Source organism: Sylvia atricapilla, chromosome 18 (assembly GCF_009819655.1).
Source record: "Sylvia atricapilla isolate bSylAtr1 chromosome 18, bSylAtr1.pri, whole genome shotgun sequence".
NCBI classification, from domain to species: Eukaryota; Metazoa; Chordata; class Aves; order Passeriformes; family Sylviidae; genus Sylvia; species Sylvia atricapilla.
The window spans coordinates 9,097,978-9,167,320 of NC_089157.1; the positions used below are offsets into that span (position 1 = coordinate 9,097,978).

Here is a 69,343-nt window from a genome sequence, read left to right on the forward strand (position 1 = left end):
AAAAAAGAAAAAAGAAAAAAAAAGAAAAAAAAAAGGAAGTAAAAAAAGAGGTAAAAAGAAGTAAAAAAAAAAAAAAAAAAAAAAAAAAAAAAAAAAAAAGAGAGAAAGTAAAAATAAGTTAAAAAAAAGTAAAAATAAGTTTAAAAAAAAAGGTGCATTAACCCCTCCAGCCTCTCCTGGGCCGGACCCGAGCTGCACCCCGCAGCCTTTGGGCTGCCGTCGGGGCCAGCGGGCTGAAACTCCTCCTGGAGAGGGAATTTTTCCGCTTTGTTGCCGGATCGAGGCTCCCAACCCCACCGAAGGCAGCTTTTACATGCAAATGCACTTTGCCTCCCGCTTTTTAATGTTTTACTTCTCCTAATTGCCGAGACCGGTTGTAGTAATTTTGGGACGTGGCTGGCGTGCGGAAAACAGCTTCCCCTTTAAATCACTTCCCATGGCCGGGGAGATGGGCGAGTTCTGCCTTCTGCCCTCTCCCTTTCAGGTTGATTTGGGGTGTTTTGGGGTGTCTCGGGTGGAAGGAAGCCGCCGTGGCTCAGGTTAGGGCCGGCAATCCCACACGTGTAGGCCTCTGAAGGCCCTGTTGGCTTCTGTTGTGTTTTCAGCCCGATTTCTCCGGGCAACAATCCCCGTTCTGGGCCCACAACAACAACAGCAGCCCCTGGAGCTGCTCCTGCCCCTCCTGGGCCTGTGAGGCTCTCCTCGGGGGGATGAGGAGCCTTCCAAAAACATCCAAAGCTGTCCAGCGCAGGCCGGATTGCCTCACTGCGGCCCCGGCCCAGCCCGGGGGAGCTCGGCGATGTCACCGCGGCTCTTGCACAACCCGGCCTGTCCAGGGGCTTTTTTATCTCCTGGGGACGTGCTGTCCACCCAACCCCGTGGCTGTGCCACCGGCAGGAGACCTGCCAGCCCCTGCGCTGTGACAGAGGTGTCAAACCCACCCAGGTGTGTGCGGAGAGATGGAGGGAGAAGAGCTGGAATTGGGGCTGAATCTCATTGGATTCAGCTCGGGAATCGGCCCCTTGGACAGCGGGGATGTGTGTCCTTGTCTCCTTTCCCCACGAGAGCTCCGGGCGTGGGCAGTGCCCGCTCTGCTCCCCGGCCCGGCCGTGCCTCCGGCGGCTGCAGGGGAAGAGCAAACTCCCAGGAGATGGACGCCGGCAACACTCAGCGAGGCTTGCACAAGGTTTGGCCGGCAGGGCTGGAGGGCTCTGTGGGGAAATGTGAATTTTGGGTGCTGTCAGAGGGGCGTTTTGGGTGTCCTCGGGGCACAGGAGCTCAGGTCAGGATGGGCACTGAGTGGCACCAGCCCTTCTGCTGGAGCTGTGGATGGAAATGTCCTTCCCCAGGGATGTTGGGGCTCCTGGCAGAGGGGATGAGGCTCCTCCAGCCCCTTCCCCACCTCACAAACGGAGAGGTGACGGTGCCCAAGGAGCCCAGGGAGGGGAGACAGGGCTGGGCAGAGCTCAGGGGACACCAAGGGACACCAAGGGACACGTTTGCTGTCATGCTCCAGGGCAGGGCTGGCAGGAGGATCCCGGGCTCTGAGGGGCTGTAGGTGCCTGAACTCGGCCTGTGGCCCCGATTTCCTCCTCCCAGCACTTATTGGCTGCTCCATCCCCGTGCTGACCTTGCTCTTGTTTAACTTGGCGTTGGCTGGGGCTGCTGCCTGTTCCCAGAGATGGATTTTCTTACCTTCGTGCCAGTCGCTTTGGGGGAAAGGACACAACTCCCCTGACTTGTTTGGGTTGTGGGTCACCTGATGGCCCGAGAAGAAACATCCCAGAGTGCTCTCACCTTATAAAACACGGCCTGGCAGAGACTCTCTGTCTGCTCTTTCTTCACGGCAGAGTTCAGCCAAGCCGGAGTGATTTTCCTTTCTGCTTGCTGGGACTTCCAAGGCATCCAAACCTTGAGTGCTCTGAGCTCCCTCTGGAGCTGCTGGTCCCACTGAGGGATGATGTTCCTCCAGCCTGAAGCTGTGAGGGATGGATGGCAGGGGTCGGTTTCCCAGCGAGGAGAATGTTTGGAACCCCTGGGGATGCTGCTGTGGGGATCCCAAAGGGGAATCCCATTGCTGGTGTGGAGATCCCAAAAGGGAATCCCATTGCTGGTGCTGGTGTGGGGATCCCAAAGGGAAATCCCATTGTTCCAGGGACATCCCAGCGGGTGTGAGCAGCAGATCCCGGCTCCCTGAGCGTCCCTTTGCTGTGCTGGGAGTGCGGGGATGGAGGGAAAGCAGCGCCTGGATCTGCCGGGGTGCTGAGAGGGCACAGCTGCCATCCCGGGGAGGGGACAGCAGGGTCACTGGGACAGGGACACGGCCCCCAAGGGCGCTGCTCCCGGCTCCAGCCCCTCTGGAACCCGCGGCTCCCAGCCCGGTGGGAGTGGGGGAACAGCGAAGGCTGGGCTGGCTGCAAATATAAAACATTGAAAAGATGAAAAAATGGCTTTTTGTGTCGCCTTGGGCAAACTCCTGAGCGCGGCCGGTCCCCGGGGCAGGGACATCCCAAAGGAAGGACATTCCTGGCCCCGGGACAGGGCGAAAAGCACCTGCGAGCACCCACCGGTGTGTCCCCGCGTGTCCCCAGGTGCCTCCCCGCCACCTCCACCCCTCGGGCGGCCGCTTTAACTTGTTTCCTCCGCCGCGAGGAAACATGACTTTTCCCCATTGATGGAATTCAGCGGCGACAATGGCGAGTGTGACACAATTTCCCCGGTGCCGGGCACGCCATCGCCCCGCGGCCGGGCCGGGGAGCCCTTCGGGGACCCATCTGCATGACAATGCGGCGGGCTGTGCTACCATTAGCTGCCCTTTGGCTATTAGTACCTAATGAAAATGTAACCATATTTAACCCCCCACAGTCCGAGATTAGCGAGAAAGGGGCCTAAGTGGATTTAATTCTTTTGTACGGCGAGCATCAAACTCTCCATTTGGATTGCGCCGTGGCCCGTTCCCCTCTCCAGCGGGAGAGGGAGGCCGGGGAGCCGGGGAAGGCTGACTCCATCCTCTCAGCTGTCCCCGGCACAATGGGAGAAGTATCTTTTGTGGCATTAACGGCTTTGGCTGGGGGCTGGGGGGAGCCGGCCGCGAGAACAATGTGTGAGAAGCTGAGCCTGTGGGTTTCCCACACGGCCCAATATGTGTCCCCACACCCCCCTCTGCGACAAGCAGACCTGCAGCAGCAGCGGCAGCCCGGCCCACAGCTGATCCCGGCTTGATTGGCTTTTTTTTTTTCTTTTTTATTTTTTCCTTTTTTTTTTTTTTTTTTTTTTTTTTTTTTTCTTTTTCCCGCTCTCTCTCTATTTTTTTTTTTCTCCCTCCTTCCTTCCCCCTCTCATTGTGCTCTTGAGAGATGAAAATCCTTTCCTGGCGTGAAAAGGAGAGGCGTGCCTTAAATCCCCTCCCTGGGCCGGGGCCGGGCATGTCATATGACGGCCAAATCCCCGGGATTAGTGTGTGTGTGTGTGTGTGTGTGTGTGTGTGTCGGGGCGATCCCGATATCTATATTCCTGCCGTTCCTGCCCTGCCCCCGCTCTCCGAAGGGATTTCTCCCGGGATATTTATTCATTGCACCTGCTGGCCGCCGGCCTCCCGCTGCCGCCTTCGGGATGCGGCCTTGGGGCGAGGGCAGGACAGTCAGTCCCCGAGGGCTGGACCCCCAGTCCCCGTGTTCTCCTGAATCCCGAGTGAGGTGGCAGAAAGGTGCTGTCCTTGTGGTTCTGGAGGGAGCTGGGCAGGGAGATTGGAGCTTTGGTGGGAGTTGTTGGCTGGAGTTTGGGGTGAGGGCACAGCTGTGGGGATTTGGGGTGAAGGGTCAGGTGTGGGGTTTGGGATGAGGATACAGGTGTGGGGTTTGGGATGAAGGGTCAGGTGTGGGGTTTGGGATGATGGCACATGTGTATGAGGGGCACAGCTGTAGGGTTTGGGATGGGGGCACATGGAGGGTTTGAGATGCTCTTCAGGTCCCTCAGTGGGTCCCAGCTCTGTCCCTGTCCCACCACGTCTGTCACACCCGGTGATAACCGTGCTGCTGAGGATCTGTGCTGGTGGGGAGGGTCCCTCCTCCTCCACCCCCGGGGTGGGCACTGGAGCAGGGCTGGTGCCTCCTGGGGCACCTCCACAGTCCCACTGAGGAGATGCCCCTTTGGGATGACTTAAAAAATGTCCCAAATGACGGGTGGGCAAGGACCAGGAGGCAGGCCTGGGCATCAGGGGCTGTGCTCTGTGGGATGGGGATGAGGATGAGGATGAGGATGAGGATGAGGATGAGGATGAGGATGAGGATGAGGATGAGGAGCCGGGCTCGGGGCACAGGGGCCGTGCCCAGGGGGATGAGGATGAGGATGAGGATGAGGATGAGGATGAGGAGCCGGGCTCGGGGCGCAGGGGCCGTGCCCAGGGGGATGAAGATGAGGATGAGGAGCCGGGCTCGGGGCGCAGGGGCCGTGCCCAGGGGGATGAGGATGAGGATGAGGATGAGGAGCCGGGCTCGGGGCGCAGGGGCCGTGCCGCCGGCTGAGCTCTCCAGCGGGATGCGGAGCTCAAGTGCCGCAGGCTCGGGCGGGAGGAGAAGCGTGCGAGGGGGTGGGGAGGGCGGCGGGGGGGACGGAGGGGCTGCCGCTTGTGTGAATGTGCCCCCGCTCATTGTTCCGCGGCTTTATTCCGTGGCCTCGATGGGACGGATTTAGAAATCCTAATCAGGGAGCGGTCTCTGCGCCTCCCGAGTGTGACACAACTTGAGCTGCTCCGGGGCGCCTTTGTTCCCTAATGACAGCTGACTTCATGCGGCAGTGGGAACAGTTGGAGCAGAACTCCGCACGGCCGGGCCGGCAGCTGCAGCCTTAACCCCCTCGTGCCCACCCGCACCGCCACGGCGGCGGGACAGGAGCCAGCCCCAGGAGGAGAGCCCGGGATGGGATGGGATGGGATGGGATAGATGGGTGGGGCAGGGATGGATGGTGGGATGGGATAGATGGGTGGGGCAGGGATGGATGGGGCAGGGATGGATGGTGGGATGTGGGATGGGATGGATACTCGGGCAGGGATACTCCTCTGGCACCACTCCTGAGGGCACAGAGAGCGTGGAGCTGGTGGGTGCAGCTCTGTCTGTTGGCAGCAAAGCTCCCCAGGCTGAAGGGAAGTGGCAGCAGAAGCTCCTCTGTGGCTGTTTTTAGACTCATTAAAGTTGGAAAAAATTCCCAAGTTCATCAAGTCCGACTTTTGACCAAACCCCGCCATGCCCAGTAGAACCACTGAGGTGCTGCAGGTGTCCCTTGGGAAGCTGCTCAGGTTCTCCGAATTTTGGCTGCTGTGGAGAAACGAGGCTGGGTTTTGGGCCGGGTTTTGGGCATGGTTTTGGCACGTTTTGGGCAGGGTTTTGGGCCGGGTTTAGGTCGGGTTAGGGCCGGGTTTTGGGCAGAGTTTTGGAAGGATTTTGGCACATTTTGGCAGGGTTTTAGGCAGGGTTTGGCAGGGGTTTGGCAGCCAGGTTTTGCGGTACTCGGGGTGCCGCAGCAGCCCCGGCTGAAGGCGGAGCGCTCTCCCGGCGGCCGCGGGGCACTGACATCACCCGCGTCGAAAGTAAAAGGCTTTGAGTCATTCCAAGATATTCCCGGAAGAGTCTCCCGGCCCTGCCAGCGCGGAGCTCGGCAGCCAGCGTCATCCTCCCTCTCCCGGCCCCCGTTCCTCCCCTGGCAAAGGCGGTCTGTGCTCCGTGTCCGGCCGGAGCCGCGCTGGGATGGCGCTGGAGCGCTCAAACCTTTCCTTCCCTTCTCTGGCTGGTGCCAAAGCGCTGCCGGGACCTGGGAAAATACCTCTGGAAAATGACCCCAATTAACGGGGGATGGCAGGGGCGAGGCAGAGCCGGCCCGGCCTGATGGGTCGCAGTTCTGGGTCGCAGTTCTGGGTCCCAGCCCGGGGCTGCGGCCGCTCTGTCACCCCGTGTCACCCCGTGTCACCCCGTGTCACCCCGTGTCACCCCGTGTCACCCCGTGTCACCCGCAGGGGCAGCAGATGGGTCTGTGGCGGCTTTCCCAGCACCTGTGTCCCCTCTGCTGTCCCCGCACCGCGGCCGCCCGGGCTCGGCCAGGGTCTCCCTGGCGACGCGGCCGCGGGATGCTGCGCAGTCCATTTGTCACCAATTGTCACCGCTTTGTTCGGCCTGGGGTGCGCGCTCGCGTGTGTCACGGGGGCGGTGAGGAGGAGCAAGAGGCCCGGCGTGATGGGACTGCGGGCTCCTGAGGCCGGGAAACACAGCCCCGGGAACAGGGAATGGGAATGGGAATGGGGAATGGGAATGGGGAAAGGGAATGGGGAATGGGAATGGGAATGGGAAAGGGGAAAGGGAATGGGGAAAGGGAATGGGGAATGGGAATGGGAATGGGAAAAGGCGAAAGGAAAAAGGGAAAAGAGAAATGGAAAAGAGAAAAGGAAACAGGAATGGGAAAGGGAAAGGGAATGAGAAAAGGAAAGGGAAAGGGAATGGGAATGGGAAAGGCTGAAGCTGTACCTGCCAAAGCATCCCAGGTGCTGCCACCATTGGATGGGTCCTGGATGGGTCTTTGGGATGGATCCCCGATGGATCCCGTGGCTGTGGGGGCACACTGGGCAGGCAGAGGGCCTTGCCTGGCCTAGGCAGGGATTTTGGTCACTTTGGCTCTGCAGGCTGCCGTGCCCCAGGAAAAGGGGCACTGAAGGGAGTGTCACCTCTCCCACTCCTCGGAGTGTCCAACATCCTCTCCCACGGTTACATTCCCCCCTGCCACCTCCCGCCCTGGCTGTGGCACGGAGTTTGCTCCCCTCCAGCCTCAGGAGGGTGGGTTCCTGCAGGACAGGAGGATCCTGACCCCAGGGGAGGCTGGGGCTGGATTAACACCTCCTTCCTGCCCAGCTTCTGAGCAGCCCTGATCCCCCCGGGGCGCTGCTGAGAGGGATTTGAGGCCTTGTGTGGATTTTGGTACAACTCCCTCAGCATCTGTCAGCCTTTGGCTGGAGATCTGTCAGCTTTAGGAACCTCACACTCAGCTCTTTCTCTCTCTTTATATATTTAATTTTCCCCCTCTGCCTCACCATCCCCAGTGCCATGATTCACCTCTCCCCCTTGGCTCCACCAGCTCCATTTTTTATTTTTGATTTTTTTTTCCTTTTGCTCTCCGAGCTCCAAGAGCCACCAGTGGAGCTGTGGCCAAGGCCAAACCTCAGCACCCACCCTGAGGTTTTGCTGTGAAGCCTCAGCCCAGCCCAGGCTGGCCAAGACATTTACGGGAACGCGGGGCAGGAGGTGGGGAAGGCTCAGCCCCGGCCCCGGCAGGCTGAGGCACTTCCAGTTTGGCTCCCGGAGCTGAAACCCCGCGGAGGGAAGGGCAACGAGGGTGTCCCTGGCAAGGCAACAGCACCCACTGAGCTTTTCCAGCTTTTTGACAGGTTCTTTTCCTTGTTCCTTATTCCCTGCTGACCATCCATCTCCAGAGGAGATCCCGCCCCTTTGGCTCTGGGGGAAGGGGGAGCCTCGGGGTGGGTGTGCCCTGGTGCCACCCTGGGGCTGGGTTTTTTGGGAGGTTCTGGGTCCTGTGCCTTTTGCCTACCCAGATTTTCCCGTCTCTGAGCCTGGCAGGAAACTGAGCAGGGGCTGGATCCAGCTGAAACAGGGCCAGGAGAGCAGGTTCTGGCCTGGAAAATTGGTGTTGAGGGAGAAGATAAAGCAGGGGGGAGTGGGAGGGCGAGGGGAAGGATTGGGGGAGCTTTGGGAGTTTTCAGCGATGCCTCCAGCCTGAGCAGCACCAGGCAGGGGTTTGGGGCAGCTCCTCATCCCCACAGATCCCTGGTGGGATCCCAGGAAGGGCACAGAGCTCCAGGAGCTTCTCCAGAAAAGGAGAATTTTCTCTTCCACGCTGTGACTGCTCAGCACAGCAGAGTGAACGAGGGAAGGGCTGTGAGCAGGGAACGAGGACCCCAAACAAAGCTGCATTTCCTCACTTTCGGCCTTGGTTTTTTTGAGCTTGGAGTTGCTTTTCCCCCCCACAAAGGAAAATCGAGGTTTATTCTCAGCATTTATTTCTCCCAGGGAGCTGCTCCCTTCACCCTCCTGGATGTGAGGGAAGCAGGAGCGCAGCACGTAACCTTGCCCTGGGGAGGATAACCCCGGCCTGGGGTGGGGTTTATCTCCCTTTTCAGCCAGGTGTGGGCCAGCACAACGCCAAAGCCAGGCTCCAGCGCCGCTCCTATCGCAGCCATCGCTGGCTCTGGGGGCAGAAAACCCGGCTGGAAGGTGTCACCTGCCATAAAGAGCCCCAGGGTGCCTGAAAGGAAAACAGCTCCCGCAGCTGAGCCTGGCGTTGTGTTCATCCCTCCCTTGGGGTGTCCTCTGCCTGCCCAGCGCGGATGGAGCATCTCCTTCCCGCTGCCTGCTCCTCTGGCGCTGCAAAGGGGACTTGGGGTCGTTTTTTGGGGGGAAGTTTTGGGTTGGAGGCGGCTCCACTGTGTGTGTTTGGGCCTCAGGGGCTCTCTCCGTGCCCAGGGATGGTTTTTGGGGTGCCTGGGGCTGGTTGTGGGGTCTCAGTGTGGAAGGCGGTGATGAAACGGGGACTGCAGCAGCGAGAGAAGAGGAAAATGGAATTTTGCCCAAGATGAAGTTCCAAAGGGAACTTTCCAAAGAGGAAATGGGGTTTGTAGGGGCAGGGTGCTGATGCTGAGCAGGGCCAGCCTCGATCTCAGCAGGCAGCTCTTGCTCCTCACCCCTCTCTGACACCAGGGACCCTCCCCGAGCCCACCCACCCCACTGCTGCCACCCCAGAGGGGCTGCCCGGGCTCCTCGCTGCTTGTCCGGATCCCAAAAAGCCTTGGAGATGATCCCTGCCCCTTGTCTCCATCCTTCCGGAGTCCCTGCTCCTTTTCATGTTCCCAAAATCCCTGGACGATCCCTGTCCCACTGTCTCCACCCCTCTGAGTTGCTCTCTGATTTCAGGGTCCCCAAAAATCCCTGATCGATCCTTGTCCTGCTTTCTCCACCTCTCTGGGCTCCCTGCTCCTTGTCAGGATCCCAAAAAGCCTTGGAGATGATCCCTGTCCCCTTGTCTCCATCTCTCCGGGTTCCCTGGTGTTTTGCCCAAGCCTCCCCAGTCCCTCTCGGGGCGGATCCCTCCGTGCCTCCGGGGGATGATGATGATGAGGATGCAAATGGGTTTTGTCAAAATATTGTTGGAGGCAATAAAAATAGCTGCGGGAGGCGGATCTATTTCTGTTCCCGGGAAGGAGAGGAGGGTTTGTCCGGGCTGTTTGCTCCAGGTGCTGCTGGAGCGGGGCTGGGAGTGGCTGGGGATTCTCTCCTCTCCCACAGCGGCGGTGCCTGGGAGATGAGGCTGGTGTCTCCCGGCTTTCCTGGCTCCTTGGATTTTGTATTTTGAGTTTGGGAATCTTCTAATTAGTTTTGTTTTATTTTATTTTATTTTATTTTATTTTATTTTATTTTATTTTATTCTATTCTATTCTATTCTACTCTATTTTTTTTAATTATTTCTTTTTCTACCAAGTTTTGTACCAGGGTTCAAAAGATAAAAGATGAGTGGAACTTGCAGCTTCAGTCTTAAAAGGTGTTTATTCAATTTTTATTTTATTTTATTTTTTATTTTTTTTTTATATCTCCTCGTGCCCTGGACTCCAACACTTGGATGCTCCTGTCCAGCCTCATTCCTCCCTCCCAGCCCAGAAAACTGGCTCCCATTCCAATCCACTCCTGGTGAGATAAAGGGAACACATCCACCCTGATGGGGCTGATCCCGCAGATAGAGGGGAATTCCTGCAGCCAGGATCTCCCGGCCCCGGGCTGGGGATACCCATCCTGCAGCCTCAGGGGCCTCCCTGGAGAAACCCTGGAGCTGTTGATTTAAAAAAAAAATGGATTTTGGTGGGGCTTTTAAAACCGTTTCTCATTGGGTTTTCCCAATATTTTGTCGATGGAGCAGGGATGGCGAATGGAGAAGAGAAAACCTTCGTTACTCATTTTTTTTCCAGATTGTTTTCCTGCCTGGCGCCCTGGACGAGCAGAGGAGCTGTTGGCCCATCTGTTTCCAGCACCATTAAAGGCCTCTGCCTGCATGTGGCCCTCAGAAATAAAATAAAAATAAGCCCCTTTGGTCTGAAAATGTCAAAGGCTCTTTGATCCCGGCCGCCCCCCAGCTGGGCCCACATCCTCCCCGGGCTGAGCAGGACCAGTGGGTTCCCACCACTCTTCACCCCAGCAAAGGCCTCTCCCCGCTCTCCCCGCCCCGTTTTTTGGGAACAGAAGGAAGTTCAGCGCTCGGGGTTGGTGACCTCGGAGTGCTGCTCCCCTGGAATTCTCCTCCAGCCCCTTTCCTGCTCAGTCTGGGCTGGGAAAGAGGTTGCAGCCTGTTGGAGAGGGGCTGGGAGGGATGGAAGGTTCTGCCAGGCTTTGGGGGGCAGAGGTGGGCCAGCAGGATGCAGTTAATGACCCCGAGATTGCTCCTCATCCCTCCGGGAGCCCGCGGAGCTGCTTCAGGATTGCGCTGCAAAAATCCTAATTTTTGGTTTTTTTTTTTTTTTTTTGTATTTAGGAGTTCTGCACCTCCCTGGAGAGGGTTAGGGGTGGAACTCCAGCCTTTGGGAAGTTGTGCTCGTTAAAAGGACATTTTAAAAGATGCTCAGGGTACCTACGGAAATCCAGGAGAGCGCCTTTTATTTATCAGGCTGGGGATAGTAGAGGTCCTGCTGTGCTGGAGAGGGGAAGGAAAGGGTTTTCATTTAGGGGAAAAGGCTCATTATTTCCTGCCTAAAACCTTGGAAGTGTCTGGGGCCTGGTTCCGGGGAGTTTGGGTTGGCACAAGGCTCTGCCCAGGGCGTGGGGCTGGTTCCTGTGTGGGGTCTGTGCAGCCGGGGGGGAATGGGGTGGGATGGGAGATCTTGATCCTGACCCTGACCCTGTCCCCACCCTATCCCAGTCCCATCCTGACCTGGTCCCACCCCAAAAGTCGAGCAGGGGCTGGGGCACTGCCCTGTCCCAGCTGAGGCAGCTCCGGGGTTTGGAGCAGAGGAGGGAGAGGCTCAGGTGGGACCTTCATGGGAGGACCTGTGGGGGTCTGTGGGGTGACTCTGATCCTCAGGGGGTCTGGGGCTCCCCCTAAAGCCAGCCCAGAAAGGTTTGGTGGCCCTGCAGACACCCAGTCCCTGCTTTGGTGGAAGGTGACAACGATGACGTCACAGCGCCACAGGAGAGGAGGAGGTTTCGTCCTCTCCTGCCACTGTGGGAAACTGCAAATCCCATTTTTGATCCTTCCCCTGGGTGACAAGGTGTCATCTGTGGGGCCAGGTGGCTCCAGGGACCGGTGTTGGGGTGGGAAGCCCCTGGGAGGACAAGGACACTGCACCTCGTGCACTCCAGCCTGATTTTTAGGTAGGACAGGCCCATCAACTGCTTCAAATACATCTAAAAAATCTGATCTAATTAAGATCGTCTCCCAAAATATTTGAAGCAGAGAAGGTTTGAAGGGTTTGTGACGAGCTCTTCTCATCCCTCCGTGCCACTGGTGTGGAATTCCTGGTCCCACTGGGGCTCCGGGCTGGGGTCTGTCCTGCCCCATCCCTTGGCCTGGCCCTTCCCACATGGCTGGAGGTGCCTGGGCAGCCCCTCCTCCGGGATGCTCCTTTTGATTGCAAACAGATTTTTGGGGAAGTTCCTCCTCCTCCTCCTCCTCCTCCTCCTCCTCCTCCTCCTCCTCCTCCTCCTCCTCCTCCGGCCGTTCAGACCTTAGAAATTCAGCTGTGCCTGAGCCCTGGCCACCCGTTGTGTCACTGTGGCTTTTTTATCTTCTTTTTCCGGACAGAGTTGGGATTAAATGCTCGAGATGGTGTTTCTTGTTCAGACTCAGGGGTTTATTAATCCTTATCTCTGTTACAGTCTCACAAACCCTGAGTTTGGCAGCACTTCTGGCTGACAGACTAAAAATGGAGCCCCCATCTCTCTCTCTCTTTCTCTACAATGTATTTTAAGCACAAATTGTCCAATTAAGAAATGACACCTCAATTATTTTGACTTTTAACCCAATAACCAGCCACCCCTGTCCCACAATGTGGATTTTCCTACCCAATTACAAAATCCCACCCAGAGCCGTGAAGGAGAAGGTGAAAAAGAAGGACTCAGCCTCTGCCCTCAATCCTCCATCTTGCTTTATCTCTATATTACTGGATTCTAAACCCTTAAACTCTGAGTTTCCCCCCTGTGACATCACACACTTCTATCCAAACCCCACACCCACAATTCTCCTTCTGTTATTGAATTTTGGGAGCCTTTTCCACGGCCTCAGGTCAATGCAGAGTTTGCCTGGGGGTCAGTGCCTGTGAGCACAGAAAGGCTGAAATTCTCAGTGCCCAGGGCTTCAACATGTCACCTTTCCTCTGTCCTCCCAACTCCTCCTCCTCCTCCTCACCCCATTCCCGTGGGGCTGCTCGGAGTCCCCCGGTGCTCTGCCGGTGACACAGCAAGGAGTGGAAAAACCACTCGGGTTTCCCTGGAGATGTGCTGGGGTGGGGAGTTATTATTATAATTATTTTTATTATTATTATTATTTTTTTTTTTTTTGGCTAACCAGGCCTCCCCCAGCAGCTGTTGAGCAATCCCTGGTCCTCCCAAAACAAACAGGGAGCAGCTCTGGTGGCCAAATGTTGCCGGCTCCTTGGGAGGGGTGTGAGCACGGCGCTGAGCACAACAGTTGTGCTTCCTCCTCCTCCTCCTCCTCCTCCTCCTCCTGGGAAACGGGGACTCCAGGCTGCAATCCCAAAGGACGATGTTTGAAGATGAAGAAGTTGGATTTGCCAAGTTGGATTTCGGGAAACGACGTTTCCTTGAATGTTAAAGACTTTCTTTAGTATTAAGGATTTAGTATTAAAGATTTTGTATTAAAGATATAGTTTTGAAGGTTTGTCTCGTGAGGGGAGGCTGATTTTTGTTCCCAGCTCATCTCCCCGTGGTTCCGTGGGTTTGGGGTTTGGAGTTTGGGGTTTGGGACAGGTCTGCATCCCAAATCCCCGTGTGTCACCTCTCTGGGCACAGCCGCAGCTCCCCCAAAGCGCTGCCCAGGTGGGAATTACCCCAAAATCGGGGATTTTTTAGCTGTGAAACCACAGCCCTCCCCAGAGGAGGCAGCCTGGCCCTGGACCGGGTCCTGAGGACAACACCTGACATCTGGGCTGCAAAAAAAACCGCTTGGAAACGCCTTGGCCGAGATAACTCAGCTCCACACGGCCCTGGAGACATCCTCAGCCCTTCTCCCCTGATTATTCCCGGGATTTTTGTTATTTACTGGCACTTTTTCAGCCGGGGTGGAACTGGGGCTCTGCTGTCCTTTGGGGACGGACGGGATTTGTCCCCTGCCTTTGCAGCTCTGCCGCAGAGACAAGGTCGGGTGATAAAAACACTTTTTTTTGGCAGCTCAGGGAGCATTTTCCAGAGGTGCCAACTGCCCCACTGCAGTGTTTGCAAACAGCTTTTGCCTTTTCAGGGACAAAACCCACCCCAAAATAAGGAGAATAAATGGGAAAAGGCCCAGAGGAGAAGCTGGAGCCTGGCCAGGAGCTGGGACTGGGCTCTTTAACCCTCTCAGAGCCGCTTTTCCCTGCCCAGGGGAGCTGTGGGGCGGTGGCTGGGGCTGCTGCAGGTGCAGGGCTTTGAGGAGAACATCACACCAGCGGTTTGTTCGGGGCTGCTGCTCCCCATCCCAATTGGTTCGTGGGGTTCTCTTTTCATTTTAAAGCTGCTCTGTCTGCTCCTGGCGCGTGTAAAAGTCCAGGTGTGGGGTGGTGGCTGGGGCTGCTGCAGGTGTGAAGCTTTAAGGAGAACACCAAGCAATTAATTCAGGATTATGAATCCTAATATTTAATATATATATATTTTCTCTCTCTCTATTTTTTTTTTTTTTTTTTTTAGCTGTTTCTCGAGTTCCTAAAAAATCCAGATTTGTGCTGTGGTCACCCAAATTTGTGAAAGCTCCTGAGCCCCATATTTTTTTAGGCTGGAACAGGATTTTTTTTACTTTTGGTTTTTTTTTCTTTTTTTTGAAGCCCGACGTGAGGCTTGCAGAAAGCTCTTAAAAAATTAGTGCTGCCTTTCAAGCCCAAGGGCCGGAATAAGGTTTACAAGCCATAAAAGCCTCTTATCAAAGTTGATTTCCTCCAACGCACCTTTCATCTTTTATAGTATTTGCTTTTCAAATCCTTGAACTTAAAAGGATTAAACAGGTTAAAAGAAAAAAAAAAAAAAAAAAAAAAAGGAAAAAAGGGAGGGGGGAGAGAAAACAAACAGGAGAGAAGATGGATTGAGTCTGGATTAGGGGAGGCCCGGATGAAATATGAATTAGGAGAAAGTCTAAACAAGAAAAAAAACTTGTTTTCCTGAGCTGCTGAACATTACCGGGCACTGCAGCTCCAGCTTTAGGGAATATTTAATTTCCCCGGGTTATTCTTTCACTTTGCAGGAGGAGTGGAGCAGGGAGCAGCTGAGATTGGGAGAGTTTTTCTGTGGTTCCTTTGAGGCACCCAGCCCAAACCCGAACTGATTTTTGCCCTGCTGCAAAATCCCTTCCCAGGCAGGAAACTTTGGGGAAGGAGAACCAAAAAAAAAAAAAAAAAAACAAAAACAAAAAAACAAAAACACAAAAAAACAAAAACAAAACCAAAAAACAAAACCCAAACCAAAAAACCCTCCTAAAATTCCAGGAGCTGCCAGAGGGATCAGTGATCTCCTGTCCTGGAAAAGGCTCTTGGAGGATTGGGGAGTTTTCCAGGATTCTCCTGGACACAGCAAGGGCTGGAGCAGGGAGGGGCAGAATCCTGGGGTGGTTCTGGCTGTGCTCCCTCCCTGCAGTGACTGTCCCTGCAGAGCTGTCCCCAGGGTCCCCCGATGGCCCTGTCCCTGCCCAGTGTCCCCAGGGTGTCCTGGTGGCCCTGTCCTGTCCCTGCCCAGATGTCCCCAGGGTCCCCCGATGGCCCTGTCCTGTCCCTCCGCCCTGAGGCCGCCCGGGGTGGGGTTTTAATTGATTTTATTGAGTTTAAAAGTATTCCACGGAAGGAATCCTCCCCTGGGATGGCCCGGCACAGGTGACCCCGTGGCTGCCCCATCCCTGGAAGTGTCCAAGGCCAGGAAATCTGAGCCTGGTTTGCTCCAAGTCATCGAAGTTTCGGGGTGCGAGAGGAGGATGAAAATCGGAACGTGATTTGCTCCAAATCGGTGAAATCCAGGGGAAGGAGAGGAGGATGGAAATCCGAGCCTTGGTTGCTTCAGGTCAGTGAAATTTGGGGAAAGGAGGATGAAAAGCTGAGCCTGATCTGCTCCAAATTCTTGGAGTTTTGGGGAGGATGAAGATGAAAATCTGAGCCTGATGTGCTCCAAGTCATTGAAGTTTTGGGGTGCGAGTGGAGGATGAAAATCTGAGCCTGTTTAGCTCCAAATCCCTGGAATTTCGGGGCGGGAGAGGAGGACACACGATGAGCCTCAAGATCCTTCCCGACCCCAAAACCATCCCAAAATTCCACAAAAAAACCCCAAAACAAACCCAAACCAACAAAACAACCGAATCCCGCGGCCGGAGAGATGCGAGGAGCTGCCGGGGAGGGGGAAAAGCCCAGGGCCCATTAATTAATTAATTAAAATCTCCAAGCCCGGGCTCGCCTTGGCTAAAACCAGTGTGAGAAACTCGCTCGCGGCGTTCCTGCGTCGTCCCGGGCTCAAGTGTTGTCATCCGAGGCTGCTCTGCATGACAATGCCCGCCGCCCTAATTATGCACAAGGATGCTAATGAGCCCCATCGCCATGGGAAAAAGGCTCTGTTTGGCCCGGGGAAAGGAGGCGAGGAGGAGAAAGGGGGGAGAAGGAGAAAGAAAATCCACCCAAACAAAATAAACCATGACAGGTCGGGGCAGGGAGGAGGAGCGGGGGGTGGCGGAGGGGCTCGGCATGGAGCTGATAAAAGTTCAGGTTCGGCTTATTTTTTTTTAATGGAGGAGGTAATTTCGCAGTATCTGTGCTGCCTGGAGGGGTAAAGTGACCAAAATCAGCTCTTCAGGGCAGTGCCAAACGGGTTTTGCAGGAGTCCCAGGAATTGTTTGTGCGGCGCGGGGGAAACTGAGGCACGGAGGAGCTCGGCCCTGCCCGAGTACCAGAGGTGGGCACGGGAAGGGATCCAGCCTCGCTCTTCCCCAAATCCCGGTGCCTCCAGCATTCCACTGGCCTCTTTTCTCCCGCCAGCGCTGCTGGCAGAGCAATCCCGGCTTTAGGGTTTCCCCAGGATCCTTTCCCAGTTTTCCCCTCCCGTGCTCGGGGATGAAGGAGAGCAGGGCAGCGTTCTCCATCCATCATACCCTCCCGAATCTCCTGGGGGTTATTCCCCCCTTTTTCTCTCCTCTTTTTGAAAGGTTGAGGCGGCTCTGGAATTGGGAATATTTGGGAATTGGGAAAGTTTGGAGGGAGCCGAGCTGAGATTCCCAGGACTATAAAAGCCACAAAATCCATCCCGGGAGGGGAGAACGGCACCCAAACCTCAGATTTTACATGTTTCATCCCAGGCTGAGCGCCGAGCCCTCGGCTTTGGCACCTTTAGGGAAGAGGATAAAATTCCAAATTCTGTCGCAGGAGCGGGTCCTGCGGCACCTGACACCTGCCGGGGCCGGGGCAGGGCTGGGACCGGCGCTCCCTGAAATGCTCTTGACCAAGGTGAAGAGCATTCGAGGGCCAGGTGAGGCTCCCAGCAGCTCCGGCCGTTCCCTCCGGGCGCCGCCGATGTCACCTGCCTGTGGTGACACTGCGAGTGACCCTTTAAATCCGCATGGGTTTTAAGGGCCTGCCGCATCAATTCGCGTTTTTTCCCCTCTGAGGACAGTCCCCACCTGCTGCCACCAGGGAAAACACAGCTGGAAACAGCCGGAGCTGCTTTTCCCAAGGTTTTTTTCCATGGGCAGAGTCTGGGGAGTCTTTCCTGGGATTCCTCGGGCATTTGGAGGGGCTGAGGCTGGAGAAAAGGAGGCTCAGGGGGGACCTTGTGGCTCTGCACAAGTCCCTGACAGGAGAGCCAGGGGTGGGTCAGGATCTGCTCCCAGGAATGTCAGGACAAAAGGAAAGGGACTCGAGGTCCAGGTTGGACATCAGGAGGAGTTTCTAGGTGGAAAAAGCGGTCACCCCTTGGGAGGTGGCTCCAAATCGTTGAAGTTTGGAGGAAGATGAGGATGGAAATCTGAGCCTTGGAATTATTGGGGTTTGGGGGGAAGGAGAAGAGGATGGAAATCCGAGCCTTGGTTGCTTCAGGTCAGTGAAATTTGGGGAAAGGAGGATGAAAATCTGAGCCTGATCTGCTCCAAATTCTTGGAGTTTGGGGTGGAAGATGAGGATGAAAATCTGAACCTGATGTGCTCCAAGTCACTGAAGTTTCGGAATGCGAGAGGAAGAGAAAAATCTGAGCCGGATTTGCTCCAAATCCCGGGAATTTTGGGGAAGACGAGGATGAAAATCTGAACCCGTTTCCCTCCAACTCATTGGAATTTCGGGGTGCGAGAGGAGGACACAAACACACACACAAAAACCCCTCCAACAAAAAAAAAATCATCTGCGACCGCAAACCTCGGGCTTTTCCCTGGAGAAAAGGGGGACAGGCAGCTCGGGGGGAGCCGATGACAGCCCGAGCCCCCAAAGCAGCCCGGCCCCACAGTGCGGAGCGCTGCCCCATTGTTTGATCTGGCTGTGAGACAGATTAGCAGCCCCAGGTGGAAAGTCAGAATCTGCATTTAAATGGGCCGCTTATAAAAGGTGGGGAGCGCAGGAGCCCGCAGCATTATGCGGTGTCTTTAGCACGCCCTAATCTCTCTTTATTTTCTCCGCAGCCTGACCTGGGGGCACAGTTTCTAATTACCAGGTCACCCTGCTAATATTGTCATTTCCAGCCAGTGGGTGTGAAACCATGGCAACGCCACATTTGCTTCCAAGTTTCTCCAGGAATAAAATTTGCCTTTTAATCACACAAAATGACGGGGCGGCTCCTCGCTTCCCCTCCCCTCGCCGTGCCCAAGTGGCTTCTCGCTGATGGAATTTGTTCTCGGGGCTTTTTTTTTAAAAAAAAAAAAAAAATTAAAGGTGTTTCGGGAAGCTTCACCTCGGGGTGAAGATGAGGGATGAAGAGGAAGGTTTGGATCCCCAAGGTTCCCTGAATGGAATCATGGAATTGTTGGGGTGGGAAAGGAGCTGAAATCGCATCCATTCCCATCCCTGCCATGAGCAGGGACACCTTCCCCTGTGCCAGGGATCCAGGGGCAGCCCCTGGGAATTCTCTGGGAATTCTATTCCAGAGCCCCCCCAACCCGGCAGTAAAAGCCCATATTTTCCTTTTAGGATGATTTTTATCTTTAAAAGTTGTGAGGGAGTCGCTAAAAGAAGGAGCAGAGGGTGTCAGACATCCGCCCTGAGCTCAGGGATGTCCTGGCCCAGCCGGGAGATGACCACAGCGGTGATGGATCCAACTGATGGAATTCACCTCCCAGCTTGGAAAAAACCCCCTGTGGGCAATCAGGAAACCCGGGGCTGGTGAGATGAGTGCATCCTGTGCTGTATTTGCCATTCCTTGGGCATCTCTGGGAGTTTGGGGCTCCAAAATCCGCGTTTTCCTCTCCCTCAACTGCTGAATCCAGAGCAAAATCGTGCTGGGGATGAGCCTGGAAAACTCCCGGAGCTGATTTCCAGGTGCCAAGCGGCGGGCTGGCAGTCCCGTGGGACACCAGGTGAATTCTGCCCCGGTATTGAGAGAAATCCAGGTCAGCTCTGAGCTCCGAGTGCCCCCGGTGCCTTCCCCGCAGTTTCCCTTTCCAGGGCGGTTTCTCACTCTCCAAAAGCGAAACTCTCACTCGCAGCGAGTCCGACGTGAACTGGAATCCCATTTTAAGGTGATTTTCCAGCTGACAGGAGTAGGTTAATTGTAAACTGTCTACTGAAGCTTTAAAACTCCTGTCCAGCCTTATTATTAGCAGTTGGAAATTTATGGAGCGAGACTCTGCGTGGTGATAGCCGGGCTTTGCCCAGACGAGGTGTGTAATTAATCCCCGCGCTGGCAGCAGGAAAATCAGATGTAAAACTGCCTTTTTTTTTTTTTTTTTTTTTTTTTTTTTTTTTTTTTTTTTCTCCTTCTGACACATGTGGGAGGGGACAGAAACTCTGTCCTACCTGAGCTGTCACCTCGGGGACTGAGGGTTAAATCCTCCCCAGCCGGGAGGAGCTCTGGGGTGGGGGCTCAGCAGCCCCTGAAATTGGGATTTTGGGAGGCGGGTCTGGAGCTCGGAGGGTGAAGATCCCCATGGGGTTTGAATTTGGGATTTTGGGAGGGGGAATCTGTACCCTCCGGGGTCCAAATCTTCACAGGATTTTCCCCTGAAAATTGGGATTTTGGGTGAGAGATGTGGACTGGGGAAGGTCCAGATCCCCAAGGAGCTTTTCCTCTAAAATTGGGATATGGGATCCCAAAAATCCTGGCAATTTTGGGAATCTGTGGGATGACTTGGAGCTTGATGTGGGGGCAGCCGCGGGGATGAGCCATCCCTGCTCCAGAGGGGTTCACGCTGCTCTGGGGAGGGCTTTGCCTCGTGGGGAGAACACGATGGGTTTTGGGGAGCCTTCTCCTCCCCTCCCGCTGTTGCTGTGGCGATCCAGGTGGCAGCTGCGGATGGCATTGGGGACAGCAGTGGCCCTGTGTCCTGCAGCCCTTTCCCGAGCTCTGAGCTGTCCCAATCCCGTCTGATCCTCGTTCCCAGCTGGGTTGTGCTGGAGCTGCCTCAGCTTTTATCTTTGGTGTCCTCTCCCGTTCGTGCCCCGAGTTCTCTGTCCCCCACTTTTCCCATCTTTGCAACGCGAAATCCGAACATTTTAACCCAAATGGGCGGAGAAAAGGGATTGGGGTTTGTCCTTTCGTTCCTAAACCATTTCCCCGCCGGGGGCTGAGCGTGATCCCGAGGGAAACAACCCCTAAACTGTGGGGAAACCCGGCTGCTTTCGCTTTTCCCTGGAAATCCCCTGCTGCCTGCGGGGAGCGGCGCTGGGCAGGGCAGGGGGAGAGCGGGGCACATCCCGGGTTCTGCATCCCCAAAGATCCCGGGATCCTGCGCTCTCCTCCTCCCCGCGAGGAGATGTCAGCACCAGCAGCCGGCTGGAGAAAAAAAAAAAATAAATTAAAAAATAAAATGCAAATGGCAGTTGCCAAAGGGAGCAGCTGACACGGAGCCCGGAAAGCCGGGCTGTCCCCTGGGGCTGCTCGGAAACTTTCTCCTTCTTTTGTTTGGTTTTTATCAGCGCTCATTTCCCCTCCAGAACTGATGGAAAAATAACCCCAACTCCTGCCGGCACTGCAGGAGGGCTCGGAGCAGGGCTCAGCCTCGCCCTGCCCATCCCTTATCCTGATTTTGGGCAGGAATTTGGGGGGGCTCTGCCGGTGCTCCCCAAACCCGCAGCGCTGCCTCTCAGACCTGCCCCGCAGCATTGCCGGAGTTCCCTGGGCTCCCGATGTCCCTGCTCTGCTTTCGGGGCAGATTTTCCAGCCTTTCCCTTCCTTGGGGCTGCCCCGTGTCCAGCGGAGCCCAAACCCATTCCCAGCTCAAGGGCGAACAGAGCAGGACCGGCTTCGCTCTTTTGGGGTTTTGGGGAGGAACAAACCCCCGGGATGTGTCCGGCTCTGGGAAGCGGGCAGAGGGCAGCAGGGCACGGCTGGGCTGGGACAGCAATGTCCCGGGGCTGTGCCGGCCTCAGCTCCGCCCGATCCTGCGGGATCCCGGCGGGATCTGCCACCGCCGTGGGATGACACCGATCCCTCCTTGGCCGGAGGTTCAGGCAGTGCCTTGTCGTGATTTGGGGCCCATCTCCAGCCCGTCCCACCCCACCCCAGCGCTGCCCAGACCTTTTCTGCCTTAGGGGATTGTTGGTGGCCCTGAGCTCTGCCCCGAGCTCCTTCCTCACCCTAAAGCCCGGAGTTCTGTGTTCCTTTATCCCCATCGGGCGAAGTCCGAGTGGGGCAGGGGAGGAGAAACCTCTGCCATCAAAGAGTTCCCGCCCAGCACAGCCGAGTGACACTGACCCCAATTAGTGCTGCGAGTTAATGAACCCGCCGGGTGCCCTGCTCGGGGGTCAAAGGCTCAGCGGAGGTGTGCAGGGTTGTGGTGGGGCTGGGAGGGAGCTGTGGTTACTCTGGGGTTGGCACAGGGGGTTTTCCAGCCGGGAAAAGATCCCAGGGGGGATCAAATCTCCCTCTGATCCCTGGAGCTGGGGCCTGGATGGGACAGGACAGAGCAGGGCCAGGGGTTGGGGACAGCTCAGGTGTCCCCTTTGGGGTCACAGCCCTGACCTGCCCAGACTGGATTTATCCATCTCCAATCCCGTTGATTCCTTGGCTCTGCTCTCTCGGGGTGTCCCAGAGCAGCCCCACTCCAGCTGCAGGAATTTGGGACACATTGGGACATTCCCAGCTGGGATCTGCGGCCTGGCAGGGAACACTGCAGGGGTTGGTGTCCCCAGGGAAGGATTGGTGTCCCCATGGAGGGATTGGTGACCCCAAGGAGGAACTGGTGTCCCCAGGGAGGGTTGGTGTCCCCATGGAGGGATTGGTGTCCCCACAGAGGGATTTGTGTCCCTAAAGAGGGATTGGTGTCCCCACAGAGGGATTGGTGTCCCTAAAGAGGGATTGGTGTCCCCATGGAGGGATTGGTGTCCCCAGGGAAGGGTTGGTGTCCCACAGAGGGATTGGTGTCCCCAAAGAGGGACTGGTGTCCCCAGGGAGGGTTGGTGTCCCCAGGGAAGGGTTGGTGTCCCTAAGGAGGGATTGGTGTCCCCAGGGAAGGGTTGGTGTCCCCAAAGAGGGACTGGTGTCCCCAGGGAGGGTTGGTGTCCCCAGGGAAGGGTTGGTGTCCCTAAGGAGGGATTGGTGTCCCCATGGAGGGATTGGTGTCCCCAGGGAAGGGTTGGTGTCCCCAAAGAGGGACTGGTGTCCCCATGGAGGGTTGGTGTCCCCAGGGAGGGTTGGTGTCCCCAGGGATGGTTGGTGTCCCTCCTGCGGTGACACCAGTGCTGGGGGAGGTGACAAAGCCTGGCCTGGGCTGCTCCAGAGCCGCAGCAGGGCAGGGCTGGATTTGGGATGGATTGGGGATGGGTTTAATGGATTTTTGGCTGGGCCGGGGGGGGCGTTCCCTCGTGGGGAGGGGACGTTGGTCCCTGAGGATGACACGGGTCCTGCTGGGCCACTGGGGACTTGGGGCTTTTTGGGAGGGTTTCAGCAGTTTTTAAATAAAACCCCCAAAGCTTTGAGGTCAACTCCTTTGTCCTCACCTTGTGCTCAGCATCCCCAAAATCGAGCAGACACCCCAGGGGAGAGTTGAGGCAGCAGGAATTGGGGACAGCTGGAGCTCAGGTGTCCCTTTTGGGGTCACACCCTGACCTGACCACTCTGGATTTGTTCCCATTTATTCCCTGGCTCTGCTTTTGCTGGGATGGTTGTGCTTGGGATAAAGGGGGAGGGACATCCCAACCCTGAGCCCAAACCCCGGCAGCATTCCCTGGAGGCTGATAAAAACCTCCTGATAACAACCCCTGACAATAAATCCCACACCTGGCCCAGGTGGAACTTTTAATACAATGTATATTTATTGCAAACAATAATATACAAAAAAAAACAAACAAAAAAAACCAAACAAACAAAAAAAAAAAAAAACCAAAAACCAACCAAAAAAAAAAAAAAAAAAAAGGTAAGTTTCACAAAGAGAAGGATCTTGCAACCAAAACCAAACCAAACTTACCTAAAGACAAAATATGATTTAAAGGACAGGTCTTTTAAGTTACAGAAATACTTTAAAAAGATCTGCTTTTATACAGAAATAGAAAGATGCCATATTATAAGAGTGCTTTAAGATTTTTTTTTCTCCTACTGAATCCCTAACAAAAAAAAAAAAAAAAAGTTAACAAATATATCATTTTTTTTAAATAAAAAAAAAGTCTGCTGTCTTTTTTAAAAAGCAATCCTTAACTGTTCAGCCACAGCTTCACCAAAGTTCAGTGTCCCCCCCTCCAGCTCTCCCAGGCAGTTTTTTGGGGGGGTTTGAAGGCTAAAACGGTGCCAGCCCTGCAGCAGGGCCGGGTGTGGGGCTCGTTCTCGCACGAGCTCGTGTGTCCCAGAGAGCCGAGGCAGGAAACAAGGCAAATGATTCAGTGATCCGCTACATTTGCAATCTTTAGTTTGTACAAATATCTTTTTTTTTTTTTTCCTTTCTATTTTTTTCTTTTTTTTTTTTTTCTTCTTCTTCCAGTTTCTCCTTGAAGGCAAAAAAAAAGAAAAAAAAAACCCCACAAAATCTCAAACAAACAAACAAAAAAAGGAAGAGCACAAAAGTTTGTACAAACTCAGGACATAGATTCCCAAAAAAAAAAAAAAAAAAAAAAAAAAGAATAATTATAATTATAATAATAACAAGAACAACAACCAAAAGGAATCCAAAAGGAATGAGAAGAGATAAATAAAGGACTGGTTACAGTTTCAGACCATAATTTAACAGGCACGGTCACCTTCCAGACAACGCTCCCAACTAACGCAACGCTTCGGAAAGGAGCAAAACCCAAAGGAGAACGGTGATTCAAAGCTGCTCCTCTCCCCAAATAAATAATGTCAAGGGTGTGTGACGTGGCCCAGGCCGGGTTTGGCACCCTGGGGTGGGCAGGGGGTGCCCGGAGGGGTCGGGCTCAGCCCCCAGCCCGCTGATTATCACTTTAAGGCTTCTCAGCAGCACTTCGGGGGCTGCTCCATGGATTTATTTTTAATTTTTTTTTATTATTTATTATTCCTCTTTTTTTTATTATTATTATTTTCTTTTAAGGCTCGAGGTTATTAAAAAATAAAGTGAAGTTCTCCTCCTGGCTGGTTTTGCTACGAGTTAGAAAAATAAAGCCTCTCCCATGCTGGTGCCTGCCCCAGTGCTGGGCTCCCAGGGCACAGCAACGCTGGTTTAGTTTCATTTTTAGAGCAAAAAAAGAGACACTTCTCTATACAAAAATACCTCTGCAAGAAAACCTAGGGCTGCTCCACTAAGTGTCTTTTTTATATTTTTTTTAAGCTGTTGGAAAAATAAGAGCATTTCAAAAAAGGAAAAAAAATCTCTAAAAATAGGTATGAATCCCCTCCAATTGGTAATGAATCATACACAGTACATACTAAAAGTATTTAAAATAGAGAATGTTCCTCACAGAGGACTCTGAGTTTTCTCTCTTAACCCCCCCCCATTTTTTTCTTTTTTTTTTTTAATTTTTTAATTTTTTTATCTTGTAATTACTGCTAAAAAAAAAAAAAAATCATTACAAAAGTCCAAAGGAGGAGCCAGCTGGGCGGAATAAAAACCCCCAAATCTCTGAAGCAGAGTTCAGTTCCAGTCCTTGGCAAAGTGTGTCCCAAATTTTGGGGCTGGGGGCGGCTCCTGGAGGACAGAAGTGCAGGAAGCTCAGGGCGCTCTCCCCACCCCGCCAGCTTCCACGTGAGCATCTCCAAAGCTAAGATGAGACTTGAAAACCACCCAACCAGCCTGAGGCCACCGGCTGCTTGCTGCGCTTTTCCCATTTCATTTTTTTTTATTATTATCATCATCATCATCGCGGGATTTTTTTTGTGTGTGTGTGTTTTTTTTTTTTTTTTTCTCTCGCGCTTATATTTTTTTTTTTTAATTATTAATTTGTTTATTTCTGGAGGTGTTTTTTCCTCTGTGCCTCCAGCCCTGGGGTGGGCTCAGGGCCGGGTGAGCTGCGTGTAGACGGGCTGCTCCCAGTGCTGGGGGCTGTGTGTCTGCGGGATGGAGGGCACGCCGGCGCTGTCGGCGATCGGGGTGTACATGGGCCTCTGCGCCGGGCTCATGTAGCTGAAGGTGGAATAAAGGCCGCTGCCAGCCTGCCCGGCGTGGCTGTAGTAGGAACCCGAGGAGGAGCCGCCCTGGTGCTCGCCGTACTCGTACTGAGCGCGGCTGATGCTGGGGTAGGACGAGCTGTAGTGCTGCAGGTTGAAGGAGCTGTAGCTCAGTTGTTGCTGCTGTTGTTGTTGCTGTTGCTGCTGTTGCGGGGAGTGCTGCTGCTGCTCGCTGTAGTGGCTGGGGCTCAGCTGCTCCGTCTTGATGTGCGTCCTTTGCTGCTGTTGCTGCTGCTGGGGCGGCTGCTGAGGGCTCTGCTCCACGCTCAACGCCGGCTGCTTGGACATCCACACGTGGCCGGCGGCCGGCGACGTCCCCGCGGCGCCGCTGATGCCGTAGCTGCCCGTGTAGGTGACCTGGCCGGGGTGCCCGTTGGGGGGCAGGTACTGGTCGAACTCGTTGACGTCGAAGGTCTCGATGTTGGAGATGACGTCGCTGCTGAGCTCGCCGATGTCCACGTCGCGGAAATCGATGTGGGGCGGCTGCCGGCCGCCCTCGCCCAGCGCACGGCCCTCCCGCTTCAGGTCCTGCTTGCCGGGCTGCGGGTCCGTCTTGGGGGTGGTGGGGGGCGTGGGGGGCCCCTGGGACTGCCCTGGGGGAGCAAGGACACGGGTGAAGGTGTGACAAGGGTGACAACGCCGTGGGGGTCACCCGCGCTCCGTGGGTCACGCACATGTGCGGGTGTGGGGGACACAGAGCCCAGCCCTGTCAGCTGGGACACGAACTGACACAGGGCGGTTTTTCGGTTTTTAAAAAGCAGGGGTTCATGTTTCCCACAGGCAAACAGAGGGAGGTGGCGGCAGCGGCTCACCGGGGTGAGGATTTGCATGCCCAGCCTGTGGGCACAGCTCATGGGCAGTTGTTTCACTTCTCACTTCATTCCTGAAACTCCATTTCCTGGGTCTTTCCTTTCTCCCCACCCCCACTCCATCCCTGGGTCTTTCCTCCAGTTTTCACTCCATTCCTGGGTCCTTCCTTTCCCCCCGTTCCCACTCCATTCCTGGCTCTTTCCTTCCCCTCCCTCTCGCCCAGCGCCATCCGCAGCCCCGTTTCGGCAGCAGTGCCGTATCCCCGGCGGTACCTACCCGAGTGCTCCCCGGGCGAGTGCACCTCGCTGATGCTGGAGGAGGACTGGGGCGAGTCCGCCTGCAGCGCCTTGAAGATGGCGTTGGGGGAGATGTGGGTCTGCTCGGCGCCCTCCTCCTGCTCCGCCTGCCCGTTCTTCACCGACTTCCTCCGTCGGGGCTGGTATTTGTAGTCGGGGTGGTCCTTCTTGTGCTGCACCCGCAGCCGCTCGGCCTCCTCCACGAACGGGCGCTTCTCGCTCTCGTTCAGCAGCCTGGGGGGACACACGGGGGGCGAGGGGTCATTTGTGGCTCAGGGGAGCGCACCAGTGCCGATCCCTCCCCTGGTTCACCCCAAAAGAGCGACGCAAAGCCCCCCCCCTACAAGCTGAACCCCGTGTCCGGGACATTCTGGTTGTCACCCTCTTGTCGCCAGCACTCTGTGGTTGTCACCCTCTTTGTCCCGCACATTCCTTCGGTGGCCGGACCAGAGCTGCAGCGGGGTCCAGCCCTCGCTCTCCCCACTCTGCGGGCACATGTCGCTGTCCCCGGGGGGTTTGGGGACATCCCCGCCTGTCCGGGCCAGCTTTCCCCTCCCGTTCCAGCCCTTTGGGATGCCCCCCCGCCGGCCCTGGCGCAGTCCCCGAGGACGCGGTGGCCCAGGTGACTCACTGGCCTCGCGTTTTCTTCCCCTCCCCGCCTCATTCTGGCACTCGGAGGCCACCCGGCCCTGCGCCACCCACCCCGCATCGCCCCGCGCTCCCTCCCGAGCTGATGCAATCCCCCAAATCCATCATTTCCTCCGCACGGCAGCGCAAACAAACAACGGCAGCCCCGGGGGCATCGCTCAGGGAGCAGAAAGCGCTTCCAACACCACCACAAGGCGAACGCCTTCTCCCTGCTTTCCCCCCACCTCCTCCTATTCCGCCTTCTCCACCGAACAAGTTTTTTTGCGCTCTGCCAAAAAAAGTTTTTTTTTCCAGCGCGTTCTGCGGGCTCGCAACATCCCTCTCTGTGCGCTCCGCATCCCGCGGAGCCCTCGGGCATCCCGCACTCACCTCCAGAGCTTGCCCAGGGTCTTGCTGAGCTCGGCGTTGTGCAGGTGCGGGTACTGATCCGCCAGCTTCCTGCGGGCCGCCTGCGCCCACACCATGAAGGCGTTCATGGGTCTCTTGACGTGCGGTTTGTTCTTGCTGGAGCCGTTCACCCGCACGGGCATCGGCACCAGCGTCCAGTCGTAACCCTTCAGCACCTGGCTCACCGCCTCCCGGATACACACCGGGAACTTGTCCTCGTCGTTCTCCTTCTTCAGGTCCGGGTCTCCCTTAGGGAAAGTGTTTTCTTGGGGTCTGGTGTTCTCCGTGTCCGAGCCGGATCCAGAGGGGCAGGGGGAGCCGGCGGAGTCATCCGACATGGTGGGGCTGGGGGCGTCGGAGATACATTTGTCCTGTTCTTCTGTCATTTTCATGAAAGGGTCGAGGAGATTCATGCGAGAAAGTGGCCGAGGGGGAACAAGGGGGCGAAAAAAATGATAAAAAAAACAAAAAAAAAAAAAAAAAAAAACCAAAAAAAAAAAGTTATGCGCTAATGGGCAGGGATAGGTTAAAAAAAGTAAAAGCTCGGAGAAGCGAAGTCTCCACCGGCTGCGGAGAGGAGGGGGAGACGAACCGCGAAAAACCTGCAAAAAACCTTTTTATTACTTCTCCTCAGCACAAAAACGCTAAAAAAAAAAAATTCAAAAAACACAGTAAAAAAACAAGAAAACCAAAAAAAATCTCCGAAACGAGGAAAGGGAAGAACTTAGGCGAGGCCGGAGCAGGAGGCAGGAGCGGGGCGAGCGGCCGGGGCAGTGTCGGGCGCGGCGGCCCCGCCGGTCTCCAGCGCGGCTCTGCGGCCGCTCCGCGCCGCGCCCACAAATACCCAGCGCGGGGCCGCGCGCCCGCCCCGCCGCAGCCAATCACCGCGCGGCCCGCGGGGGCCGCCCCGCTCCTATTGGCTGAGCCGCGCGGCAGGGGCGGGGCCTCGCGGCGCCGCGCAGCGCTGAGGGGGCACGGCGCGGCCGGGGCGGGGCGCGACGGGACGGGCGGCGGCGACGGCGACAGCGGCGACAGCGGCAGCGCCCGCTGCGCCACACGCGGCCCCGCCGCTGCCCCGCGGGTGGGTGACGGGGTTCCCGCCGATGGGCCCCGCGGGGCCGCTGCAGCCGCGCTGGCGGCGGGCGGGAGGCGCGGAGCGGAGCGCGGTGAGGGCAGGCGCCGGGCGCTGCGCGGCTCCGTCCCGAGGGGGCGCCAGAGGCTCAGGAACGGAGCGAGCGGGGGGCGGCGGGGGCGGGGCCGGGAGCGCCCCTAAGCCTCGGGACACCGCGGGGACACCGCGGGGACTCCGCGGGGACACCGCGGGGACACCCCGGGGACATCTCGGGGGGCTGGGGCGGCCAGCCCCGGAGACCCCAAAACCTGAGGGGTTTTCTCCTTTTTTACCTTATTTTTTTTTTAAATTTATTTTTTATGAAAGTGGGGCGTCCGGCGCGTTCCCCCGCCCACCCCGCGCTTTGCGAGTTCCCCGTTTATTCCTCTTTATAGCGTTACTTTTCCATCCCCGTGCGCGGCCGGACCGGGCTGCGGGACCCTCATCCCGGTTCTTCATCCTGGTTATTCATCCCGGTTCCCTATCTCATTTCCTCATCCCGGTTCCTCGTCCCGATCCTCATCCCGATCCCGCATCCCTGTTCCCCATCCCGGTCCCACATCCCTGTTCCCGGTCCCGCATCCCTGTTCCCCATCCCTGTTCCCCATCCCTGTTCCCATCCCGGTTCCTTATCCCCGTTCCCTATCCCGGTCCCGCATCCCGGCCTGGAGCTGTGCCCGGGGAAGGAGCGGCCTCTTCCCTCCCCGTCTCCCCAGAAATAAAAGTTTGGCCGAGTTGATGGAGTGTCGCCCCGGGAGCGACATCCCGGCGGCTCCCCGGGGTTTTCTGCGGATAACTGCGGAGATTCCTCTCCACAGGGACCTTTGGAGGTTTGTAGGAATCACACGTTTTCAGACTGAAATCGGGGCTGTCGCTCCAATCCCCCATCCAGGTGGGCAATAAAGCAGATCCCGGTTTGTTTTTTTTTTTTTTAGGCTCCGGGAGAAGGGGATTTGGTGGGAGCTGCCCCAAAAAACCCTTCATCCCTTCCCTCCCTTCTCCCCGCGCTCCTCGGAGCCTTTTTTGGGGACACAAACCTCCGAGCGCCGCTCCCTTCCCAAACCCCGGAGCCCAGAATTAATTTTTTTTCATTGCAACTCGAGCGTTAAAAAGTTGGGGCTTTCTCGGAGCCGCTTTAATTTGCTGCTTTAATTTGCAGCCTTTGTGCGACCGGCCGCTCCTCGGGGGCAGCGGCCGCCTCCGTGCCCTGTCGCGGCGGGACTCCTCTGTCGCGATAGTCGCCGATCCCCTGCCGAGGGCGGTTTCAAGGTATTGGAAAAACGGCACGTGGAAAAAAGAAAAAAAAATTAAAAAAGACAAGGCAACGGGGAAGGAGCAGTGAATAAATGCACTGGAAACGCGCCCCTTGGTTGTTTTTAGTTTTCCCTGAGGTTTGGTGATGATTTTGGGTTGTTTTGTTGTGGTTTTTTTTTTTTTTTTTTTCTTTTGCTTGCAGGCTTTTTTTTTTTGGGAAGTAGTTTTGCTTTGAGTGAGTTTAAAGGTAAGTGGCTGTGCTGTGTCCCAGAGCCTTTTTTTTTTTTTTTTGTCTGCAGGGACAGGGGCACTGTGAGCACAGCGGGGCTTTTCTCCAAGGAAATTTGGGGTTTTTGGTATTTTTTTTTATTCCTGAAACACTCAGGATGCTTTTCCTCAGAGTTGTATCCCTGTCCTTTGCTAAATATCCAATATTCCAGGAGAGGGCCACTGAAATTTGCCTTGTTATTTGCGACGAAAAAGGTAAAACTTCCAGCAAATATTACAGGAGATCATCCGCGTCCTTTTCCCCGGGTAATCTCAAATGGAGGTTGGTGAACGGTGGAATTTCAGCTCCTCAGATTTTCACTTCGCCAATAATATTTGCCGCAAGACATCGATGAAAGGCAGGCAGGAGATTATGTTCTGGAGCTGCCGGGGCCAAAATCTGAACCAAAAGGTACCTGGGAGAGGAGCAAAACCCGGTGACAAGAGATTGTCCCCTGGCCCTGCTGCTGATTGGCAGGAGCAGCACCGGGCCAGGATTGAAGGCAAAAAAAGGGTCATAATTAGGACATTTTTCATCCTGCAGCTCCGTCAGCTGGAAGGGGCTCTGCCTGCCCAAAGAGGCTGCTCGGGGCCTTGACAAGCTCCAACAATAAACAAAAGCGAAAGGGGAAAGGAGCTCGGCGGTTATTGTGTGTGATTCGATAATTTCTGGCTTATTATTTTTAATTATTGCTCGATGGGCTATTTGGACAAGGTGGACAAGCTGATTAATCACAGCCGGGTGGGAGCTGCTTTGAAAAGCTGCTGCTTTCCCGTCAGGATGGAAGTTTTCCTTTTCTTTTTTTATTTTTTTTTTCCTGGAATTAACGTTGTTTTATCCAAAGTGGCCGGATCAGGGAGCGGGGAAGTTTTGCAGTGAGGATTAAAGCCCCTGTTTGATGGGTTTTTCCTGTTCCTTATGCTAAAACCAAATCCCTGTGTTTTTAGGGGAATAATCTTTCCAAGGGTTAGTGCTTGGGGAGTGGAGGAGATGGGAATTTTGGGAGTGGAGGGAACAGACCAGAGGGGTGGATTTTGGGGAGGTTTTTCTGTCCGAATTTAAAATATCTGTGCTTCAGATGAGTTGTGCTGAAGAAGTTGTTTTATGGATTTCTGGGGGAGGTTTGATCCCGCTGCCCTTTGATCCAGGGGAGGTTCAGGCTCTGCTCTGCCCAGGGATTTGGGATTGGTGGTGGGAAGGTGTCCCCAGGGGTGGCTGGGATGTCACCGTGTCCCCTCTGGGCTCAACCAGCCCAGCGCTGCCTCTGCCCTGCCACCAACATCCCCAGGGAGGGAGAAACCCCAGGAGAATCCCGGGAAATTCCCTGCTCCTGCTGCACAACGAGGGAAATCCAGGAAGGTTTGAGGTGTGCAGCAATTCCCTAAAACCAATTCCGTGTTCCTGCAGCAGAACTCGGAATTTCGATATCAAAGCTGGGTGGATTATCAATCCATGGCCCAAAATATGAAATTCCAGGTGTGATGGTGCCTTTGGGTTTCTCCAGGAAAATTTCTCCATTGTTTTTCAGAGGGAGGTTTTGGCAGGGCTGCTGCAGCTCCGTTAATTGCGGATTAATTAATGTAAAAATCTGCCCCCCCCCACCAGTAAAATTTATTAAATCCAAGAGTGGGGGCTGCATCCCACAGAGATATTCCCACACTTTGGCTTTTCCCTCTCCACCGTGAGCAGGGAAGGCTCAGCCTCTCCTTGCTTTTCCCTCCCAGCACAAAAAAATTCCCTTTTCCCCTGATTTTCCTCCGTCCCCTTTGCCCAGCCCTGCTCAGCTCTGCGGGGATCCCACACTGAGCCATTCCAGGGGTAAAATTCCATGGATTTCCCTCCTATCCCAAATATTCCCTAGTGCAGGGATGGAATTGGTGCTCTGGGCTTTGGTGGGAGCATCCCAGGTATGGAGCTCCTTGATCCCGTTTCCTATTCCAGCTGATCCCGTGGAATAAAAATGGAGCTCAGGAGCTGGTGGGGAACGGCCTTGGGGCCTTTAATTGGAAATTAATTTCTCAAAATTGGCTTGAAATATGTAATTTCAGCTCAGAATTCTCTGAGATCAGATTGGTTTTGTGAATTCGGCTCAGAACTCTTTGGGATTTTATTCACTTCGTGAATTCACCTCAAGATTCTTTGAGATTGGATTAATTTTGTAAATTCAGCTGAGAATTCCTTGGGATTTCGCTCATTTTGTAAATTCAGCTCAGAATTCCTTGAGATTTTATTCATTTTGTAAATTCAGCTGAGAATTTCATTAATTTTTGTAAATTCAGCTCGGAATTCCTTGGGATTTGATGAATTTTTAAGGTTTCTGTTTCTCTGGCCTCTCAGGATAATTCCCAGCCCTGCTGCACCTTGAGCTGGAAGCAGCAGGCTGTGATTTAAGCTTTGGCAAATCCTAGGAATGCCTGAAAAAAAACCCCTGGAGAACAGGAATTTCACCCCTTTTTCTTGAATATATAAAATAGCAGCCTGAAGACCCCAAGGCAATGCCTGAAATAAGTTAATTTTTTTTTTTTTTTAATTTATGCCGTGAGGGACTCCCTCTGGGGAAGAAAGTGAAGGAAATTCTGGAATTTTGGGAGAATAATCCCAACCTTGGGGTGAAATGATCCTGATGATTTCCGAACTGGGGCGCAGCAGCCTCTGGAATAATGGGATTCATTTCCCACTCCCCAAATCATCCCAGAAAGTCAAAATGAGGAGGAATTAGGATTAGGGTGAGATTGGAGGCAGCAGGAAAGGAATTGGAAGCAGTGAAAAGCCCCTGGGGAAAAAAAAAATTAAAAAAAATAAAAAGGTTGGGAAGTGCTCAAAAGAGCAGAATCCGAGGGGAAAAAAAGGGAGGGAAAATTGGGATTTTTAACTTTGCTGACACAACTCTCGGTGCTGATGGGCAGCTCCTCAGGTTGGGGAGGAAAAGCTGAAATTTGGGGTGGGTTTATTCCCATTCCCACCCAGGAGTTGGGAGCTCGGAGCATTCCCTGGCTCTGCCCCCACCTCGGGAAAACAGAAAGAATTCCCTGTTTTCTGCTCCTTCTCCCCCAGCTGGAAACCAGCAGGCACAGCCTTGGACGTCACAAATACTCCTGGGATTTTTTTATTTCTTTCCTTCTGGAGATTAAAGGGATTAATCCAGAGATTTAGGGAAGGGAGGGGGGGAAAGATTTATTAATTTATTTATAAATTGATTTATAGCTAAGTATTTTTATTTATTTATTTATTGATATATTTCGTTATTTTGTCATTTCATTATTCCATTATTTTGTTATTTCATTGTTATTTCATTATTGATTTGTTTATGACCTTTTTTATTTCTTTGCTCCAGGATTTTTTTTTGGCTCCAAGCTCTGCACACTTTGCCTACATGGAAAATTGACCCCTCTCAATTCCAACGGGATGGAATTCCCCACCCCAAAGCGTTTTCCCTCTCCCTTTCCAAAGGGTTTTCTCCTAGAGGAAAAAAAAAAAAAAAAAAGAGAATTATTATGAATTTATTCTCTTTTGTTTTGTTGGTTTTTTTGTTTTTTTTTCCTAAAGTTCAGCTTTAAATTCTGAGAATATTTTTGGATTTTCCCAGTTTTCCAGGCACAGCATCCCCTCAGAGCCAGGAATTGTTTCTCCAAGGGAGAAGAGGAATAATTCCCTGCAGGGAATGTTGGGGCCACAGGATCACCGTCATCATTTACCTTAATTCACCTATAATTTATTTTATCCTTTTTTTTTTTCTTTTTTTTTATAAATGAGCAATAGGGATAAAAGGAAAAAATATCCTGGTGGGAATTTTTTCTTCAGAAATGAGTGATCTGGAGACAAGGAATAATTCCCTGCAGGGAACGCTGGTGGCACAGGATCACCGTGGCAATTCACCTATTTGTCATGAGTTTTTAAAAATAAATAAAGGATCCAGAGAAAAGGGAAAAATGTCCTGCAGGGAATGCTGGTAGCATCATCGTTTTCTACTTCTTTTTATCCTTTTTTTTTTTTTTTTTCTCCCCTTAGAAATCAGGGATGTCCCATCACTGTCAGGGATTCCCCATCGGTGTCACCACCTCGTGTCGCCGTGAAATGTCTCTCAGCCAATTTCAAAAGAATAAAAATTTATTGAGAAGTGGCAAAACCCACCTTTAAAATTTTAAAAAATAAAAAAAAAATTCCGCCCCAACTCTAAATCCTGGTGGATTCTAATGTTGATCTCTTTATGTTTTACCCCTTTGAATTTGCCCAGCGAGCAGCATGGGAATGAATTCCCTGCCTGATTCCCCCCTCTCCATGAAATTCCTCCATCCCCAGAAATCAGCGGCTGGAATTTCAAACCAACCCCTTGCTCTGTTTTCCCAGCAATAGTTCAAATTACAGAGCCCAGCACCAGCTTTACAAGGAGAAAATAATAATAATAATAAAAAAAAAAAAAATCTGAATTGGGCGAGGAGGGAATCAAAACTGCCATTCTCCTCTCTACCTGTTTGTGCAGCTCCTGCCCGACGCAGGCAGGGCCCGACTGTTTATTTGGAGAAGGAAAGTTGTGGAAATCTCCTCGGAGGCTGTAATGTGGCCAGCACGTGTGGCTGGGAGCTACCTGAAAGTCTGAGCCCCTAATGGCTTGCAGATGTCCCTGGGTCACCCGTTCCCTCTGCCCCTTCCTTGCTCCTCAAATCTCACCGAGAAAATTGGACTGAGGTTTAAAAAAAAAAAAAAAATTATTAAAAAATGAAATAAAATCATCATAAAGAAATAAAATAAGAATTCAAAAAAAAGGGGTGATAGGTTTGGGCAGGGTAAAGGGAGAGGAGAAGGAGGGGATTTTTTTTTTTTTTTTTTTTTTTTATTTTTTGGGACTTCTGGATCTGGTCAAATTGTTTGTTTGGGTTGTTTCCAGCCGCCGGCCCCGCGGGGATGTGGAAACGGGAGCTGCCAGCTTTGGGGTGGGCAAAGAGAGGGAGAGAGGGAGGATGATTGATTTGAAAAACGGAGAAATCCGCACCCAGGATCCCTGAGAGTCTGCTCAGTTTATTTACCCGGGGGTTACTGATGCCCCAAAGGCCCCACGATTCTCTGGGCTGAGCCGTGACCAGGAGCTGGATCTGCCTGCCCCTGCCCGGGCTCCCCAGAAATCCTGCTTTTTCACACAATTTTCAGCCCTGTCTAAGACTTTACATCGCTTTTGGTGGGTTTGGATTGGGGTTGGAGTTGATTTTTTTTTTTTCTCTGGGGTTGTGGTAGAGGGAAGGGGCTGAGTCCTCTCCTGTCCCCGATGCCACCCTGGGAGTGCTGGGCCTGCCACGCTCTGGGCGTGCTCTGCTTGAATTTGAGGATTTTATTTGGATTTTTTTATTATTTTTTAAAATTATTATTATTTTTTTATTATTTTTTGGTTTTTGGGATTTTTTAATTTTTTTTGGATTTCTTTTATTTTTTGGGGATTTTTTAATAATTTTTTAAAATTTTGGGATCTTTAAAAAATTTGTTTTGATTTTTTATTATTTTGGGGGATGTTTTTGGGGGGATTTTTTTTGGGGGAGGGGGATTTTTTTTGATTTTTTTTTGGTGGTTTTTTTATTTTTTAATTTTTTTACTTTTTGGCGATTTGTTTTAGGATTTTTTGGGATTTATATTTTTGGGATTCATTTTGGATTTTTTTTTTGAGGACTTTTTGATTTTTTTATTTCTTGGGTGTTTATGGATTTTATTCTTTTTGGATTTTTTTGGATACTTATTGGATTATTTTTTTGTTCTTTTGTTTTTTGGGGGGATTTTTTTTTTGTTGTTGTTGTTGGATTTTTTGGGGGTTAACAAGGGGATTTTTTTTTTTTTTGGGAGTCTTTTTTGGACTGTTTTTGGCAGTTTTTCCTTTTGCTGCTGGGTTTGGCCGTGTCCCTCCACGGCTCAGGGACAGGACGTGACCTGGCAGGAGGTGCTGAACCTTTCCCATCCATCCCATGGGATGTGGGATGTGGTTTTCCTGCTCTGCCCCAGCACCAAGAACCTCCCGAGTCCCTTTTCCTTGGGAAAACCCTTCCCAGGGAATTTTGAGGTGCTCCTCGTGGTGGTGCCATTGCTGGGGGCTGATCCCTGAGATCTTCACAGAGATTCCCACTTTTTCCCTGTCCTGATAATTCGAGGACTTTCCAAAGGTTTGGGAGTGAGGACCTCGTTCAGGAGGGGCTGAAATGAAATTTTGACTGATTTTCTGGAGCTCCAGGTCTCCGTCCCAACCTGGAGCCTCCAACGGACGGCACAAAACCTGGGAGTTGTTGGTCTAATTCCTCTCTAAATTGCTGCAAAATCCATCAGAAGAACTTCTCTTTAATGGATTTATTTATTTACTTTTCATTTTACAACCAGGCCTTGCGGAGGAGCTTCATTTATTCCGTTTTCCTTCGCCGAAGTGGCAAAAAAAAAAAAAAGCAGGGACAGCTTATGGTGAGGAGAAAAAGAACACTCATTAACAATTAAAATTAAGGGTGAAGGAGATAAAAAACCCCGAAATGAGGAGGGCAAAGATTTTCTGTGTCTCTCTCCTGTGACAGATTTGAAACACGCTCTGGCCATTGAACTTGGCAAAAAAATCAGATTTTTTAAATTTTTTTTTTTGAAGTGAAAAAACCCTCATCCTGCTGCTAAGTGGGAAAAGTTTATTCTGAGCATAACACCCTCCAGCTCTCAGGATTTTTTTATTTTTTTTCTTTTTAAAATTTTTTCCCCCCTAAGAAATGTTTGCTAAGTCTTAATAATAACACAGAAAAAAAAAATAAAAAATCTCTGACTGCCTGATGGAATATCAGGAGGGAAAAATCCTGATTATAAACACGGCTCTGCACGGTTTAGATAAATAAAAAATCCGGTTATAAACACGGCCCTAGATGGTTTAGATGTACCTTGGCGAGGGATTTCATTTGCTGTCAGGTTCTGAACGCTCTTTATCACCATCCTGGGCTCCTACACAAAATCCAAACCCGTTTTGGGCCGGGAAGAGCAGCAGGAGAACAGGTGCGAAATTCCCCAAATCCGCCGGGAACAAAACTCATCCCCGGGCTCTGGCGCCGCTCGCTTTTCGTTTTTAATGTAGAAATCCCAAAGTTCCCTCAGGAAATTCGGGTTGGGAGCTCCGCTGGCCTCGCTCCTCCAAAATAAAATCGGGTTTAAAGGGAATATTTCGGTGGAGCAAAGGGGGGAACGTACCTGGGCGCGGCTGGAGCTTTAATCCCGGCTCTAAACGCGGTTTTTGCAGCCGCTGGAGAGAGATGGATCGGGAATTCCGGGAGATCTGGGTTTGGAAGTGGCGCTTTTAAGCACGGGCCAGGTGCTGGCAGCTCCCCTCGGGCTGTCCTCAGGTGGTTTAAAATTCACCCAAATATTGATGGCAGCTCCCTCCGCTGCCAGCTCTTATCGGAGCGGGGCTTTGGCAGGGCCTGAAAGGAGGTATTGTTACCTGACAGGGGAAAAAAGAGAGAAAAAGGGGAAAAAAAAGCCAAAAAAACCCACCCCAGCAAGAGTTGAAAAACAAAGGAGGATTTTGGGATCAGCTCCCGGCTCTGGCAGCCCCGGGATGGGACCGTCCTCCTGCCCCTGGCCCCGGGGCCTGGCACAGGGGAATGTTTGCTCTCCAGACAATTGGGGTTGGTTTGGAAATCTCTGGGGCTTCTGAGAATCCTTTTTGTGTGCCTGAGCCGAGTCCAGGCTGGGTTTGGGTTGGGGTTTGGGTTCCAGTTTGGGGTTTGGGGTTGGGTTTGGGTTGGGGTTTGGGTTGGGGTTTGGTTGAGTTTGGGTTTGAGGTTTGGGGTTTGGGTTTGAGTTTGGGTTCGGGTTGGGTTAGGGATTTGGGTTCGGGTTTGTGTTGGGGTTTGGGTTGGAGTTTGGGGTTTGGGTTTGGGTTGAGTTGGAGTTTGGGGTTTGAGTTGGGGTTTGGGTTCCGGTTTGGGTTGCAGTTTGGGGTTTGGGTTTGGGTTGGGTTGGAGTTTGGGGTTTGAGTTGGGGTTTGGGTTGGGTTAGGGGTTTGGGTTGGGGTTTGGGTTTGTGTGCATGGAGCTGAGCTGTGTCCCCTCCTCCCTGCCCCAATCCCAGCCGAATCTGATGCACAGGATCCACAAATTTTCGGGTAATTTGTGGAGATTTGGTTAAACCCTGCTGAGAAAGTGCCCCTGTCCCAGAGCCCCGAGGATCCACAGCCCCTGAGGATGATCCATGGGAGAGCAGGATCCTGTTTCCTACTGCACATGCAGCTCCTCGTGGCCTTTAATTGGATTATTTCCTTATCTGCCACCTTATCATTTGTCCTCACTTGGCTCCAGGACTGACCAGAATCAGATATTTTATCTTTTGGCACCAAACCAGGTCCAGGTTTGGTGTCCAAAGTTGTTTCCAAGATTTTCCAGCCTGAACAACAATCCTGAAAAAAGGTGACAAACCTGAGCTCTCCCCAGTGACCCGAAACTGCGCAGCAACACCCACATTTTTTCTCTATGACTGGGGCAGGAGGGATATATTTGGGGACAGGAAAAAAAAAAGACAAAAAAAAAAGCAAAAATAGAAATTCCCCGAAGAGAATCCGATCCGGTCCTACCGGTCTGGCAGCTCTGGGGAGAGAAAAACCGGGAGGACAGTGGGGTGACCACGGAGTGTCCTTGTGTGGGGACAGACCTCTCTGCCTGGGAAAGGCTCTGCAGGGAAATTTCGGCTCTTTTGGGGCTGTTTTAGGGGGAAGTGGTGAGGAAGTTCTGCCCCATAACTCCCCAGCCTCTGCTGCCACCATGGTCAGGGCTCTCCCGGGGGAATTGGCGCTTTCCTCCCTGGAAATCCTCGGGATTAACCCCCCGGGTGGGGCCGGCACTGCTGGGTGTCCCCAGGAAAATTCCCAAGGATTTTTCCTTGGAAGCCGGAAAAATCCCTTTTTTATCAAAAAAGGGGCAGGTTTCTGAGGTTCCCCGGAGCGTTTTCTGGGTAAATCTCATCCCATCCCATCCCATCCCATCCCATCCCATCCCATCCCATCCCATCCCATCCCATCCCATCCCATCCCATCCCATCCCATCCCATCCCATCCCATCCCATCCCATCCCATCCCATCCCATCCCTCCCCTGCTGTCCCAGTCCCCACATCCACAGGCTCCATCTCCCTGCACATCCTCTGGCACTGAACTCCGTCCTCTGGGAGCTCCATCTTTTCCCAGACAGCCTGAAAACCGGCCAAAGCCTCGAAATATTGATCCAAATAATATCCAAATTATTACTGAATATTGATCCGAATAATATCCAAATATAGACCCAAATAATTTTGGAAGCTCCCCCAAGAGCAGATCCAGGAGAGCACATCACAGCTTTAAAAAAAAGAAGGAAAAATATGGCTGAAACTGAATTTTTTTTTTTTTTTTTAATGTGTGTGTGGCACTTTCAGGTTGTGCACCCAGCAGAGCTCTTGGTTCACCTTGGGTATTTGGGTGTTTTTTCGGGGGGTCCTCAACAGAAAGCAAAACTGTCCCGTGGGGACTGAGTTTGTACAGCAGGGTTTGTGTCACTCAAACCTAATTTTTTTTTTTTTTTTTAAACACCCAGAAGCTCTGACCAAGCAATTGGCATTTAATGACTGATTTTCCAAGGCTGCAGAGGAGCACAGCCTGCCCCTTGTTCCCCCAGTCGTGGGTGGGAGCAGCTGGAGGTGGGCGAGTCCCTGCTGGGGGCTCTGGCCAAGCCTTCCTGTGGCCCAGCTCAGCTTCCAGAGCTCAGGAGGAGCCAAACCAGTGGGAAAACTTCTCCAGCATCGTCTCCTGCCGTCCACAGCCCTTCCCCATGGCTGTGTTTGCTTTTTCCCCTGCAGATGGGCACCACCAGCGGCTCCCAGCTGTGGTTTGCAGCCAAGCCAGGTCTGGCCCCGGCTCAGCCTCCCAGGAGCCCACCTGGGCTGGTTCTCCCTCGCTGAGTGGGCAGTTGGTCCCAGCAGGAGCTTTCTGCCTGTTTGCATCGTAAAATCCTGTTTGAAGTGTGGTTATGGGCAGCAAAGAGCCAGAGAGCGGCTGGAAAGTCGACATCTCTGGGGGGTTTTTCAGTATTTTTTTCAGGATTTTTTTTGTATTTCTTCCTTGTCGATGTCTGCTCCCTTGCGGAGGTTCCTTGGATGTGTTGGGAAGGCTGAACAGGAACAGAGACTGGACAGAGCTGGAGAATAAAGCAGAGATTTATTCCAAGGCTCCAGGATCCACCTGGGGCAGGACAAGAGCCTGGCCAGGGCTACAGCCAAGGGGGACCCAAAGTGGTCCCCAAATGGACAAAGGGTCCCCAGGGCTCAGCCTTGGCTCAGTTTGGCTCCATTTGCACCTTGGGGTTGAATTGTCCAAGGGCAGCTGCAGCTTGGGAGGTCCCATCCTTCTTGTTCCTCCCTGCAGCCACCCTTGGCTGTGCTTTGGGGCTGAAAGTTGTCCTTGGTGTCCATTGGGGAAAGGATTTGTTTTGTGTCCCTGCTGTGTGCAGAGAGCTGAGTGACACTGACTGTGAGCTCAGAGCTGCCCCTGGGCAGCACAGAGCCTCAAACACAGCAAAGAGAGAACCTGAGGCATCACTTTGTGCCCAAATCCAGGAGCTGGTCCCCTCTTTCCCTGGTGTGGCCCAAGCAGAGCCAAGGGACAGAGCCCAGGGTGGATTTGGGTCCCTCAGGCTGAACCCAGCTCGGGGGCTGAGCATCCAGCAGGGAATTATCAGTGACACATTCCCAGAGGAACCCATCCTGCAAGGCTCTGAGCCCCACAGGAGACTCCAGCCCTCCTCCAGCTGGCACCAGAACCTGCCCATGGCTTCTTTTTCCAGGATAAAGAGGCTTTTCCCTGAGCAGAGGCTGCACCCATCCCACGTCAGGCCTGTGCTGTGGGATCCTCTCCAGCAGCCCCATCAATGATGAGGATTGTCCTGCGGGATTTACTGCAGCCCTCGCCTCAGCAGCTCCTTTCTCTGGGCTGGGGACACACACAAATATCCCCCGAGGGCTGGACGGAGCCCAGGGTGAGCACAGCCACTCCTGCTGGCTGGGTGCTGTTCGTAGAATCCCTGGGGTGGCACAGGGATGGGGCTGGCACCGCTGGCCGGGGCCCTGAGAAACTCCTCTCTGGAAAAAAATGCAAACGTTGGAGAGAGCAGGGCTCAGATCCCTCCTCCCAGCCGCACAGGGGAGGTGAGAGGCTGAAATCACCCTCAAATTTGGCCTTCCCAGGTGATCCCAGGTGACCTCAGGCCTCCTCGAGCATGGGCAGGAATGGGGGGACACAAAGAACTGTCCTGAAATGCAGGGCAGACCTTGGAGGTAAAGGGAGAAGTCAGGGCTCAGATCCCTCCCAGCTGCACAGGGGAGGTGAAAAGTTGAAATCCGCCTCAAATTTGGCCTTCCCAGGTGACCCCAGGCCTCCTGGAGCACGGGCAGGAATGGGGGGACACAAAACCTGCCCCAAACGGGGCCGATTTTGGCTGCTGGGAGCACAGGGCTGGGTGGGGACTCTGCTCTTCCGTCTCCAAGGGACATCTCCAGGGCTGGAAGGTGGAAAAAGCCCAAATCCGGCCACTGAGATCCTTCCCTGGCTTTTCCTCCACACATTTGTGTTTTTTTTTTTATTGGAAAGCCTCACAGAGAGAAAATCCCCGGAGGTTTGGTGAGGGAATTTGGGATCTGCTTGGGAACAGGGAGCTCCAACTCAGCTGGGAAACGAGTTTGGATTTTTGGGGATAATCCAAAGATTATAGAGCAAATTATGGAGCAAATGATTGCATTATAGAGCAAAGCCAGTGCTGGAGACCCCAAACCTGGGGAAACCTGCTGTGTGATCCCAGGTGGGACGGTTTTGGTGGGATTTATTTTTATTATTAATTATTATTATTTATGCTGGAATTCGGCAGTTGGGGACACCCAAATGCCTTGTTTTCAGTTTGGTGTTCAAGCTGCTGCCTCATCCTTGTTTCCTGACCCTTTAGGAAGTGACGAAGTGTCCCCAGTGCCACCTCACCAGACCAGAGGGGCACCTTTGGCGTGTCCTTGACATCCCTTGTCACCAAACCAACAAACAAAGGGATCCTGGGAACGTGGGAACAGCCCCGTGAGCCCCCTGTTTGGTTTGGGAGGTGAAAGTCCGTGTGAAGAACGAGAGGAATCCCGCTGGAATCCTGCCCTGGGATTGGGATTGGGCCGCTGGGACTCCTCACAGCCAGCCCAGGAGCATCCCTGGGGACAGGGAATGTTGAGCTCGGACCTGCCCAAAGGGTGAGCCGTCGGATTTTTGGGTCAGCAGATCTCCCCCTCCCCGCCCTTCTCCTCCTCCTCCCACTGAGGGATATCCAGAATTCCCTGTCTGAGCCTTTCTCTCCTCTCCTGCTGAGACTCTGCTCCCCAGGAGCCCTCCGAAGGCTCGCTCCTATCGATTTTCCCCCACCATATGTTCTCATTAAAACATTTATTGTGCCCTTTATCTGCGGATTATTTGCCAGCAATTAATAAAACTTCAAATGAACGTTCTCCTCCTCCTCACTTCCCCTCGACGAGGGACAGGACGAGAGAAATAGGTGGGGGGAAAAGAAATTACCACGGCAGATGGTGTTTTTTTAACCTTTCTTTTGCCCAATCTGGGGAAAAAAAAAAAGGCTTTTTATTCCCCCCTGAGAATATTAGTGTGGGTTTTACCTGATGAGTTACAGCACTTGAAGGGCTAATCCTGAGCTCAGCCTGAAACGTGTCGGGGTGTTAAGGGGGGTGATGGCACAGGAACACTGCTGGAGCAGGGATTGGGTCCCCCCTCTCCTCCAGGCACAGGGAAAGCTGCAAAACCCCACTCGTGGGAGAAAAATGCTCCATGGCTCGTGGGGTTGGCAGCCTGAAGGCCCCGTGGTGCTTGGCAGGAGCTGTAAAAAAAAAAAAAAAAAAAAAAAAGTGCCTTTGGGGTTTGTATTTTTTATTTTTCCCAGGAGTTCCTGAAGGGAGAGACCTCCCTGCTGTGCCCCTTCCCGTGGGGAACATCACCCCTGATTTAGGGCGAGACGGAAGGAGAGGGATGAGCCCTCTCCTTTCCCACCTGGGGAGATCAGGAGCATCCAGCGGTTTTGTTTTGGCCTCGTTTGGAATTTTGGTGGGGAGGAAAGGCAAACAGAACGTTCCCTCTGCGGATGCTGCAGGCTCGGGACGCCGTGTACCCTGCGGAGCAGCTTCCCTGGGATAAATAAATCCAGGGATAATTCACACCCAGGGGGTTTCTTGGATAAACAGATGCCTGGGGGAGAGACCTGCCTGTGGGGAATGTGTTGGGAAATCCCTGCTGGAGCTGGAAGGGACAGGAAAGGACCAGTGGGCAGCAGGAAAGGTCTGTTCTTCGTCTTTCTGACTTTATTTCATCTACACTTGGATCAGAAGATTGGCTACACAGGTAGCCACTTTATCGACTTCGTTGGTGAACATCACTATTAATTATCTTTCTCCTGCCAGAGCAGAAATATGTAAACAAAATAGATAAGTTTTAAAAACATACGTAGTGGTGGTGGTGTTTTTTTTTTTTTTTTTTTTTTTTTTTTTTTTTTTTTTTTTTTTTTTTTTTTAAGTTGAGGGAGAATAAAGTACAAACAATGCAAAGGAGGCAAATTTTGGGCAATACCCTGCTGGGCTGGGGATTGGGGAGTTCAATGCTCCAGCCCAGCCTGGATGTGCCCAGGCTTTGATTTCTCCCTGGGGCTGGATCTTCAGCTCTGGGGAAAGTTTAAACTGGGCTTATCGTGGCTCTGACACCTGGCAAAGCCTGTCCCTGCCTCGGTGCCACCCCTCACCATGACTTCTGCTGCTCCAGGAACTCCCAGAAATTCAAAGAACAAAAAAAAAATAATCCAAACTTGTCAGATAAACTAATAGAAAAGGTCATTCGAGGTCCCTCTTCTAATTTTCAAACAGCCCCACTGCCCCGGAATTTTGTGGGCAATTCTCTCCTGGTGGAATATAAATGTGGGAGGGGGGATTTGGGGTCAGGGAGCCCCTTCCAGCCCCACAGAACTGGGTTCTGTTTGCCCCAGGAGCTCTGCTGGGACTGGAACAGCCTCGGGAAGGAGGAAAGACTCACTTTAGGGTCTGGATGGGGTTAAAATAGTCACTCTGACATTTGGGATCATCGTATTTTTTTCTCCCCTGTTCTCCCTTTTTAAAAATTATTTTAATGGGAATTGCTCAAAGGGACACTGGCAGGGCTGTTCCTGTCTGGAAAAAGGATGGAGGTTCCTGCTCTGGAAGAAGTTTTGGGGGCCAAGGGCTGCCCCCAGCTCTGACTGCACCTTTCCATGTGGGAAAAGGGGATATCGGACAACCTCACCCCACTTATCCCTGCTGCCCACCCAATTCTAGGCTCAAGGTCCACCAGGAGTGGGGTTTAACCCACAAAATAAATGGAATTTAACCCACACCAGAAATGGGATTTAACCCACAACAGGAGTGGAGTTTAACCCACTCCACAATGCGGTTTAACCCACACAAAAAATGGGGTTTAACCCACACCAGGAGTGGGGTTTAACCCACACCACAATGGGGTTTAACCCAGCCACCCCCAGCCTTGCCTTTGAATAAATCTCGTGCTAAATTACACTGAACTAATTTAATTTTCTGCCTTGATTTTTATGAGCAACAATTAAAAAAAAAAAAAAAAACCCAAACCAAACCAAACCAAACCAAACATAACCCCAAACAAACAACCCCAAAACCCAAGCAGAAGGTAATTACAGCCCCGGGAAGACGTGAGCTGGGGCTGGGAGGTGACAGCTTTTATCTGGGATCTGATATAGGCGTCGTTCCTTGTATTAAAAGTTTGCCGAGAGAGGCTTCACTGCGAATGACCCCGTGTTATCACAGGCACTAATATCCTGCTTTTATCAGGTGGAATAAATAAATAACAGCGGCTTCAGGTTGGGCTCTAACGAGGTGACAGCGAGTGCAGGGCGAGGACACGGCGTTACCTGCGAGGAAAAGGTGATTAAAGGTGAAACTGGGACAGAAAGTGCCCCCGGATTTCTTGCATAACCACAGAGTTTTATTCCTATTAATTCTCTTATGTAACAGGGACGGGGTGGAATTTGGCTCCTTCTGGGCTTGGAAAACTCTTTGCAAACTTCTCGGTGATTTTTGGCCGGAAAATTCCGCTGGGGTGATTTTTCTCACCTTGAGCCATCCTGCCAAAAATAAAACAAACCAACCAACCAAAACACCTTTGGGAGCCTTTTCCATGGGATGTCCCTGGTGCTTTTCCCACCTGGAAGTCCCAACCTGCTGCACCACAAATCCAGGCTGAAAGGGATGGTGGAGGAGGGACGAAATCCCCAAAAGTGGAATTTCAATGGGATCCATAGGGAGCACCAAGGATCAGCTCTGAGCACTGAGGAGCTACAGGTGATGGATGGAAATCCTCAGGAAAAGTGGGAATATTGGTTCATGTTCATCTGGGCAATCTGAACTGGAACAGGAAATTCGCTGAGAAAACACGAACAGTCAGCTCAGCTCAGATTTGGGACTTAAATATTTATTTCTAAAATTTTATAACCGAAATAACTGGATTTTTTTTTAGGTTTTAATAATAATTTTCTCAATTCCCTCTCCCCCCCCCCCCCCACCCCCCCCCCCGAAAGACAGAAACACTTTTTAAAGGGAAGTGTAACCAAAACCTCCAGATTTCTGCCCCAAACCAGTCTGGAGCAGCCATCCCAACAATGCAATCACCCCAGGGGTTGGGTTTTCCCCCCTTTCTTAGCAAACAGCAGGCCAAAAAAGTGAAAACAATAATAATAATAAAAAAAAATCACATTAAAAAAATTGAAAAATAAGAATTTTTGCCATCCATGGTGTATTTTTCCATTGGAAACTGGCCACCCCAAGCACACACTGGGCTCTCTGTGAGCCTCCCTGGCCCCTCCAGGAGGGAGCAGAGCAGGAAAAACCCCACTGCTGGGATGGGACGTGCGAGGGGAGGGCTGGGGCAGGTTCTGGAGCTCAGCCCCTCTCTTTGGGCTGAATTTTCCAGCAGGTTCTGCTCCGCAGGGCCAGCTCTTCATTAGAGCTTCACCCCCTGCTCGGCCTTCTAAGGTTTCACAAGGGAAGTTGTCCTGCCCCATTTCCTGAGCTCGGCGAGCGGCGATTCCAAGGGGAGGAAAGGATGTGAAATTTAATCGTCTTTATTGGATCCTGGGCCAGGGAGGGGGCAGAGCACCGGCAGCCCTGTCCTCTCCTCCTTCTCTTGGTTTTTCTTGTCTCTTCCAGCGGCCACAAAAGGGATTTCAAGGCAGAGAGAGAAAAAAAAAAAACCCAAAAACGATAGTGCTAAAAGATCGTGGAGTCACAGGATTTTTGTCCTAGTTTATGGTCCTAAAAGATCATGGAGTGGTCAGGTTTTTGGTCTATTTATGGTCCTAAAAGATCATGGAATCTTCACGAGATTTTTGTCCTAATTTACGGTCATAAAATGTCATGGATTCACAGGATTTTAGTCCTAATCTATAGTCCTAAAAGATCATGGAGTGATCAGGTTTTTGTCCTAATTTATCACCGTAAAAGATCATGGAGTGGTGGGATTTTTGTCCTAATTTATGGTCATAAAATATCACAGAGTCACAGGATTTTTGTCCTAGTTTATGGTCCTAAAAGATCACAGAGTGATGGGATTTTTGTCCTAAATTATGGTCATAAAATATCACGGAATGATCAGATTTTTGCCCTATTTATGGTCCTAAAAGATCATGGATTATGGGGTTTTTGTTCTAGTTTAAGGTCCTAAAAGATCCTGGAGTGATAGGATTTTTCTCCTAATTTATGGTCATAAAAGATCATGGAATGACGGGATATTTGTCCTAAATTATGGTCCTAAAGGTCATGGAGTCACAGGATTTTTTTTTCTAGCTTATGGTCATAAAAGATCATGGAGTGATCAGATTTTCATCCTAATTTATGGTCCTAAAAGATCACAGAGTGACAGGACTTTTGTCCTAATTCATTATCCTACAAGATCCTATAATGATGGGATTTTTGTCCTAATTTGTGGATTTTTCTGGAGCAGGAGCTGTTGTTTCAGTCTCAGGCAGATCCATGTCTCTCCATGGGTTTGTCAACAACCAATTTGTGATTAAAAATTGGGATTTTTAACGCCTTTGGTGACAGAAAAGGGAATCCCATTCTTCCGAAGAATGTTTGGGGGTGGGGTGAGAGGCTGGTGGGGCTGGATCAGAGTAAGTGGGGAAGGAAAAGGTGGAATTTTACCAGTTCCTGGTGTTTTTTGGGAATCCAAGGAGAGTCTGCCCACCTCCCACTTCTAGAGGGCAGAGGACAGCCCCTCTGTGACAAAGGGGGAAGTCAGAAGGGCAAAAATTGGGGAATTTTTTGGAAATTAGAGATGATGAGACGGAAAAAAAAAATCTCAAAATGCCTCATTCCACGGCAGCAACTCAAAGGTTTGATTGTTTTTCTTACCCCTACCGGGCAAAAGTGATGTGAATGCACTGAAGGGCAGCAGAACTCTTTATTCTCCTGGCTGAGGACTCTCCTGCCTGCCAGGCCCTGCTCCTGCCAACTCTGCCCACACGAAATCCCAGTTTTTGTGTTAATTTAAATTAAATGCCGACCCACCAACAAAGCTGGGCTCTTCCAGCCTCGCCTTTCTCATCCTGCACACTCAGCTGGGACCTCAGAGATATTAAACCAGCCTCAGTGGGGCTTTAATTCAGATGAAATCAAACCTGGGACCTGTTTTTTTGTTTTTTAATAAATCCATTTTTACGGCTGGAACGACGTCGGGAGCAGCGAATATTTGGGACCTGGAGACCCCCTCTCCCCGTGGGTTGGAGTTATTATTTTCCTGGCTATGAAAAAGCTCCCGTGGAGGATGGGAGGGGGTTTATAAGGCACTAATGGGTTTCTCACCTCCCAGTGGTTCCAGTTTTTTCCTCTCGGGGATGGGATGGTTCCCATTACGTTGTTAATGGGCAGGAGCTGCTCCCAAGGAGGATCCAGGAGCTCCGGGGACAATCAGGGGACACTGACCCAGCCCAGGTGGCACTGGGGAGGAAATCATCTTGTGGAAAAAAAAAAAACTTTCTCAAATTCCTCCATTATTTTAGTTCCCCGAGGGAATTTTGCACTTGGAGAAGGCGCTCGGTGGCTGCGGCGGGTGGGAGGACGCGGTGGATTTTGGGAGCTGCACATCCCCAAATCAGGGTTTTTGGGGGGTGCAGGTGCAGAACCTGCCTCGTTCATCCTGCTGTTGGAAAAGAGGGAAAACAGGCTGGGAAACTCCATTTTTTTGGGGACAGGGCTGCAGAGAACCCTTGTGGTGTCACCTCTGGGAGAGGCGCTGGGCAGATTTGGGGAGACCCTGTGGGAATGCTGAGGGGGATGTGCTTATCCCAGGACATCTCCAGGGTGTTCCTGTCCTTCCCCACCACCACGGGGAGCAGGGGTGTGTTTGTACAGGAAAACCCCGAAAATACTTGAAAACCCCAAAATAATTGAAAACCCTGAAATACTCGAAAGCCCCACACTGCTTGGAAACCCCACAATGCTCAAAAACCCCAAAATGCCTGAAGACCCCACAGTGCCTCAAAGCCACACAGCCCGAGCAGGGCCCAGCCCCAGCTGTTTTTTGGAATCATTATCTCACCAGGCCGCCAAAGGTTCGGGAGGAAAGAGCTTTTTTCGGAAGTCTTTGCCCGCTAATTGATGGCCAGGAGCGAAAGGAAGGATGGAAGAAGAAAAAAAGAAAGCCCCAGTGCCGTTTGCAGCCCCTGGGATGGAGCAGGTTGGGGTTGGAGTGGGGCAGGAGGGAAATCAGATCCAGCAGGAGCAGGAGATCTGGATTTCCAGCCTCGTGGAAAAGCTTTTCCAGCCTCATTAGGGAGGATGAAAAGAGGTAAAAGCTGCGCCAGGGCACGGGAGGGATGGATGTGAGGGCTCATGGAGCGGGACAGGCTCCGGCAGGATGCTCCAGCCACTCCAAGCCACACCAGGAGCTCCAGGAGGGTCAAAGTTGTCACCCAGGGGACAAACTGCTGCCTCCAGCCCCTCCCAGCCATGCCAGGAGGTCTATGAGGGTCAAAGCTGTGCTCTGGGGGATAATAGCTGCTTCCAGCTCCTCTGAGCCACACCAGGAGGGTCAAAATTTTTCCCTAGGGGAGCACTGCTGCTTCCAGCCCCTCTGAGCACACCAGGAGCTCCAGGAGGGTCAGGGCTGTCCCCCAGGAGCAGATGCTGCACCCCTCGTCACGCCTGGACTCTGACAAACCCCACTGGGGAGTGCCCAAAGCAGGAGCAGGTGGGATCCGTGTCCCTGGGGCCAGGGGGAAGCTCTGGAATCCCCGACTGCCTGGAGCACAGCCGGGAGTCACTGCAGGCTGAGCACAGCCCGGAGCCCAGCCCTGCCCTTCCGTGACCCCCATCTGCAGCAGCTTTTGGGACAGAGGTTTTCCAGCGGTTCTCCTTCCCCTTCAGCCCCTCAGGCTCTGTGACCTGCACGCCAGGCCAGGATTCCCAGGAAAAGCTCAGTGCCAGGTGCTCCTGAGGGGCTGGAGAGGAGATTCCTCCTGCTGCAGCCCCAGGGAAGCTGCTCAGCCCTGGGCCAGACAGGAGGGAAGTCCCTGTCACAGGCGGTGAGCTCCTGGCCCGGCTGAGGAGGTGCCCAAAAATGAGAGGCAGCTGCAGAATTCGCCTCCTCCCCGGGCTGGCTGAGGCCAGAGCAGCTCGAGGTGACCCAGGGCAGGAATGAACCCACCCAGGTGTCACTGCTGGGTGTCACCCAGGGCTGGCCGAGCCTCTCCTGAGCGGCCCCGTGTCAGGATTGACGGCAGACTGGGGAATTTCGGCTTTCCCAATCATGGCTTGGCAAAGCAAACAGACAATTCCTGCCCTTCTCTAACCTCTCCTTAACCTCTCTGGCTCCCAGATCCAGGAGAAAACGCACTGGGAAGAGCTGAGCTGCTCTGCTGGGGAGTGACATCTTCATCAGCTTTGATGGGTGGCAACCTCACGGAATTATCCTCACTGTTACATTGGTAAGAAAGGAAATAAAACCCCCCAAAAATGACGTTTTGGAGCTGACAGGATTTGCCCAAATCACCTGGCCAGAACCAGGAACACTCCCTGAGCGACCAGGAACAGCCTGAGGCTGGAGCCCAGTTGCCTCCATGCCTCTCTCTAAACCACCAGACGACCCGCCCTGCGTGAGCAAACGGAATAAAATCTGAAAGAAAACAAAAAAATCCCGACTTGAAAAATGTGCCCCGCGCAGAACCGGAGCGTTCAGCGCGGAGAAGAAGGATGCAGTCCAACCTTTCACTTCCAGGCAAACATTTCAGAATGGCCTTATAATGTAGCCTTTCATTTAGGGTTTTATATGAAGGTTTTACTTGAGCTTGTAATGAAGATGGAAAAATCCGAGGTTGCCGTGGCTCCTGGCACTCTGCCTAATGCGCTCCAATCTTTTTTCCCCTAATAAAGGGGATTTCTGAAGCCCCCCTAGAAAAAGGGAAGGGTTAAAGACCCCATAAACCACTGTAGGACTAAGAATATGGTTTCCATGTAAAGCAAGGTGACCATCATGGACAGGTAACTAAGTTTATTTTTTTCTCCTCACCCATGAGGCTCAGAGTCCTGCTCTGGGTGGTTCTCTTGGTGATGAGCAGGGGAACTCCTGGAAAATCGAGTGCTTAGGGAACGAATTCCCTTAGACTCTGTTTGGGATGTCCTCCTGCAGTTTGGAAACGCATCTGCCTTGCCGTGGACGAGGACATTTGGGTGGTTGGGAGGCTCCTGAGCCTTCAGCTCCACCCCACCTGGGATGGCCCCTCCTGGGTGGAATTCCAGCTGTGCCGGGGTCTGCTCAGCTGGATTTGGGATAGCTCGTGGTGCTGGTGCTGAGCAGAGCTGGTGACTGTGGGATGAGGAACCTTTGATCTAAATCCTGGGCTGGAGATGGGATTGGGCAGGGAATTTGGGGCTGGGATGGGACATGGGCTGCTCCGAGGCGGGATGGACACCCTGGGATGGGCTGACCTTTGGGGTCTCCTCCACCCAAACCAAGCCATGGGGACTTGATGATGGGGATTTGATGATGATTTGATGATGATCTAAGGGCGATTTGACGAGGATTTGATGATGATGATGATGATTTAATGATGGTGATTTGGTGATGATGACGATTTGATGATGATGTAATGATGATCTGATGATTTGATGATGATGATTTGATGATGTTTTGATGATGATGGTGATGACGATGGTTTGATGATGATGATGGTTTGATGATGATGAGATGATGATGATGGTGATGATGATGATTTGATGATGATGATGATGATGGTGATGATGATGATGGTTTGATGATGACGATGGTTTGATGATGATGGTGATGGTTTGATGAAGATGATGGTTTGATGATGGTATCACAGGCAGAAGGCAGCTGGAATTGGGAGAAGAGGCAGCTTGGAGCCACCTCCTGACCCTTTGCAGCTCCCTGGCCAAGCCAGGACCCAGCAGCTCTCTTCTTCATCTTCCTTCTCCTGACATCCCTGTTCTCCCTCGTTGGCAGCAGAGGGGTTTGGCCATTCCACTGCCCTTTCCAGGATGGAATTCCTTCCCGAATCCAGGGCCTTTTGTCACTTTTGCCCTTGCAATTTCCTTGGAGATCTTGGTGGGAGACGATCTGATCCACGCCGAATTAGGCTTCGAGGTTTTCTGGGATTTTGGGGATGGATGAGCAGTGGGAACACTCAGAAATCATCAGAGATGATGGTTGTGATGTTCCTGTAGGTGGGAACCAGCACATGGAGATGGGATAAATCCCGGGAGTTCTCCTGAGGACAGCAGGGAAGTGCTGATGCTCCTGTTCTCTCCAGGCTTTCGGGAGGATCATTTAAAGGCAGAGCTCCTCGGCTTTTCCGAGTGGTGGCTGCCTGCCAGCCCCATTTATTCCCGACATGTGGTTCTGATTTGAGAATGTCCAGATCTCAAAATCTTTAATCTTCTCACACCTCAGGATTTTTTGTTTTGGTTTGGTTTTGGGGAAGGCTGAACCATGTGCTTGGGATAATGGTTAAAAAGCAACACAGACAGTTTAACTGGAAAAAAAATAATAAAGAAAAGAAGAAAGAGAAGCTAAAATTATTTATTAAAAAAAAAAATCCCAGCTTTTCTGGTCTCGAAGTTGCAGTGTGGAAATTTGGGGATGCTTTTGTTTCTCTCAGCTCCGTAATCCCTGATGAAACTCCGGGAATTTAGTGATGGAAAAGATCCTGACAGATCCCTCCAGATGGCAGAAAGTTAAATCATTGTAAGGCTGAAGGAAGCTGTCTTCCCAGAGGCTCAAATCCAATCCAGTCCTGGAGTAAACTGGAAGGACTGGGTGCCCTCCCTGGGCAGGATCAGCAGGACACGGAGGTTTTCCTGGGGTTTGGGAAGGTCACCTGATCCTTCCAGGGTTTGGGAAGGTTTCTGGGTCTCCCCAGGGATTTGGGAAGGTCCCTGGCTCTCTCCAGGAATTTGGGAAGGTCCTTGGATCTCCCCAGGAGTTTGGGAAGGTCACCTCATCCTTCCAGGGATTTGGGAAGGTCCCTGGATCTCTCCTGGGGTTTGGGAAGGTCCTTGGAACTCCAGGAGTTTAGGGAAGGTCCCTGGATCTCCTCTGGGCTTTGGGAAGGTCCCTGGTGGCTGTCCTGCTGCTGCCTGGCTGACACGGAGCTCCCAAGGAAGGGATGTGGCACATCTCACCGGGGGCACTGGGGTCTCCAAAGGAAGCAGCAGAGCCTTGCAGTTCCCTCCCAGCCTGGAATATTCCATCATTCCATGAGTTTCTTGCAGTTTCCACCACCAGAGAGACCTGCCAGGCTCTCACCTCCCCGGGGCAGAGGTGACCATAAATCGCTGCTGGCCTGGTACCCGAGGATTCCTTTCCCCAAAATGGTCAGAACCCCGCAATTCCCGGGCCTTTAACACCACCTGTCCCTGAGCATCCCCAGGAAAGGAGGTGGCTCCTTCTCTGGTGACTCAGAGCCCGCAGCTCCCCGGGGATCAGCCGCATCCAACCTCCAGTTTCACTTCCATTCGTTTGTTTTCCTTTTCTTTCCAGCTTTATTTTTCTCTCCTCTGCAGTTCATTAGCATCTTCCCTTTTCCTTGCTTGCTTTTTTTCCCCCCTCCTCTTCCCCAGCCCGGCTTTCTTCTGGAAGCCAGAAGGATTTCACTGCGGGCTGCCAAGTGATTTCTATCTCTGTGAAAAAGAACTTGCTATTTCCTGAAAACCTACCGCTGTTTTCTCTCTCCCTCTGCCCCCCCTCGGATCCTGACACAAATCCAGGTAACTCGATAAGGAAGGCAATGAAAACAAATGGATTCTGCTTGGCCAAGGTGAGCCGAGAAGGGCAGCGGAGTTTGGGAGCTTGGGAATTGTCTCTGCCCAGATCTGACTTTTAAATTCCCTCCCAGTGCAGGATTATTTTCAGGGGGGCAATGACAAAAGCTCTGGAGTTTTCCACTTGTGTGAGGGGTGTTTTTTTATGGTGTTTTAGGCATGGTTTGGGAGAAAACTCCGGGGTGACAGCGTTGGGTCAGCACAGTTTGATGTGGTTTCCCTGCCATCTGTGAGTGCTGGGGTGGCTTTAACCCAACCTGCTGCTCCCACCACCCATCCCACCCATAAAATCCCAAAAAACCCATGGCCATGGCTGTTAATCCCAGTGAAATTCCCAGTTTAACCATTTCTCTGTGTCCCAGGAGCTGTTCTCCTCCAGTGCCATGGGACGTCCCTATTCCAGGGAACACCGGGATGGGATTTATATTTAATTTTCCATGGGGTCATTTGATGAACTGGAGCAAAAAGATGCTCGAAATACTCCCTTAACGGGACGATTCTTTCATTGGGCTGGATTTCAAGTGCATTTCACCTTTCAGCACGGGGGAAGTCGGGCTTTGGAGGAGTTTATTTCTTTCTGGTGCCTTCATTTCCGAAGGTTTTGCCGGGCTCCGGGGTCGATTTCTGTTTGGTTTGGGAACTTGGAGAACCGAGCCTTTGAACCCAGCACTTGTGGGATTAGGAACTCTGTTTGTCAGCTGGCCTTTGGTGTTGCATAACTCACAAATATCCTTCCAGCGTCCAAGAAAATGGATGAGCTCGGGTTTTTTTTTTTTTTTTTCCTTCACCCCTTCCCCCTCTGGAGCCCTCCCCATCTTCCCTGTGATTTTTTATGGTCCGTGATTGGAAGCAAAAAGGTCTCAAAGAGAGAGGAAATCAAGCCCGTCAATAAATGCTAAAAATATTTAGTGTGGCAGCCTCTGTATTTTCTTTTTTGTGAAACGCTGATTAATATTCAGTGGTTGAAGGTTAATACCCCATTCATTTTATTCCCTTTACATCCTCTGCACAGCAGTCCCTGCTCCAATTTCGGCTCCTAATTCATGCAAATCTGGTTCCAATCAGGATATTAGGAGCTCACTGCATAAGCAGGGGGGGGAATTAAAGAAAAAAAAGAACAACAACAACAACAACAACAACAAAAAAGCAGGAGAAATCACCCAATTGTTAAACTTATCTTTGGGGACGAGTCCAACACTCCCATGGACACCCCAAATCCACAGCCCTGTGTGTGCAGGGTGTTTATTGTGCATTTCTCCCGTTCCCAGCGCTGAGGGAACATCCACGGAGGAGTTTTTGGCAGGCTGAAGCACAAGTTTTTGTTTGGATACGGCAGCAGAAGCCTCTGGCTTACAAAGGAGCTGGATGACAATAAAACCTCGTGGAGGCTGAGCTTAAAACCCAAGGCTCAGAGCAGGGACTGGGTGATCCCAGCTCAGGTGAGGTTCTCAAGCCCAGCTTGGTGCCCCAAACATGAGCTGTGAGAATAATGCAGGGAAAATGATATTTGTTTCCTTCCCCCCCCCCTTTTTTTTTTTTTTTTTTTTTTTTTTTTTTTTTTTTTTTTTTTTTTTTTATGTGGGTGGAAAGCACTTTTGTCTGTGCATCCTGGGTTTTTCCACCCTCTTTGGAGGTTCTGTGTGGTCCTGGCAGTGGGATGGTGGTCCTGGATGCAGGATCTCAGGTCCTGCAGGGAGAATCCCAGTGATGCCAGCTCCAGCATCTATGCCTCAAAGGATTCGCCTTGGAAAAGGGAGAAAACTGCCTCAATCCCAGAGGATTGGGCTTGGAACTGGGAGAAAAGTGCCTCAGTCCTAGGGGATTTGCCTTGGAAAAGGTGCAGAGTTTAGGAATCCCAGGGGTTTGGAGATGGCAAACCCTGCTGGCTGTGCCTCTGGCTTTGCTGCTCCATGATTTGTCCCAAAATCGGGGTGTTGTGGGAGCCATGGTGGGGGTCACCTGTCCCCATCCCAGGTGGTGGAGCAGGAGTTCTCTCCTGGTGTCCTTGAGCACCTCTCCAGATCGGGGTGTGCAGAGGAGGGTACTTGTGATCTAATTTGGATGGGATTTAAGGGAGAAATATTTTATGAGGAGGGTGGTGGGGCCCTGGTACGGAGTGCCCAGAGAAGCTGTGGCTGCTCCTGGATCCCTGGAAGTGTCCCAGGCCAGGTTAGAGCAACCTGGGCAGGAGGGACTGATGCCTCGGGAAGGCTGAGCTGGAACAGAGACTGCACAGAGCTGAGAATAAAGCAGAGATTTATTCCAAGGCCTCCAGGATCCACCTGGGGCAGGACAAGAGCCTGGCCAGGGCTACAGCCAAGGGGGACCCAAAGTGGTCCCCAAATGGACAAAGGGTCCCCAGGGCTCAGCCTTGGCTCAGTTTGGCTCCATTTGCACCTTGGGGTTGAATTGTCCAAGGGCAGCTGCAGCTTGGGAGGTCCCATCCTTCTTGTTCCTCCCTGCAGCCACCCTTGGCTGTGCTTTGGGGCTGAAAGTTGTCCTTGGTGTCCATTGGGGAAAGGATTTGTTTTGTGTCCCTGCTGTGTGCAGAGAGCTGAGTGACACTGACTGTGAGCTCAGAGCTGCCCCTGGGCAGCACAGAGCCTCAAACACAGCAAAGAGAGAACCTGAGGCATCAGGAGCACGTCCCCTGGCAGGGTGGGCTGGGCTTGGGTGGGTTTTGGTGGTTCCTTCCACCCACAGCACCCACGGGAGGCCTTGGCCAGTGAAGAGGAGCATGTGGCCATCCCTGAGCTGGCCTTGAGTGTGACCCCAGCTCAATGTGACCCCAAATGAGTGTGACCCCAGCTCGGTGTGACCCCAGCTGTGTCCCCTCCCTGCAGGAGCTGCTCCCCCTCACCCCCTCAGCAGTGGGAGCCTTTCCCCCTCCGTGGCTCCGGCTTTGCAAAACAAGCTCAGGGCTCCAGAAGGGCCCTGTCTGGCCAAAATGCAAAACTTCCCCACAGGGCACAAGTGGGCTGTGTTTTCCCGACCAGGGAACGGCGTTAGGAGCCTTTCATCACCTTCCCTTTGCACTTCTTTCAGCAGTGATTTAAATTGGAGGCAATGGTATTGAACCCCTGACACTCTGAATCACACACTCCACCTCCAGCCTTTTTCTAGAACCAATTTTTCTGCAGCTCTTGTGGTTTGGTCTATTTTTTTTCTGCCCCCTCAGCATTTGTTCTTTCCACTCTGTTTGTGCCACCTCTGTGAAATTTCAGTTGATTTTTAATTTTTTTTTGTGTGTTTTTTTTTGCCTGGGTATAGGAGAAAGTGCTGGTGACTGCTGAGGGCTCCTTTCCCAATCCTATTCCAAACCCAAGGCTTGCTTCCAGCCCTTCCAAAAACGTGCTGAGCCCTCATCCCCACCTCCATGGCCCTGGAGAACACCCAGCAAACCCCGGATTGCTCAAGAGGAAGGAAAATCCAGCTTGGAAGCCCCTCTGGAGAGGGGCCAAGGCACAGTCCCAAGGCGTAGGGGGTGAGAACGGCAGCAGTGGGATGGAGCAGGAGCTGCTCCCACCCTCCCACATCCAGCTGCTGCTTCTCCAGCCCTCATTTTCAACCAGCTGAAGGAAAACACTTTGTGGGCAGGAAGAATCATGCTGGAAGTCTGTGTGTGCTGAGGGTGGGGATCGCTGGGAGCTCCTTGGTGGCTGCGGCTGATTTTTGGGATTGTCACCAAGGAGCTGTGCTGAGCTGGGCTGGGGTGACGCTGCTGTGGCCACACAGAGCCTGGGACACCCCTCAGGCACCCCTCAGCTCCAGCCTGGTGGCTCTGAGCAAGCAGAACATTTTTAGTGGACTCCCCTTGCCTGGGCTTTTCCTCTCCCAGCCGCTGGAGCCCCTGAGCAGCCTCATTCCTGCATTTTGGAGCTCTCAGGGCTGCCCCTGGAGCCTGGGTGGGGATGTTGGGGCTGCAGGAGCGAGCCTCAGGTGGCAGCTGAGGTGTCCCCTGTGCCCCAGGCTGGTCCCCTGCTTCAGCTCCTTGGTGGGAGCTCAACTCTGCTTCATACTGAGGTGGAGCCACAAGAGGTTTGGGGTTCCCCAGAGAGCTCTGGGGGTGCTGCTTCCCTCAGTCCCACGGGATCCAGTGCCTGGGAGGAGAGAGGAGGCAGACATCCCCTCCCCTCAGGTCCTGTCCCCGTCCCTGAGATGCTGTGGGGAGTGAGGTGATGTTTGATCACATCCCATCCATCCTGATGGGAAATATCCATTAATTAATTCAGGATCAGGTGAATCCTGCTCCCCTCTGATGCTCTGGGAAGAGAGGTGATGTATGATTAAATCCCATCCTTACTGATGGGAAATATCCCTGGATTCCCTTGGGATCAGGGGAATTCTGCTTCCTTCAGGTTCTGTCCCCATCCCTGAGATGCTGTGGGGATGAGGTGATGTTTGATTATATTCCATCCATCCTGATGTGAAATATCCATTAATTAACTTGGGATCAGGGGAATCCTGCTCCCCTCCAATGCTGTGGGGAAGTGAGGTGATGTTTGATTATATCCCATCCATCCTGATGTGAAAAATCCGTTAATTAATTCAGGATCAGGTGAATCCTGCTCCCCTCCAGGTTCTGTCCCCATCCCTGAGATGCTGTGAGGAGTGAGGTGATGTTTGATCTATGTGAAATATCCAATAGTTGTATTTGGTGTCCCAGGCTGCTGCTGTGGGAGAAACAACAAAGGGAAAAAAAAAATGCAGGGGTGAAAAATGAGATTTAAAGCTCAGTGCCTCCCTTTGCATTGCCATTTTCCTCTTCCCATCCTGGAAAGAGACTCAGAAATAGGCTCCAAAGCCATTTTTCCTGCAGGATTGAATTCGTCTGAAAAGATGGTAAGAACAAAACTGTCCTGCTCTGGATGTTTGTTGTCAGGCAGGACAAAATCGTGTTGGACTTGGGAATTTCAGTGTTTGGTAGAGTCGGGATCCAGCCACGGTTCAGGGAGGAGTTTCCACGGGAATGCAGCTGTGGCTGTGTCACATCTCCTGTGGCTTGGCACGTCCCACGTGGTGACAGGAGCGCTCCAGCACCACCAAAGTGCTTTTAGGTGGTTGTTGTGCGGCTCTGCTTTTGTCCTGCTGGAAAAAAAACCCAACCAAAACCTCAAACCCCAAGCCCAGAATGTGATAATTGGGACTGGGGTTGTCTCAGCCATAAATTTCAAGCGTGTTTTCCACAGAGGGAAGGATATCCTTGTACCTGGGAGATCTGTTGGTGGGAATGATGGGGAGAAGCCCAAAGGGCTGAGGAATGGGATGAACAAAGGGAAAACCCCCAAATTTTCTGAGGGAATCTCGAAACATGTGCGAAAGGAAAAGGCAAAAAAAAAAAAAAAAAAAGGGATTAATTCTGGAGAAGTTTATAAAGACAATTAAATGCAAAATCTAGGAACTCAGGTTCCTTTGTGGTGGTTGAGGAAGGAAAAAATTCCCCCAGAAGGGCACCAGGAATTTCAAGGGAATGGGAATGAAGCCACCCCAGCTGCTCCCACCCCTCCTGTACAGAGGGACCTGCCAAAGTGCAATTATCCTTCGAAATTTTGGATTTGAAGCCATTTTGGTGAGGCTGGCAGGGCAGACAAGGGGGACACAGAGGGATTCGACCTTTATTTTACTCAGAATTGTTTGTTTCTCCCTCCTGTGCTTCCATTGCTCCTGATCCTCGACTGGCAAAACTCCCCATGTGATCCAAACCTTTCCTTGTTTGCCCTTGGCTCTCCCTCAGACAATCCCTGCTCCTGCTGCCTCTTTGGGCACTGGCTTTAGGTCGGAGCTGGGCACATCCAGGATTTAAAGGTGACCTTAGCACTTGTTTTTTGGGAAGGAAAAAAGGTATTTGAGCCAGGGAAAAGGTGGGAATTGTGACGAGGAATGCGAGGTGGACCGCGGGGTGGTGCTGGGTTGGGTGGGTTGAGGCTGGGGCAGCTTCTCCCTCCTGCTGGTGGGATCCCAAACTCCCCGGATCAGCCTCCAAACAGGATGAGACGTTGTCACCCCCAGCTGCCAGCTCCTCACACAGCTCTGGGCACAGGGGAAACCCTCAGGAGGACCAACCTCCACTTCAGCCTTCCCATCATCTCCTGATCCCATAAAATTCCTGGCTGTGCTGCCCCTGTTTGTGTGTTCCCACTGGAAGCAGCTCCCTGAGGACGTGTCTGCGTGGTTCAGGCTCAGCCAGTGGCCACACCTCTGGGCAAAGCACACGGAATTGCAAAGTTTCCCTTTTTTTCTTTTCCCCTCCCTCCTTTTCCTCCCGTTTCACGTCAAACCAGCAGACGCCCGTCACCGTCCTCAGCCTCTGATGCAAACTTTTTTCCACCTGGCCAAGTCAGGCCTGCGAAAATATAAATAAATAGGAAAAGAAAAGGGAAAAAATAAAAAAATAAAAAATAAAAATCTTTTTCGGGATATTTTTAAAGGCGTGACACAGAGCAGGGTGACACACTGGCTGTGCTCAGTGGGTGGGAGCGGGGCTGGCTCGTGTTGTTCTTGACCCTGGGCCCAGCATGACGAGTCCCTCCTGGTTATGGGGTCTGATAACGGTGTGGGGCAGGAACCCCCCGGGCCATGGGGCTGGGGAGGGTTTGGGGCTGGGGAGGGTTTGGGGCTGGAGAGGGTTTGGGGCTGGCTGAGCCCACCTGGATGGGGCCCAGATCCCTTCCCACCCTCTGCTCCACCCCGGGCTGGAGGCCACCAACTCTACAGCCTCAGAGGGACCGTGACAGGGAGGGATGGAGGGATGGATGGAGGGAGGGATGGATGGAGGGATGGATGGATGGAGGGATGGATGGATGGATGGAGGGATGGATGGAGGGATGGATGGATGGAGGGATGGAGGGATGGAGGGATGGAGGGATGGAGGGATGGATGGATGGAGGGAGGAATGGAGGGATGGATGGCCACCAGGATGGGCACAGGAACAACTCCTGGAGATCCCTCAGGTCTTCCAAATCGGAGCAGGGGCAGAGCTGAGCATGCCCCAGGCATTCCCAGTTTTGTTGGGATCATCATGCACTGTTTATTCCCAGTTTTCCTTGGGAGAACATCCATGGAAGAGCTGAGGATGCCCCAGACGTTCCCAGTTTCATTTGGGACCATCATGCAGTGTTTATTCCCAGTTTTCCCTGGGAAAACATTCGTGGAAACTTTGCTCTCATTGCAGCACACACTGGGGGAAGGTTTGGTGCTGGAATCAGGGATGTTCCCTCCAAAAAAGGCCAGCTCAGAAACCTGGGAAGCATCTTCCTCACCCCAAAGCAGAGGCTGTGAGGAAAAGCTGCTTGGGAAGAGGAGAATTACCTTTTAAGATAAGTTTAATTTGCATGAAAAAAGGTGCAATGAACCCCTTGGAAATGTTTGACTCAGGTTTGTTCTGTAAGGCTGGAAAAAAGAAAAAAATCTGTGTTTTTGGCCCATTTCTGTGTGAAAAATGGGAAAACTCGCAGTGAAAGGATGGGATGTGCTGCTCCACTCCCTGTGTCTGTCCCTGGCAAACAGGGAGAGGAGGGACAGAGCCAAGCCCCGAGCTCTCCCCTCTCCCAGCAGCTCCGTGGTGCTCCCAGGCGCTGATCCCCCACCACGACCAAGGGATGCTGGCCCTGTTTTTATGGAGACTCCCCACCGAGGCAGACGCCAGTTAAAAGGTTACTGCCCAGCTGTGAGAGATGTAGACAGGCTAACAGCTCCGTGCCGGGGTGACCTCATATCTCATATTTATTGACTGAATGTGCCTTGAACTAGTCACCAGCAGTAAAATAAACCACAGCCCCGAGTGCTGCAGGAATATTCCATGGCACACACTCACACACACACACACACACACGCTCCCAGGTCCTCGTCACACTCGGGCTTTCACTTGGATTTACCCAAAAAAATAATAATAAAAAAAAAAAAAAAAAAAAAAAAAAAAAAGAGGTAAAAGCCTCGTTACTAATCTCATTTCTTTTACAAGGTGGGTCCTGCAGAAACCCTTTCAGTGCAGGGTTGGTTTTTCCTCGGAGGAGAGCTGGGGGTCTCTCAGGGTTTGTTCTGCTGGGCAGGAGGGGATGAAGCCTTTGGATTATTTTTGTGACAAAGGCTGATGGGATTAGGATGGACACGTCAGGCTTTAACAAGATCAGGGCACAAACAGCTCTTTTTTGTGGCCGTGTGACACTTGCTGCCTCGTGGAGGAGAAATCCATGAAAAATCAGGAGGCTGGCCTAGGTCCTGCTGCCTGAAGAGCTCTTTTCTGTTATGGAGTGATGGATTTCTTACTCCTGCTGTGGATTAAACCTGTTCAGCATTGGGGATGTTTCTTGGAGCATCTCCACCTGAAGGCAGGGACAGCACCCAGCAGGGATGGGGGAAAATGGGAAAAGCTTTTCCAGCTTCAGGCTGTATCCGTCTATACCCTTATATGTGATACACTCAGAAATTAGTGGAAAATGCTGGAATATTTTCTGTAGTATCCAGTGCAAGACTGATACAATTCCAGTCTTGGAGGAGCTGCCCTGGGCAGGGAGGAGTCCCCTAAATCTGTGGAGGGGTTCAGATGTGCAGGTGTGGGATTTGGTTTGATGGTGGTGCTGGGGGATTGTTGGACTCCAGGTCTTGAAGGGCTTTTCCAGCTGAAATGATTTTGTGGTTCATTTTCTGAGCTTTTGGTCGCTCCCCCTCGTCATAAAGTAGGAGAAAACCATGGCACAAACCCTTGGAATGAGAGTTTGTGACTCTGCTTCAACCAGGGAGGAGAAATTCAGTTTGTCCCACCCCTGGCACCCCAGTTCCTCTCAGAATCCCAGTCCTGGCACAGCCCCAGCCCTTGGAGCCACCAGGGCTGCTGCACGCCCAGAGTCACCTTCTCCAACCCGCCAAAATCTCCAGCCAAGAGCCCATTTCTCAGTGTCTAATGACCCAACCCCTCCAGGGTGTTGTGAACAGTCTGTTTGGTGATTTTTTTAGCTCAGAGCCATTGCAGCTCCACTGGGAGCCTGGACCTTGAGCGGATCTAGGCTGGAAAAGCCACTGCACACCCAGAGTCACCTTCCCCAGTCCCCCCAAATCTCCATCCAAGCGGCCCTTTCTCAATCCCTGGTGTCCCAAACCCCTCCAGGGAGCTGTGAGCAGTCTGCTCTGTGGTTTATTAGCTCAGGGCTGCTGGCAGATCCACTGGGAGCCCGGAGCAGGAGGGATCTGGGCTGGAAAAGCCTCTGAGCGTGGCAGGTGTTGCCATAACGGGGTGTCTGGGATCACCTTTCTGGTCCCAACTCCTGGTGCCGTGTTTCCCTTTGGAGATTTATGTGCACGTGGAGGGGGAGTGGAAAGTGTTGGAAAAAAGAGGAGCTTGGCACTGGGATGGGCTGCAGATGTTCCAGCTGTGAGCCCGGGTGCAGAAATCTCCTCCCTCACCCATTAATTTCCCAGCTAAACTCTAATTAAAGAAATTAAAGAATTAAAGGAACTCAGGATTCCAGGCCTGGATGAGAATGATTATCTGGGAAGAGCAGCACTGGCACCTTGGCTGGTCAGAAACCATCTTGGCCGTGTCACTTGGGATCTTACCCTAATAATTACCCTGTTATTACCCTAATTATTACTGTGTTATTTATCCTCCCAAGCTAATATATAGATAGATAATGAGGATCAGGGAAAGGAGAGGGAATGGCCTCGTTAATGCTCTGGAGGGATGATGACCCCTGCTTCTGGCTGGGGGGAGGTTTGCCAGCAGAGAGCAGAAAAATTGGATTTCTGGGACTGAAACTTTCCCTCTTCCCTCTCTTCTTTCAGGTCGGAATAAATAACTGTGTGTCCTAATAACAGTGGGGATATTTTGGTAGGTGACCAAGGTTCCCAGAGGTTCCTGGGGTGGTTTTGGGCCGTGTCCTGGCTGTCCCAAGTCTTCAGCACCCCCAAGCCACCCCTGGGGCCACCACCCACGCTGGGGTTTGGGGCTGGACCCGCCGTGTTCCACCTGAGGCCATAAATCAGCGCGGGGCTGGATTAGAGCTCAGCTCGGATTCCCTGGCCAAGTTTTGCTGTTTGCACTGAACCTTGCAGAGATTTGGATGTGAGCTGGAGATTTATGGGTGTTTGCAGAGCCCACGGTTCCAGGTCACAGCTCGGACCGGGGCATTTCCAGGGAATCTTTGCTTCCCTCGGCGTCTTTGGTGGCCCCGTCTGGAGCGAGGGAAACGCGCCCAGGGCTCATCTCCCCGCTGAGCCTCCTCGGGAGGGCTGAGAGCCTGGGCAAAACAACCCCAAAAACGCTGATATCAACCTTCCCCAGGAAAAACGGGACCCGTCCTCAGCTGGGACTCCATGTGGGAGCCTTGGTGGAACAATCTCAGGCAGATCACAGGGGGAGAACGAAAATTGGGGTGAAATCCAGAGTTTGTTTTCCTTTTCTGATCCAATTGATTTTCCTTTTCTGATCCCATTGATTTTCCTCTTTTGATCCCAAAGTGTGCTAAGAGGAGTCGTAGAAACCCCAGCTCTACACCCCTGACATCCAAACAACAGGGATGGGATGATACTGAGATGAAGAATTTTTGGGGGATATCCCCCCAAAAATCCCCATCCCGGGGCAATCCCTCCCTCGGGAAGAGTGGCTGGAATTCCCTGTTGGGTACAGGTGCCACCTGAGCCCCCTCCCTGCTGTCCCTGCTGCCATCCCATGGACACATCCCTACGTGCACAGGCACACGTGTTCCCACCCCAAACCAGCTCTGCAGTTGGAGCTGGAGCCATAACAATATGGCAGTAAAAAATAATGAAATGCCATCATAAAAAAAAAAAAAAGGAAAAAAAAAAAAGATGTGGAAAAGCAATTATTTATTTATACCTTGGGAACTAGGAATAATACACCTGTTTGGTGGGGATGGCTGGCACAAAGCTGGGCATTGCAGAGTGGTACTTAATAATTTTTTACCACACTTTATAGGCTCTTTCCTGCAATTAATACTAAATAAAATCAACATTTCTCCAACGGGCGTTTCTGGCTCTTATTAACTCCCTTCTTGCCATTCAGCATCTCTTTCCCTCTCAATATCTTTTCTTTTTTTTGTGTGCGTTTCTCTCTTTTCCCTTGCTCTTCTCCTCTCATGAGCTCTGCTGGCAGCTTCAAAGAGCAGGAGCTGGTTTTAATTGAATTAAGTGAGATTAGAGGCAGGATCCTTCCTTTTCCAAATGGAAAAGAGGCTCCTACTCAAGGGCAGGTTCCTGGGGAGCAGCACAGCCCTGGAATGCTCTGGAGGCTCTGGATCTTTTCCCACTTTTTCATCCATTACCTCCTCATGGATGGTGCTGACACCTCCAGAGTTCCTGGGAGCTGCTTCTGGATGCTCCCTCCATGGGCAGGAGCACCTGGATGGAGCCCTGAGGTGGCAGGTGACCAGTGACAACTCCTTGGCCACAGGTGAGCCACACCAGGCTCCCCTGGTCATTCCCACCTTGATCATTCCCACCTTGATCATTCCCATGTCAGACCTTCCACCCCACAAAACCCTTTTCCATTTGTCCCGTGCTGAATTGTCCCCAAGAGTTTTTTCAGGCTCTCATTCTAATTTTTTGGAGCTCAAGCTAGAGGCCTGATTTTGGCATTGTTTTTTAGGAGTTATCTTCCTTGGATTCCCCTGGAGTTTCCCCATCTCCAGGAAGGGGCTGACCATGAACTGCCCATTCCCAGTGCATGTCCTGACACCTGGCTGGGAAGTTCTGTGTGAAAAACCCAGGAATTGCTATTAGGAAACCTTCAGGAACAAAATGAATGGATTCATGAGCTCCAGAGTCATTAAACCAAACCTCATGTGTCTCTTCTCTGTCTCATGTAGGTGGTCGGATTTTCAAATCTTGGGTCATCTTGCATTCAGAATCTATGTCCTTGCATCAAAATATCCCAGAATTATCTGGAAATTTCAGAGGCTGCAGCTTTCTCTGCAGGGTCTGCTCCAGGTCACCCAGAATTTTGGACAGTTCCAAGCTGGAATTGCCCATTTCCAGGTCAGATATCCCAGAAAATCCAGACAAAAAAAACCCCACAACCTTCAGAAGACGATGAGGACATTTCCACTTAAGGTCTCCGAGGTGGGGAAAAAAAAAATCCAGTATTTCCTTTAAATTGATTTTTTTAAAACTTTGCCTGTACAAAAAAAAAAAAAAAAAAAAGGAAATAGAGGTAGGGATGAGGCAGAGCAGGATGTTAAAAACCCAACCTACGTCAGCCAGGAGCTTGCTCCCGATCAACCCATCCACCTGGAATTCCCGGGGGCAGGAAGGAGCCTGTGGGAACAGGTTGGGACAGAGCGGAGCCATCCCGGAGAGGAGCTGCCACCCAACCACGGGGCTGGAAAAACGCCCTGGGAGCTGCTCATGAAACACCTCCCGTGTGATCCAGCCGGATGGAAACGCTCCTTCAATGAAAATCCCCCTCCACACCACGGCAGGTTGGTTAATGCCAACCCACTGCTGAATTCCCACTTGGAGTCGGGATCGGCACCGGGAATTTCCCACCTTGTAATAAACAATCTCAGAAATCATAAATAGCAGCAGGGTTAGGTCAGCAGAGCTCAGGAACTTGTTTGGATTTAGAGAATGGTGTGGAAAAGAGGATTTTTTTTTGGGATGCTGCATCCTTTAACCCCCTGCCTGTGCTCCTCTTTTGCTTTAACTCAATTATTGCTCACAAGAATTTTCACTTGGTCCAAAAAAAAAATTTAAACACCCCCAATTATAATAAATCCACTCTGGTGTTTTTCCATAAAGTTGGCCAATAACTAAGCAAAGAGCAGGGAAAAAAAGGTAAGATATTGAATACTTACTAAAACTTGGCGAGAAATGACCTTTGATTGTCAAATTTCGTGTTGTTTTTTTTTTTTTTCCATGCCCAGCTTGGCTGCTTGGGACAAACTCCATTCCAAGTTTCTCTTGTGTGTTCTTTTCCTATGTGGTAAAAACACTTCAAAAAACTTCCCCCTAAAGGGTTCTGGGGAGGTTTTGCATGGGGCAATCTGGATTTGAGGGTGAGGATGATGAGGTTTTAGGGATATTTATGGAGATTTATGATTTTCTCTGATACCGTGGCCCTGGGAATGGTTTTCCCACTTAGTTTAAAAAAAAAAAAAAAAAAAAAAAAAAAAGTCAAAATCAAACGATTTTTGGTGCGAAAATCAACCTCCTCAAACCAATTTCTGTCATTTTGGCCCATCTGTGTGTCTCTTCAGTGATGTTTGAGTTGCAATAAAATAAATCTGCTTCTCTCTTCATGATTTAAAGGTGATTTCTCTTGGATTCCCTCATTAAAAGCACCACTTCACAACGAATATAAAGACCAAGCCTCGCTGATTTTGTTTCTTGCAATAATTTCAATTTTAAAAAGGGGAAAAAACCAGATTTACAAGTTTCATCTGGCTCTTCCGTTGTGTGCTTTCAGTTTGCACCGAGCTGCATTTGCCTCAGAGATGTTTAATTAAGCTCTCTCTTTTTTATAAATAATTACATTTTCTGGTTTTTCTGACACCCCCCAATGCTGTTTTTGGGGTGAGCTGCTGTCGTGGTGCCAACGCTTCTGGAATATCGCGGGCACAAAGAGAGCTCTTCAGTGAGGGCAAGCCTGGCCCAGCTTTCATCCCCTTTTTGCCTTTTGCCCTATAAAAGTGATAAAACTTCCCGACTGCCTGATGCTACAACTGCTCGTGAATAGATTTAATTTTATTCTGCAGCAGCACATAAAAGGCAGCTACAGCACAGAATTATCAGCTCCCGTTTTGAACGGAATCAAACATTAAAAAAGGAAATTAAACGTTAAAAAAAAAAGAAACAAAAGCGCAATTTCCGAACCTTGTCCAGTTTTCTCTCAGCATCTCGTGATGACAAAAACATCTTTTGAAACCCAACCCCAAATGGTTTAGGGGCGAGAGTCCCACGAGGTGATGGGATGGGCCACACGTGGCGGGAGGTGACGGAGACAACGGGGAGATGGAGGAGCCTTTTTAGGGCTCCTCCTGTTCTCCCGGGCCTGTTTCCCTGCGGAGGGGCTGGATTTGCTCCCACCTCACCACTCCTGGCTCTGCTCCGTGCCCTGTTGAGTTTTTTTGGGGTTCCCAAAGGTGAGGAGGAGCGGGGAGCGGAGGGAAGGCGGCTCCAATGGCCCAGATGGCTCATTATGGGACCACGTGGCACAATCCGAGCTGGTCCCGCTCTGTTCTCCTGCCACAGAACCCTTCCCGAGCCCCCGGGAGGCTCTGGGTGCCGTTCACACCTCGCTGACCCCGCAGACACCGCGGAGCTGGCGCGGTTTCCAGCCTGCTGTGGTAAATTAGAAGTTTTAGTGCGAAAGCTCGGGGTGGGATGGAGATCCAACCGGGCTTTCAGAGTTTTCCACGTCCTTCAAGCCCGAGGGATCTGGGAAAAAAAATCCCCAGGTGGTTCCAGAGAGCAGAGGGACATTTCTGGGTGTGTCACCTCGCAGGAGTGAAAGGAAGTCTCCAAAACCTCATCCCAATGGATCACTCCTTCCCTTTCCCCTGCTCGGGGATCACCCAGACAATCCCAATCAAGGGTCTGAAGGATTTATACTGGAAATAAACCCCCACGGAGCAGGAGCTGGGCAACACCTCCACCCCTGCCCTGCTCTTCCCGGCCTGACCTTTCACCATCTCCATTTCCTGACCCAGGACTCCAAAGCAAACAGAGCAGCTCCTCGGTATTCCGGGGAAATCTGCTCCAAACGTGTCAAAACAACCCCCCCAAAACCCATCAGCTGCCGGGGACGAGACCCCTGCGGTAGTTTCCAGAGCCCCCAGTGCAATTACTCCCGTCTGAAATTATCTTTAATTGGCGCCTTTCCCCGCTCCCTGAGCCAGACCCCGTGATTAAGAGTCACCCCCTAATTGCAGCTGTGCTGGGGGCTGAGCTGGGTCAGCTCTGGGGGCACCAGGGCATGAATGTGACAGTGGAGGTGACACGGGGCCCTCAATTATGGGGGGGACTTTGGGGCTCAGCCTCTGGAGGGGGATTTAATTTAATTTAATTTAATTACCTGGCCAGATGTTTTAATCGCTGCTTCTCGCCTCTTCCCCTGCCTGCAAACCCTCCTGGGATTAAAAAATCCCTTTGTGGAATTTGGAGGGAACTTGCTGAATTTTTTTTTTTTAAAAATTTAATTTTTAAAAAATTTTTAATTGATCACCTCCCCCCCCCCCCCATCAAAAGGAACTGAGGATCCTTTTGCTACCAGGAGAGACGATTCAGGTAAACTTGAAATTTTTGCAGGGAATTTAATCACCTCACCAGATTTTAATCCCAGCTCCTCACACCCTCCTCTGCCTGCAAACCCTGCATTGGGGGAGTTTTTGGGGTTAAAAAGTCACTTTTTACAATTTAGAATTAATTTATTGAAATATTTGTGGTTTTTTTTTCCCAATAATTGAGCATCCTTTTCCTACCAGAGAAGTGATTCAGGTGAACATTTAGTTTGTAGAGAATTTAATCACTTTTTAGTGAATTTAATTACCTGGACAGGTGTTTTAATCCCATCTCCTCATCCCCTCCTTGCCTGCAGGTGCTGCACTGGTGGAGCTCCTGAGATGAAAAAATCTTTAGAATTCAGACTGCTTAATGAGTTTTGCTTTTATTTTTGCAGGAACTGAGCATCCTTTTGCCAGCAGGGAGATTATCCAGGGAAACCTTCAAACATTTTAGTGAATTTAATTACCTGACCAAGTGTTTTGATCCCATTTCACAGCCGTCTTCCATCCCTGCAAACCCTGAACTGGTGGAGATTCTGAGATTAAAAAAATCCAGGGAAATTTTAAAATATTTCAGTGAATTTAATTACCTGGCCAAGTGTTTTTATCCCATTTCGTGGCCCCCTCCCCTGCCTACAAACCCTGAACCGCTGAAGATTCTGCCATTAAAAAGTAGATTTATACAACTTAGAGTGAACTTGTTGAGTTCTGCTATTATTTTTCTTCTTCTTTCGCTCTTTCTTTTCTTTTTTTTTTTTTTTTTTAATTTTTTTTTTAATTTTTTTTTTTTTAATTTTTTGCAGGAACTGAGCATCCTTCTGCCATCAGGGAGATGGTACCGGGTTGGTTGGGGACCCTTCTGGTGGGATTGCACTGCATGAGAATGAGCAGGGGGGTCAGGGAGGGTGCAAGACTGGCGAGGGAAGAGCTGAACTGGTGTGAAACACTCCGAGCTCCCAACTGCCAGCCCCGTGCCAGCACCTCCTGGCAGGAACAT

The 69,343-nt window shown here is 51.9% G+C and overlaps 1 protein-coding gene and 1 long non-coding RNA gene across 2 annotated transcripts; one reads left to right on the top strand and one right to left on the bottom strand.

Annotated features, from left to right (window-relative positions):
• Positions 1-900: 900 nt before the first annotated feature.
• LOC136369190 (uncharacterized) lies at positions 901-10,232 on the top strand. Its single transcript, XR_010744971.1, has 3 exons — positions 901-1,186; positions 9,684-9,737; positions 10,013-10,232. It is a non-coding gene; the product is annotated as an uncharacterized lncRNA (long non-coding RNA).
• Positions 10,233-24,779: 14,547 nt separating this feature from the next.
• SOX9 (SRY-box transcription factor 9) lies at positions 24,780-27,605 on the bottom strand. The gene is made up of 3 exons (XM_066332325.1): positions 27,083-27,605; positions 26,046-26,299; positions 24,780-25,552 (listed from the first exon to the last, which is right to left on the bottom strand). The coding sequence occupies exons 1-3, from the start codon at positions 27,511-27,513 to the stop codon at positions 24,786-24,788; spliced, it is 1,452 nt and encodes a 483-aa protein (XP_066188422.1). The 5' UTR covers positions 27,514-27,605; the 3' UTR covers positions 24,780-24,785.
• Positions 27,606-69,343: the final 41,738 nt, after the last annotated feature.

Bases quoted from the DNA above. Each gene is read 5' to 3' on its own strand.
- SOX9 (XM_066332325.1), bottom strand. From the start codon at position 27,513: ATGAATCTCCTCGACCCTTTCATGAAAATGACAGAAGAACAGGACAAA. The intron at 26,300-27,082 runs GTGAGTGCGGGA...GTGTCCCCCCAG, and splicing joins ACCCTGGGCAAGCTCTGGAG to GCTGCTGAACGAGAGCGAGA. The intron at 25,553-26,045 runs GTAGGTACCGCC...TTGCTCCCCCAG, and splicing joins CTCGCCCGGGGAGCACTCGG to GGCAGTCCCAGGGGCCCCCC.